At 35.0% G+C, this 72,089-nt stretch overlaps 1 long non-coding RNA gene across 1 annotated transcript; it reads left to right on the forward strand.

The window, feature by feature from the left end:
- The first annotated feature begins 16,023 nt into the window (after positions 1-16,023).
- Positions 16,024-30,239, forward strand: LOC135417745 (uncharacterized). Its single transcript, XR_010432188.1, has 4 exons — positions 16,024-16,268; positions 16,563-16,640; positions 27,461-27,638; positions 28,891-30,239. It is a non-coding gene; the product is annotated as an uncharacterized LOC135417745 (long non-coding RNA).
- The last annotated feature ends 41,850 nt before the right edge of the window (positions 30,240-72,089 follow it).

Here is a 72,089-nt window from a genome sequence, read left to right on the forward strand (position 1 = left end):
CTGCATTTCTATTAGCAGTTCTTCAGTCTTTGCTGTTATTTTTCCTTTTAATTTATCATATAAAGTTAGAGTGGAAGAGCCATTTAGCAGGAGGTTTGACACTTGATGTTTAATTTGTTTTGGAATGCACCTGGAAAACTTCAGAATTTTCCAGAACATAAAACTGAACTGAAAAGTAGCTTGGGTGGCTATTTTTTCTTTTTAAGATAGCATTTATATATTACAATAATTACCAATTAAAAGTGAAAATGTAGAGTCATTCTAAGACCTAATATCAACTCATTTCATTAAAAAAAATCCCAAAAATATTTTTCTGTGAAATATTTGAGTGAAATCAGTACAGCTTTAGTACTTATTATTTTATCAGTGTATTTACCATTTTTCTTTCTAATAGGTGCACAGAAGTAAGTATACTGGGGCTTAGACTATACCATGCATATATGGGCCAGGAAAGTCAGGCAAAAACACCAGGAGACCTTTTGGACGACCAAAGATCTCCTGGACAAACTCAAACACAAAAAGGAAGCCTACAGAGTGTGGAAGTAAGGACAGGTAGCCCGGGAGGAATACAGACAGATTGTCCAAGCAGCCAGGGATCAAATTAGGAAAGGTAAAACCTGGATAGAATTAAACCTGAACAGATACATCAAGGATAAGAAGAAAAGCTTCTGTGAGTATGTTGGTGATAAAAGGAAGATTAGGAAAAATGTGGGCCCTCTCTGTAAGGAAACAGCAGACTTGTTACCTGGGACAAGGAGAATGCTAAGGTACTCAAGTTTTTTTGCCTCAGTCTTCAGTGGCAAGTGCTCCAGCCACACTGGCCAAATCACAGAAGGTAACAGCAGAAACTAGGAGAATGAAGAATCAATCAACTTCTATAGGAGAAGATTGTGTTGGAGACCATCTCAGGAGCATGAAGGTTCACAAGTCCATGAAATCTGATGAGATATATCCAAGGGTACTGAGGTAGTTGGCAGAGGAAGTTCATAAGCCGCTATTCATCATATTTGAGAAGACATGGCAGTCTGGGGAGGTTTCCACTGACTGGAAAAGGGGAAATATAACCCCCATTTTTAAAAAGCCAAATGAGGAAGACACAGGGAACTACAGGCCAGTCAGTCTCACCTCAGTGCCCAGCAAGATCATGGAACAGATCCTTGTGGAAATCATACTTGGGTACATGGAAAACAAGGAGGCAATTGGTGACAGCCAACATGGTTTCACTGAGGGCAAATTCTGCATAAGAAAACTTGTGACTGCCTAGGATGTGGTGGAATTACATCAGTGTTGTAATTCCCAGGCTGAGGGAAGAACAACTGACATCATCTATCTGGACTTGTGGAAAGCGTTTCATGCTGCCCCGCATAACATCCTTGTTTCTAACCTCAAAGAGACATGGATTTGATGAATGCACCATTCACTGGATAAGGAATTGGCTGGACGATTGCACTCAACCAATTGCAGTCAATGTCTCGTTGTCCAAGTGGTGACCAGTATTGAGGGTGTCAGTATTGGTTGGTGCTGTTTGGTATATTTATCAGCAGCATGGTCAGTGGGTGAGATGACAGGGGAGCACTGCAAACATGATGAAGATCAGCAGAAAGGTAATAAATTAAGGCACTTTTGCATTTTACAGCTGCTAAATAAGGTCCAGGGATAGACTTAAACAATAACAAAAGTATTTGAAAAGATTCACAGATCATTATTTTTAAGATGTGGAAAAAGACCATTTTTCTTTCTGTTTTATTTTATCAGTGATTTCTCTGGTGTAAAAAGAAATATATTTTTTAATAAAATTTTTATCACTAAAAACACCAGAAGAAGTTACTTCTCTCTCCTCCTTCAGATGAATTCTTGGAGTTTACGTAATTTGGTGTGTCCTAAGGGAGTGATTGGAATGACCTCTCTGAATGACATGTAAATAAATGTAACCAACATTTGCTTGCTCTTCCTCCTATGCATTTAACCTTTATTTAATTAGGCAATTCCTGGATATCTTTTTAATATGATTTTGTATATGTTGGAGGAAAAAGAAATCTTTCAATACTTTTCCTGAGTTGATGGATTTCAGAACGCACTTCCGAATAGCAAATTTTTTATTTATGGTACTTGATGATTCTTCAATGTCCTTGACATACCTATGTAGTGTCAGAATAGCAGAAACATATTTATTCAGTTCAAAGAATATAACACATTCCTGTAAGAGCTCTCTAAATGATACATAGGCTTTTACTGCTTGCTAGCGTGTTTAAGGTTCATCAATGCCATATTATCCCTTTGGGAATGAATAATATTGCCTCTAGCTTGTTTTTGAACCAGATTGTGTTTTCTCTTTCTCGTATCTCGTTATAGTTTCAAGGATTAGGGCTATGTTAAATTATTTAGATGCAGTACTCATCAAAGAGATAGTTGAAATTTTTTACATAGTTATTCAGACAACTACCTGACAAAGACAATTTGTTGACAGCATTCAGTTTTAATTCAGTGTCAGCTCAATGTTACCTTTTAAAGTCAAATGTTAGCATAAGAAGTCAGGGGGAAAAAAAAAGAAAAAATATGGTTCTAAATGAATGAAATATTGAAAAAAAAACAAGAAAAAATAGACATATTGACATAGATTTCTGTTTTTCACTACATGTTTAACTTTATTATTCATTCAACTTATTAATGATAATCACAAATTATATTAAAATTACCACATCCTTACCTCTTCTCTTAATTGTTACTAATAATTCTAACTCATTGAGTATGGAAACACATATGCTAGTAGAATTTGTTGCAACTATTAGTTATAATATTGGGAAGCTTTGAAAATATATTGAGATCTATAGGCCTTCATTTATGTGCAAAACTCTTCTTGTTTACAGAATACACATTTTTTGAAAACATGGTTATATTGCCAGTTCAAATGAAGGTACTGAGCTTTGCGTGCTTTTAAATTCTGTGTGTGAAAGTATTTGAAGTGTTGCAACTGGATTGTACTCACTTGAAAGTCACTTTCTCCTGCAGAAAATGTCTCTAGAGTTACTATAACATATTGTGTCAACAAAGTTAATAAGCATATTGTAATTAAATTTATAGGGAGATGTTTAGATCAGTTAAATACAGTGCATCATAAATACACACTAAGCTTATGAGTAGGTTTTTTTTTTCACAAAAGCCTTCTTACAGGTTTACAAATGTCCACTTTCTCTTTTCTTGAGATCCTAGTTATGAACAGATTTCTTAGGAAGCTTAAGATTTAGAATCACCAAAATTCTAACACTTTTCAGAGACTGAAGTTATAGACTAAAGAAAAACTGTTCCTTCAGAAAGGCTTACATTGGAAAATACAGTATTATCATCTGGAGAGACCTGAAGGCAGGGTGTGAAAGCACTTTATTTCCAGTAGGAATCTTGATGAACAGACTGCTCTTTCCTACCTCTCTGCAAAGTTGAATGTAAAGAGCAAATTTTCTATCCCTTCCTTTTATTTTTAGTTCACTACTTCCTCACAGAATTCTACAGTAATGCTAAGTTGTGGCAGGACAGAACCACCCTGATAAGACATAAAATCCAATCAAGCTATCATGCAAGATAACTGTTGGAGCCAGGGTGTTGTCTTGATGTTAATTATGTAAAAACCACCCTGGTTCACCAGACTTCCAACACTCCCTCTGCTTTTTGAAGTCTTATTTGACAGATAAGCTGATAGCTGGCTTGTAAATGTGTGACTAGCAATCACTTTATACTATAAAAGTCCAGTCAACTCTCATGCAGTCAGGTTCTTCTAATATAACCCTTCTTGGAGTGTATGTGTGGAGATTCCTCCCTTGGCTGGGAACGCCCACCAAGGTTACTCCTTGAAGTTGAGACAGAGATCTCCCGATAAGCATTGATATGGGTGAGTTACATCAAATCTCTACTTAATAATTATTTATTTTTGCTAGCTTTAATATAACTGCTTCAATAATTACTTTGTTACAGTGTACTATACTACTTTATACTATAGTAATACTCTACTAGTAGGTTTTTAGCATTTATATTGTGTAGTAAAAAATTCGGATTCAAATCTTTTGTCTGGTCATTTGTATAAAAGAAATTATTCATTTTATATAAATATTCTCATTTTGCCAATCATTAAAAACCTGCAGGACAAAAGTTGTTCAGTCTCACCTCTATAATTCCTTTAAATTTAAATCTTTAACACAGGCCGAGGCTAAAATTGGATTCAGCCGCACCTAGACTTCTCTCAGAGAAGGGTGTTAGAAAGCAAGGGAGTCCTTTCTGTATCTCAAGACTCACCAGCAAGGCTTTGCTTTTTAATAACTTTGTATCACTCCCACCCATGGCACAAGGGAATAGAAATCAGATAAGGTGCCTTAGTCCTGCAGTGAGTTTAGAACCCTTTAAAGTTCACAAAGGAGTATACTTTCTGCTTTATTTTTATTTTGATGTCATTAAATTCTTGCCTATACACTGACCTATTCCAGCCAAGGATATCCAAGGTATCCCTAGGCAGTGTAGTTTTAGGATTCCTTCCATCACAATTCAAATGGAAGCTACAACTCCCCTGTCCTTGAGAAATGCTCCACTTGCTAGATCCTTATTGAAAAGGTGGAGTCATGGACTCCCAAAGCATTTTTCAAATAAAATCACAATTTTCAAATAAAATCCCTTCTCATCAGCAAATATTACAAAATTGTTAGTGTAGGTAGAGAAGGCAAATCCTTAGTCCCAGATTGTGTGAGGAACTAAAGGGCGAGTTGGTACATGGAAAAAGCAGGCAGCCCACAGAGATCAGTGTACATTATCCCCATGGGCAGTTCAGGGATCTTGTGCACAATGTCCTCCAACTTGTGACTACCAAATGGTCTTACATGGGGGCACTGTTAAAAGTGAAGGAAGATGGTCTTCAGGCTATATCAAGCAGAAAGAAGATGAAGTTTTGGGGATTTGGTTTGGTGGTTTGTTTTTTTGTTTGTTTGTTTATGTGTTTTTTTTTTTTTTTTTTTGTACACAATTCCTGGTATTCCTTTCATTCCCTTTCTTCAAGAAAGATGATCAATTTTTCTAATACTACTGAAAAAATATAAGAAATGCTGCTGGTCTTTTAAAGAAGAAAAATAAATAAAATTAATTCTAGTGGAGGGAGAAATAAAGACATTATAATAGACTGTATTAAATGCATTCCACAGGTAAATATAATGAAAAAATATGTACATTCCTTTATTTTTCATTTATACTGTCATGTAAAGAAATTTTGCTTTAATCATGTTTCAGAAGCAAGAAAGAACTACACTTTACTATAAAAAAACCCTGCCATCTGGACCTAATATAGACCGATAATTTAATTGTCAAGAAATTGCAGTTTAAAAATACAACAGAAAAAAAAGTCGGATTTCAGAGACTGTTCTAGATTCTACAAAAAGTGAATAGATATATAAAATAAATTCATATTAGAACAGTTTTCTGTTTAGTTCATCTTGCTTCTGGACTATTACTGAAGTACGTTAAAAATCATCTGAGAATATAAGCTTTTGCAATGCACTTCATTATCTATGTTGATGTTAAGGGGTTTTCTGTAAGGCCTTTAAAGCCTTCAGTGTTTTGTTTAGGGAGAACAAACAGCTTTCAGCTGTAAGGAAAATAGTTCTACTTAGTTATGGTCTGCTGGCTAGAGTTCTTTAATTTTGCTGTCCTCTAGAGACTTTACAGTGAAAAAAAAATTGTATTTCACCATAATAAAAACTAGTATCAATTTTTAGGTGAATAAGTAATTACATTGATGTAATATTAATAATATTTATCCATGTTTCCTATTTTGTCTCCGTGATACATTGTTAGGTTAAAAAAAAGGAGGGAAAAAATTATAAAAAGATATATATGGAACTGACCTATATGAGTTTTGCAGTTGCAATGGTTTATAAACAGGCTTGTTTTATTCCAGAAACCCACAATAAATTTCCTTTCATGAATAGCTTATGAATTTTGGTTGTTCTTTGGACTGAAAAGTGGGCCTAATAATACCCTTTCACCTGGACTTAATCTGAAGGGAGAAAGACTTTGTAGTATCTGTACTCATTCACCTAAAGGAAGCAAGTTACAGACAGAGCAGAATTTAACATTTGGCCTTGACCTTTATTCTGGAGAAAGAAGTTGTACTTCTGTACAGATTTAGACCAGTAGTTCTCTATCTTTATATCACTGTACCCTGACCCACATTTTATTTAAAGTAAGACAATATAATTAATCTATTTCTGTCAATTATTGGAAATAGCACTTTAATTCTTCATAACCACTTGCTTCTGTGATGAGGGAATCCATGTAATTTTGATTGTATGATGAAATATGTAACCATTTTCAAATCCAAGCATGCTTGTCCTAGGCCAGGTTTTATCTTGATTATGCTTCTACAATGACAGAAGTAGTTTCATAGGAGCTTGTAATTTATAATGCCATAACTGAGACAGTGTCCTTTGTCACATGTGTTTATCAACATACTTGTTAATGGCAATTGCATTTTCATTGTTCCCTGTCTCATTCTCCTTTCTCTGATCATCTAGTATTGACTCCTGATCCCTTGGCTCAGATCCCATCTCTATTAAGCCTTGTCCACTTGAGTTCAACATACTTATACCACTTTCTGGCAGACATACAAATGCCTCATTAGTTTTCTGGAGATGTATTCTGCTCCTACTAAAAGAGTTTTATATCTTATAGTCATGGCATTTTGTTATTTGAGTATAGCTTCCTTCTCATCTGTACTTTTTAGTTTAGTTCCTAGATGACTGCTTACATCTAGAAATGTTATTTTATCTTGTTACCAAGTTATTCTATGAAACTGCATTTTTATAATATGAGGATCCTTTGATGGTCTGCTTTTTATTGGGATAATGATTTTGCATTTGAATAACAGCTTTGTAAAAGAGAATAGACCTTAGAGCACCTGTATATGAAAAACCATTAAAAACAAATACAGAAAGAGGCAGTGATACTGCTGATTTGTGGAAGACAATTTTTTTGCTTCTGCTTTTAAAGATTATAAAATTTAAAATATTTTACTACACTTAATACTTTGCAGTGTCCTTCTATTTCTCAGTTGTCTGACTATGTAATGTGGTTATTCTCTTGAGTTCCTTTCCTTGCCATTGCTTCTAGAAGTACTTGTTGCATCTTCAACTTCCTTCTTTGCATTCCTGCTGGTGTCTTGATACAAAATTAGATAACCAGCTGTTGTATTTTTTGAATTTGCCATGGCCACATGTAACATCAGTAATAGAAAGAATTAAAAAGACATTCTTAACATTAGCCAGGGTCAAATCTACAAACTGAACCCTGATAAGCTTGCATCCAGGAAAATGTGAAAGAATCTCTTTATCAATAACACACCAGTTATAATTTTGGCTATTGCTGAACAGTGTTTGCACACCATCATGGCCTTCTCCCTGTTCCACCCTCCACAAGAGACTGGTGTGAGCAATTGTTTGTGAGGGGACAAGGCACAACAGCTGACTCAAACTGACCAAAGAGATATTCCGTATCATACAACTTAGTGCTGAGCAATAAAAGCTCAAGGAAAGGAGGAGAAAGCGGGGACATTCGTGGTTATGGTATTTGTCTTCCCAACAAATGGTTGATTACACATGTTGAGGTCCTGCTTCCCAGTAAATGTCTGGACATCTTTAGTGAGTGCTTTTTCTTTGCTTGCATGCCCAGCTTTTGCTTTCGCTGCTAAACTGTCTTTATCTCAATCCACAAGCCTTCTCTTCATCCTCCTGTTTTCTCTCCATTTGACAGAAGAGGGAAGTGAGAATGACTCAGGGTGATTTTTAGCTACTGGCCAGGGTTAACCTACCACAATTATTTATCCTAACCTACTTGCTCTTAAAATCAGCATAGAAATATGAAAAGATACTTCCAAGACTTTTTATAGAAAAGTTAAAAATATTTTTCATCCCTATTTTTTATCTCTGGTGCTAGAAATGAACTAGTCCTAATAAAGATGCAATTCAGCTTATGTCTTGCTGGCTAAATTGTTGTTTTGCATTAGGTTGGAATGGGGGGTGAGGTAAGAGAGGGATGATGTGGCATTCTTTCTGTATCTCAGTAAGAAAGACCTGACAACAAATGGCTTAATGGTGTAAGGGGATTAAAACACTCGGGAGGTGTTTTCTCACAGGTATGAGGGTTAGTGGATTGTAGGATGTGGCAGGGGTACACATGAAGTCAAAGCATGTAGATCTCATACAAAAATATGCAGTCAGAACCTGCACTCACGGATGAGGGGGTGAACTGGTAACTCATCTGGCCATTTGAGGAGCCATGCCCATAACTCTCTCTGTGAATGAGGAGAGGGATTAGACTATTGGTTGTTTCTTGAACTTTGTAAATGGCTAGTATCATGGTTGTATTACTGTTGTATTACTGATACTGATCCTGATGTATAATTCACTCACTGCTGGTTAATACATCAATAAGAAATCAATGAACCACCTTGTAATTTGGTTTAAAGTACATGGGCAGTTTTTTACCATGGTTGTTCACTACAGAAAGCTCTCAGATGTGGGTACAAAATCTTCATGAGTACCATTTCTTTGTTTTGTTCTACTTTTTGCATATTGGATTTGGGTTAGTTCTTTTCCTTAGCATTTTTTACTGTTCTGTATTGCATACTTTAATATCCTGGACCAAAGAATCTAAACAAATATTATTCAAGTATAAAACTTATATATTAGTGAGTAAATATAAAATGCTCAAACCCTCATATATCTGTCATCTTTTTCCAAGAAGTCAAGTGTGTGAGATTTCCTGTCAGCTACCTCCTGCTAAACCTGTAGGATTTGTATTACTGATGCTGGTGCTTAATAACAATGACAACTACTTCTCTTTCTTCCACTGTGCACAAGATGATAATACTATGAATACTTTTCACCTCCAACATTCCAGATAAGACACAGTTTTCTTGTTGGGCAGTCTGTTTAATTCTGTCGTAATCAAGATGCTAAAATTGCTATCTATGTTATAAAAAAAAAAAAAGCATCAGATGTGGTGAGCTGACTAAGTATAAGGAGAAGCGTGGGTGGGTTAAGCAGTTAGTATAACGATTGCTGAAAAAAATCTCAATTTAGTGGACATATGCATGGAAGAATTTTGTGCACACTTTGGTAACTACTTATCAAACTAAAGAATTTCTTAAAAAAAAGAAGATATAATAAAGGAGATGCAATAAAGAGAGAATGAAAAAGAAACCTGAAAAAAAGACAGCAAAACACAAGTACCACATCCATGTAGAATCCACTACTGCAGGTAACAAACAACAGCTGTGTTCCCGTCTATGGCTTCATCTGTTCAGTGTAGTCATGAACCAGATCAGTGTTGTCAGATAAAATCTTGATGTTGCAGGAAATGGTGAGAGTAGTAATCAGAGTGGTACAGTTTTCCTTGCCACTTCAGTTATCCCCAATGTTTTACTTTTCCTTTGAAGGAACCAAAAGAGATTAAGGATTTGCCTCTTGTCATTATTTTATCCCTCATTTAGGCTTCCTTCTCTATGGATTTGTTTTGGTCCATTGATTTCCAATTCTTTTCTCCTTCACTAGTAAAAGATGATCATAATGCAATCAAAATGCCAGTCCATTTTTTTGTGTAAAAGAATGCAGACTTTTGTCCTTCATTTCAGAAATGAGTTTATACAAAAGGATGAAATTTGCCAAAAATCTTAAAAGTACAGGCCATGATTCAAATGGTTCCTAAGCAACTTAGTCATATTTCAAAATGTTACCCACAGTAATTAAATTAGAAGGGATCTGGCATATACAAGCATATTTCACAGAATTACAGAATATTCTGAGTAGGAAGGAACCTTTGTCTGACACTATTTTAATTGCTTAAGATTAATGTACACAATCCTGTAGTAAAAAGGGGAAGAATATTGCTACCTAGTGCTGAATGTTCCAATGACTTTTTTTGTGTGTTTGCAAAAATTTTGGTTATGTGGTTTTCTTTTCCTCTTTTGTGATTGAATCATATTGGAAAAAGAACCAGTCATTGATATGTTTCACAACCTATCTCCTCTGGCTGACTTTTAGGTGATGTACGAGTACATTTATTGAAGTAAAGAAAATTATTACAGTGAGGCTTTTCTTTAATGTTCCAAACATCTTGTGATTTGGATAATGCCAATTGACAGTAAGGCCAAGATCTGTAAAGTTAAATCTTCTGTCTGCTAGCTTGGCATTTTGCAAAATGTGATATAATTTTTGCTACTTTTCTCACTTAGTCATCTAGTATGATATTTGCAAATTGTTAAATGATTTAAAAGTAATTAAAATGTAAATTAAGAGAAGTACTATCTTATGGGGAAAACCAGAGGACTACTGGGTGGGTGTTTTTTTTTTTTTTTTGTCTTTAGGACTGCAATTTTTAAGAATTTTTATCAGTCAGCTCTTCTGGACAGAATAAGTTTTGCAATCAGCATGGATGGCACCAAACACACCAAGGTGATAGAGGTCTCCTGGGTAAATAAATTCAATAAGTTCACTTAGTTATAATCCAGATCTGTCAACTTCTGCATTAAAATTATAATTTACATAATTTACAGTTTGGTAATTTCATGTTTAAGTGATTCAAATTTCAATTAATCCCAAGTCAGTCTACAAAATGGTAAAAAAATCTGTGCCAAGTTGAAAATTGATTACAGAATAACTATAGTTCATTGTTTATCTCTTTAAAAATTAACAGGACACATACAAATTAATATTAAAATAACCATCAAGATGCTTGCTTGCAACTCTAAATGCCCTAAAATGCTTAGAAGATTTTAGGCCATGTCTGTACGAGAAAGTATAGTTGCACAAAGGAGTGGATGTGTAGGGCTGGAATTTAAGGAACTGATGCTCGCGAGGACTTGTGAGGATTTCCTATGGACAAGATACAGTATGGTCCAATGAGACTCCTCTAGCCAGCAAGTTTAGTGCAGGAATGATGATCCTAGGTTGCATCGTCTGAGCAAGAAATGATCAGGAGATTGCTTCACTGTAAAACCACAAGGAGAGCTGAGCTAGAGCTCTCCTGCAGCAACACCCTTGGGGTCTCAATAACCCCATGAACACTTTATCAGCCAGTTACACAGGTTTCTATGGCCTAGGGAGCCATTGCTCAGGTTTTCCCTAGCAGATATTTCTTGAGCTGTACCAGGAAACTCACAAGTACTACCAGAGAACAGAGAAAGATGATGGATGTCCCTGAAAGCCTCACAGACCCTGTCAGATACTACTCGAAAATATGAAAGATCTTATCCAGCATACAAGACTGGTGTCCTTGTATGTTTTTGTAAAATCTGCTTGATTTTATAGCTATCATTGGGAGTTTGGGGAGTGATGGCATTGAAAATACTGCCAAGTTTTTAATTGTGTTCATTCCAATGTTCTGTCTCAAACTATGTAAAACTCCCAGGAGTCAGCCATATTTTAGAAAATGTTGGCTGGCATATGCTTGCTATTAAGTACAAGTGGATGATAGTAAAATTACCTATATATCTGTTAGACATGTGTTTAAGGACCTTTCTAATTTTGAAATTCGGGGTGTTTAGAATATTTTTTATGGAAATAGAATATAGTGACACTTGCCTGGTTTTATCAGTATTTGCAAGAGCTTTTCTGAAATAGTGCTTTCAAATATGCCTTAACTGTGCTAATATTGAACATTCCATATGATTAATATGACATTTTTAACAAACAAATAATCAGTTTGTTTGCAATCAGACTATAGTTTAGGTATTTACATGTGTCTTTTCTTGTCTGAGAATAACAGAATTTATGCTTGGATAGCTCATCTGTACAGTTCAACTTATTGACTATTAAAAAATTAGTGAGAATGACTGCAACATTGCGTGGGGTTTTTTTCTCATCAAAGCAATACGTGAATGAATTATTTTTGTATTACTTGAGATGTGAAAGTCACTTTGTATCTGATTGTTCTTACGATAGTTTAAGACAAATCAATGGACATTAGCAATGAATATCAGTCTAATAAAATATTTGTGTATGTGCCTGTGTGTGTAAGTAAACTTTTCCACCCTGGAAATAAAAATAAATGTTCAAAATACAGCTATTGCCAACAGTTATTATCCAGTAGCCTAAAGTATGAAATTCTCAAAAAATTATGCATGTATTCAGCTCTTCATTGTTTTTCTTAAACCAGTTCATGACAGAATTTTAAATAACTAAAGGCAATTTTCTGAAATCACTGACTGGGAGGTGAGGTGAGAGTAAGGGCAGTGCACATATAACAAGTTAGCAGATATTTTCAGGTTTTCTTTCACAACATAATAATAGTAATTTATACCAGGCAGAATGAGTTTTAATTGAACATCTTTCAAGCTGCAGTACAGCGAGTAGCTTGGATTAATGTTAGCAAATGTGGAGAGCTTAATGTTCAGTTTCAAAGCGTGCAGTAACTTTCTGTTTTATCAACATGCCAGACTGGAGCTTAAAGCATATTTGGCATATTTACATATTCATAATGCACTGTTACTTTGCAGATTCTACAATGTCACATTGGCACTACATGGTGAGAAAATGCAAAAGCAAGTTAACATTATGGCTGTTTATAATCTCCAATATTTTTCCAATTGTCTTTATTTACAGATGGCTTCTTAGGCCAACAGTTTGCACAATAACTAATCAAACTAATTTGTTGCTGGCTCAGAATGTAATGCTTTGATTAGAAAATTTAGTTTCAGATCTATACTTCCCATATATAAACTAATTGTGGTACAATTTGTAATTACTTGTTTCTCCATGCAGTTCAAGTTGGCAGAATTATGGATGAATACTCTAGAGAGAAAAGGAAAAAGGCTTAGGTTCAGTGCTTAGAGTTTTGGAGTTATTCACTCCAGCAGACATACTGAAACCACAGATATCTGAGTGGAAAAATGTTTATTCCATAGATATAGCCTATATCTAAGCCAAACATATTCATTCTAGTTCACTTATAAAAGCAGTAGCCTCTCTGTATTGTCATTGGATCCCCATTTTTTGTTCAAGGAAATTGGCTGTTTCAAGATCAATGTTGTACTTGGATATTTTGCTCACTGATTAAGGAAGGCTGTGATTTATTTAAATAATGTGTCAATGCAATCCTTTGATTTGTTTTCAGTGAGCACATAGTGAAATGTACTGCTGTACTTACACTTATTTAAAATCACAGAGAAAAAACACACACGTGTGTGGTTTTTTTACAGTTGTGTATATATATATGTGTATATATATATGTGTGTACATGTGCGCATGTTTCAAGAAAAAAAAAGGCATAGGATCAGTATCGTACTTACCTTCAAACAAATATGTTAATTTGAATTGAAATAGGCAAGATTCCTTGTTCTTGAGAAGTGCAGTGCATGTGAAAGCAATATACTCTCTTGTCCTATTAGTTAAAGTCCAACATATTCTGTTCAGAGGAAGCAATGGCTCTGGACTGTGATTTGTCTCCCTTTCACTCTGTTAGATAGCTTCCTGCTTCCTTCTTTGTCTAAAGCATGAAAGAAGGATATGTCCCACAGATACCTTCTTTGTGCTGAATGAAGTTTAAAGGTAGGTAAAAACGTGATCAGTATTGATAAATCTGCATTTAAATGGACAAACATAACTCTCAGGTTCTCTCAGTAATCACATCATTTTTATAGCATTAAATCTACCATTATATATCCTTGCTTCACTATGTGATTCAATGTGAACACTTCTTGGAACAATTAATATGTCATTATCTTTTTAAAGTATTAATTGCAGAAGAACCAAATGCATTTCTTTCAAGTATAGAATATTAAGAGCAGAAAATATTACTGTTAATCCTCTTCTGATTTCAAAATTTATGTGACAGTGAATGCAATTAGTCCATTTTCTCATTAATTTTCCTGAGAAAATATGCACAGGCATGAACAAGAAACAGACTTGACTTAATAAAAAATTATTTTAAACTAAGTTTATAAAAGTTTAAAGTAATGTTTCAGAATTTTAAAAAATCTGTCAAGTGGCTTAAATTTTTGTGTTTCTGTAGCTTTGCTCTTAATATAGCATAAAAGTAGCTCTGTCAGATTAAAAAAGGCAAATATAAATGTCTGATTAATTCATGTTTATTTTGATCACATCATGTTACATCAGACCAGAACAAAATAACAGAAACTGACAGAAATGCAACTTAAACTACGCTATTCACTTACAGTCAGAAGTATGAACTTTTGGAATGAAAATCAAATTGACTGAAAGTTCATCATCCCCTTCCCTTCATCTTCCTTCTCTTCTGTTTTCAAACGTAAATACAAGTATGGTGGTGTTATTTGGGAAAAATTTTCTGGGAGAACCAAGTCACCCTGGAGAAAAGAGGCTGAACAGAAGAAGAACAAACGAAAATGTAGGACACTACATTGCCATTTGTCAAAAAACACTTTATATTCTGCAAAAGGCGTTCTAAAGATGATTATGAGTAGCTAAGCTTTGCTTTTGGCTTTATACTTCCAGTAATTTTTAAAATGTAGAGTTTGACAGGAAAGACCATCTGTGGCATTCAAAGCCCATTAATTTTATTGCAGATATAAGTATGTACCAGTGACTTACGGAAGATGACTGTAGTCCAACTTAGGAAGACTGGCTTTTCAATTACTCTCAGATGTCTAAAAATATACCCTGACTAGTTCCACCTTGCCAAGGCAAGTAAGTTTCCAATAGTCAGATAACTGGATCTTTCAAAATGGAAATAAATAGCAGCACCTAGTTACTGAGCTGTCCCAAGTAATGACCTGGATGTGGTTCTTTTCATGACAGGAAGTGGTGGACCCCAGTGCAGCAAGACTCATCTCCTGGAGAGCTCAGATAAGCGTCTGGAGTTAAGTAAATATACCTAGAACTGTCTCATCCTTTAGCAATAAAACACCACTGAACCTCTCTCAGGACTGGTTTCAGTTGTCCAGCCAGCAAAAGGCTGACCTGTACATGCCAACACCAGGATCCTCCCATTCTTCCAGAATGGTTTGTAGCCACTTTGCTAATTTTTCCTTCTTGTCTGTTCCTACCTTCAAGTATAAGTCTGAGGTACAAAAAGAAGTTAATGTAGGTATGTGTATTCTTTCCTATCCTCAACTTGCAGCAGTCAATAATGTTGACACTAAAACAGGCTACAGAGAATTGCTTTGTTTGGTGCTGAGAAAGATCAGAAACCTGAAAACAACGGATACCTTCTCACAAGACACAGAGTAAAGCTATATGCCGTGACTATTCTGTGGTATATGAAGTAGTGTATAAACTATATTGCTATTCTGGAGGTCATTTCTCAATGGCAGCAGTCATTACTGTCCAAGGCAAACATTTCATCCTGTGAGCCACAGCCTGGACCTATAACTGAAGCAGGTATAATGTTTGCTCTCTCAACTGTATTTTGTAATAGGTGAAAATACACAATATGTGTCACACAGATAAAGTTATTGGTTTAATAACAATCTGTTCTTAATTCTGATATATAGCACTGACAAAAGACACACAATAGCTTCTAGGTCATTTTTTGTGAAATACTGGGTTCCAGGTCAGCAGCAGTTTCTTTGGACTGTAATGGGAGTTAGAAAGCTATATTTCTGTGTATTACCTTGAAAATTTAGGGGCAGATGTCATGCAGCAGGCAGCAAACAAAGCTGTCACTGGCCTAAGCAGATTTTGTCAATGCTGTGGTGTTGGTGACAAATTTAAATATCTGAAGAAATAGCACAGTCCTTTATTTCTGACACCAATTTAGCAAATTTGACTGTTTCACCTTTGCTCATCTACACCCTTCCCTAATAAGAATTTCATCCACAGATATTTCTGATAAGTGTTCTTTTCCCTCCCTCATAATATTTATATCAGGAGATAGCACAGAAATAAATATTTTCTCATAGGCTTTTAGTGACATTGCCTGTTAGGAATCATGCAGGCAGACTCCTTCACTCTTTTTTATTCATAAATATGAATTACTGTAGACTGTCAAGTGTTATTCTCTATTTATTCCAGGAGCCATGATCTCTGGGGGTAACCTAGATATTTATTAGATTTCATTAACATTCTTTGTGACTTTTTAAGTAATAATGACCAAAGTTCAGACCACTGCTCAAGGATTAATGATTAGCTGGATGTTACGAAAGCATGAGGCATAACTGAAAACCATTAGCTCCGGGTTCTTTTACAAAATAAAAAAAATTTCCTTTCCTCTAAAAAAATACTCAAAAGCCCCAAAGCATAGCAGAAGCTTGAGAGACAGAGATAGTAAGTTTGAAACATTGTTTGAAATAAAGCTGTTAAAACTGAAAAATTATGAAGAACTTGTGCACTGTATACAAGTTTGATTAACATTCCATCCATCTTCATACATCTCTCTAATATTAGCTGTTAATTCCTCTGCAATAGGTGTACATTAAATATACACTTCCTTCATAAACAGCATCTGGAAATGACTGGGTAGAAATAAAGTAAAAAGAAGATGCTATAAAAGAAACATAATAGAAGAAACATAAACATTGTTGTCTATGATTTGCATTTCCTTTTTTTTTTTTTTTACAGCACATACTAGGAAGTATCAGAACATTGAAAACCAGCTGTGATAACATCCTAATGGGAAAAATCCAAATCACTCGAAAGGTAAGTTTTCTCCTACTCTTCCATGATAAATTCAAGTCACTTTACTTCCATAAAACATCTTTCATGTAAAGTAACTGAAAGTTATCCATACTGAAGCATAAAATAATGAGATGGCATTCATAGGAAGGGCTTCAATGGGTTTTATAAAGATAACAGGCCAAAATAAATGAAATTGGACCAACTTGCTCACAACATGTACATGAATTTTCCAATACCCTGAAGATAAGTTCAGATTTACACTTTGAATCCTGTTCCTTCAGCCCTCACTGGATAAATTTAAGTTTCAATCTATTTAAATTTACTTGATATTGTTTTTTCCTGTTTTGTTTTGTTTCCTTTACATGTATATGTTGTTATTATCATTTATCTTTTTGTTTTACTTACAATAACACTAGCAAAAAATCAAGATGAAACAAAGAAAAATGTAAAGAAAAAAGACTAACTACAATACCAATTAAATCAGTCCTGAGCTTCATATTTATAGCAGGCCATTCAACTATTCTACTTCACCATATTACGAAAAAGTAATTTGACTATACATAAGTGATTAAAGGGGAAAAAATCATACAATGCAACTATTATTTATGTTCTACCATATCTAATAATTGGAATTATTAGCAATGGCATATTTCTCAACTACTTACTGTTTCCGTAAAGAGTTTCAGAAAAAAAAAAAAAAAGAAAAAAATTTTTTTTTTCTTCAGATCTTTATTTTATGAAAAGAAGGGATTGATTACAACATGTAAGCAGACAGATATCTTTTGCTATCTGTAAATCTGATCCCAGCAGAACATAGAAAGAATTCATGTGACTTGGTGACCAGATGCACTTTGACTGACCTTCCCTGTGCAAATGTCGTGTCTGATATTTCTTTATCATTTGTGCTCCTCTTTAACAGTTGAACAGGACAGATAAGCAATACTGACATCCTGCATGTTTAGGAGGCATGAGTGAGACCCAAAAAATGTTGTGTATCCTCATTACATATTTCTAGCTTAAACTTAATTTCTAATAGGTTTTGAGTTATATAGACAAAAATTCAATTGTAAAATATGTAAGAATTTTCCCTGAAGTGCTGAGAACTAAACATTTCTGTGAAAGCAAAAAGAAAGAAGATCCACTCCTCTTCATTTGGTCATAAGAGGAACATCCTCTAAAATATTCTTCAGACTGATTAGATGCATTTCCCAGGATTCACCAAAATGCTCTTTTTAGACATGATTTTCAATCCCAAATGATTAGATATTTCCATAATTGGCCAGTTTGTGAATGATCTATAGCATACTCTGCAATCATCTAGGTCACTGGTCATGTATTTTTTATAAAAAAGAATTATAATTTCTTGTCAAATTACACAAGCTACTCCTATCACAGCTTTTCTAATGGTAATGCTTGTTTCTATCTTACATGTTAGGTTATTTAATGTTAATGTACTTATAAAAGCAACAAACTTGACTTTAATGCTAAGATTTATTTAGTGGGGGCTTTTTGGTTTATTTTTTGGGGGGAGTTTTTAATGAAAAAAGTCATCAGAATTGTAGTGGTGATGCTTGCAGATGACTAAAAGATATGTTAGACATTTATATAAAGACTGAGAACTGGTGAAATTAGATATCAATATTTACCATATTACTATCTAGTTACTGAGCAGAAGATGTAGTAGTGTATATATTTGCCAATGCAATGCACCAGGCCATTTTATGTTGGGGATAGACCCAATAGTCTGATGGAGTATGAGGTAAAGAGTAAAGTTGTAAACAGTGAGTTATCAAATCGAGGTAACTACATACTCAGATTACTCAGTCATGGAAGATCTGTGAGACTGATCAAGCTGAACATCTATAACTACTTTAACTATCACTTATTTCTTCCTTTTGCAGTATAGGCAACATAAGGTTTAATTTTTAAAATAATAAATTCTTAAAAAAAAAATCCATTGCAATATATATTTGCATATAGTGCCAAAATATGATTAATAGTGTCTGTTGTTGATTAGCCTGTGCTATTTGCTGCCAGTAGTCTGGGACTGGGTGAGATGACTGCCTTGACCCTGTGCCTTGATTCTTATCAGGAACATGTTATTCCATCTTAGAGAGCATAGTAAGCTGAACAAGGTTCCTGCTGGATAAGCGCCATGGGGAGACTAAAAAAGTAAGTAACCCAAACAAGCAGCAAAAATTCCTATGAGCTCTCTGGGGAGAAGCAAGAAGCAGAAATGTAGGCAAGACTCAAGGGTGTCAGTGAGAAAGATGCTTGTCATAGACACCAAGTTCTAAACCAAGAACTAGGCTGGAGGAGAGACAGTCCTTTAAGGACAGAGAGGACTGGGAGGTTGCTTTTTTACTTATGTTTTTATCGTCTACCTTAGCAGGTATGTTCTACTTATCTTTAGTTTTGATTCTGTCTTTTATTAACTTTATAGTACGTAAGCTTTTCATGTGGCTTCTGTTATATTTGCTTTAAGCAATGTTAGACTTACTAAGACATTCTGACTGGCTCAAGGTCTCATCACAGGTTCATTTAACATGTTTTTTTAATTCAGAAATAGACTAAAAAAAACCACTAGGCCATGCTTTCCTCACTTACATGATATGATTTTATAGACATAGACCTGCCTCACCAAGTTGAAATGAACTACCTTAGTTTAAATAAAGAATCAAGTGCAGTTGGAAGTATTTTGAATAGTTATTTATGAAAAAAAAAAAACCTGCTACTTTGACATTGTGTCAAACTTCCCTGAAAAGAAGAAAATTTGAAAATCAAAATATTTAACTCCAAATAAAATACTTTTTTATTCACTTCAAAGAAAGAGTCAAGAAATGGAGCAAAACTGATCTTTTGTCTCAAACTGATATGCTGCTTGGTGACACATGCTGTGAGTTTTTGGGTTTGGAATGCTGATCTTGCAAGTCAGTTTCTCAGCTGTAAGAAGCAGAAATTCATGGTTTTATATCAGGATAGAGCTACTTGGAAATAGCCCTTATTTAATTTTACCAGAAGTTAGGTTTCTCTTAAACATAGATCAGAAACAACAGCCTCTGGACTGGCTGGTTAAACACCAGGTTTTTGAAGTTTTCCAGATTGTCAGAATCAAAAGAATTTCTGAAACAATCATTTTTGTTCTCACTTTTTGTGCCTTAGTCACAAGGAAAAGAGGTAAAGAAGATTGTGCTGGAATCCTGATTCTGTGCACACTGCTAACAATATTTTCTTCTTACAGATTTCAGAAGCAGTTTATTTACTTTATTTCAGATAGTTTTTTGCATGAGAATATTTTTTTGAATGCATGTAAATCCAATTTTTGAAAGCAGGTCACTTGCTCCAAAGTTTTCTTCAGTGGTAATCATTAGTTTAATATTCTACCACAATGAAGTCCTTTAGAAAATTTACCCTTAGGATTATAACTTCCGTTGTCTTCCTTTAAAAAACAAAACCTTTTTAAAGTTTTCTCTGTTCCCATCTGGCAATGTGTCCCTCATATTTTCTTCTCTTTAAGTAAGTCAACGTCCTCTCTAAGACTACTATGAGAGACTCAAAATTACATAGCATAATTCAGTAAAGCTTATGCTATATATTGTGAGCTATTTTGTTCTCAATATGGTAGAGAGGATTTGACCAACAGTTTATCATCCATCTGCCCATAAAACACAGAACTCATTGTACCTCCATGAACAATTATATACTAGCTAACCAAGAATCTTGCTCATAAAATATCTGAATGACTTCGGAGTTTTTACAAGTAAGTTATCAATTGACAATTGTAATGATAGTGCTCAGCCCTGCAACAATTTAGAAAATTAATGTGCTCTATCAATGAAACATAATTAATTATGTGTTCTGGTTTGCTAGAGAAGGTGTAAATAACTGTATTGATGCCAAACCTATTGCTCTGTATCTACACAGTGTGCCTGAAGACTGCTTTCCACAGTAGAAACATGCAAAATTAAAGGGGTTGGGGATGGCTTCAGTGACAGTAGAATAGTTCTAGCTACCAGATAATAATTTTAATGTGTGACTTGATATGAAAAGCAACACTCAGATTTCCAACTCACTGCAAATCAAGTGACATACTGCATGAAATAAATATGCAACAGAGATAAAAAGTATATTTAACTTTATGTGGGCATGTATGGCTCATTGAATACTTTCACACTTTTCATGAGATTTCTTTGAAAAAGCTATGAAATAGAGTGCACCAGGGAAAACCTTTTTATAATGAAGTGTAAAAGAATAACTGATGGATAGTAACTGACAACCAGATACTAAAATGAAACTTTAAAATTCATTTCATCATAAAAATAACAAAAAGAAAAGATTTATATCTTTACTTTAGAAAAAAGGTTAGATTCCCTAGTGTTACTATAAATCATAAATAAAATAACTTTATTAATCTTAAATAACAAAGACATGAATGAGTACACTTATTATTTTACAAAAGGTTTTCTCCCTAATGTTTCAGCACTATAAAGGCAACTTTATCCAGGAAACTTTAGCAGTATATTTTATCTACATCTAAAAAATGGAACAGAGTCTTGAACACTTCATATACCAAAACTAATTCTGCATATTATTTCTCTTACTTAAATGAACATAAATCATATCTTTACTCTTAAACCACTTTTTTATATAATACTCTTTAACACTTCCCCTGAAAATTGCTTTTAGGTTGCAGTCACAGCACAGCTGCACTTGTAGTTTGTTTTGAGCGTGATATTTTCTGCTGCTAGCATGGTCAGGTACCTTTTCAGTCTCATGAACACTAGGTGTAAAGACAATTTAGGATGTCGGAAATTTAGAAAATTTCAAACATTTCAAACATTTCAAACATTTTTGATTTGTTTACTCGTAACATCAAACCAATACCTTCTAAAATCTGAATCTGATTCACTACAGCATAACCAGTGCTTCTTACATTAGAAGATACTCCCCCTATTCTAGTACCTACCCTTTTTTTTGTTTCTTAGTATAAATCAGACTCATCAATGCTTCCACTGCTTGTTTTATCTTGAAAATTCTTGTATTTTTGTTTGCACAGGCCAAAAGAGAAGCCTTTTTGATATTTTTGAAGTATTTTTTCATGCTATTCCTGAAAAAATAACACATCATTTTCAGAAAGCATTCAGTATCTGGTGCATGCAACAGAACAAACTTTGACTTTGTGATTCCAAATATTTTACTGCACGATCTCATAAAACATATTTAAATTCTCATTTTCTTTTATAATAAATGGGTTAATCTTTGGTATTTCAAAGAAAACCTTGCATGAGTACCAGTGCAACAGTGACATATCCAAGGAGATGTCTTTCTTACTGAACAGGTTGTGTCTTCTGAATTACAACTTTGTTAGTATTTGACTGATTTATTACATAAATTCAAATTATTTGCCAATTGTGCCTGTGATTCAGGTTTAATTTCAAACTTTGAAAAATGTCTAGGGAAGAAGGTATGAAGCACATGTTGCTGAAGTTTCTTAGAAAAGATTTGATGTCTGCACATCCTGTAGCAAAGTGTTCATCTTTAAGATCCGAAAACCAAAGTCCTTAGTCTGGTAGTATGTTATTATGAACTGTATTTTCTTTTAAGACTTTTTTTCTGTGTATAATTACATTATTATAAAAATAATATGTTTAATATTTTATACAAATATTTAAACAAGTATGCATAAATTTATAGATTAATATATGCATTTTTATTTAATCTCTCTTATTTGTATTAGTAAGTCTTTAATTAGACTATTAATATTTCAATTACACTAATAAATTACTGGCTTTACACATCAGGTATTTCCTTTAAATCTATAAAGTCATTTTGGGTGTAATAGAAACTGCTCAAATATGTCAACATTAGGTGTCTAGATGTATTTAATTCGCTTCAGTGGTTTGTTAATGGTATTTAAGTCATCGAGTACTTTGAAGCAGAAATACTAGGGTTTTTTTAGCTCATTTAAGGAGGAAACTAGATACCAAAACGTGTCACATAAAAGGCAGAGTCATGGAATCATAGAATGTTTTGGGTTGGAAGGGACCTTAAAGATCATCTAGTTCCAACCCTGACAGGGACACCTTTGAGTAGAGCAGGTTGCTCGATGACCGATTCAACCTGGCCTTGAACACTTCCAGGGGTGGGCTACCCACAACTTCTATGGGGTACCTATTCCAGTGTCTCATCACCCTCCTGGTAAAAAATTTCTTACTAATATCTAATCTAAATCTACCTCTTTCAGTTTAAACCCATAATCCCTTATTCTATCACTATATACTCTTGTAAAAAGTCCGTCTTCAGCTTTCCTTGTAGGCCCCCTTTAGGTATTGGAAGTCTGCTATGCACCTCTTTGAATGGACTATAAAATTCAGTAACAGAAATACTTTTTTTTCTCTAACAGACACCACACTGAACACAGAGTTGAGCTAAATGTTAATGTCCACAGATTTAGATGACCTCGGTTTAGACTTCAGGTCAGTCTTTGTGATTTGTCTGTATAATATCTGCAAGCAGACCTTTCTTAAAACAACATAGTATTAAGAAGATTGAATTTCAGCTGAAATGGAAGAATGGAAGAATACCTAGAGGGAAACAATATATTTCTGATTCTTTTCTATGCATACTTTTTCATTTTCTTAGATTATTTTTGTTTCAGAGTTTCTCTGAATCAGAAAAAAATGTATAACAAAAAATTTATTCTGGAAATTGCCTGAAAACTGTCTGAAAATATCTCATAGCAACTAGCTAGTTTGGAAACCTTTATTATCTGAAATTTAAATACAGATACTTTTAAGTCCAGCGTAACACTCATTAATTAGCTGCATAGATACATATTATTGTGTGTTTAGATCAGATTAGAAAGAGTGATGTTTGTTACATAAAAATTTATGTGAGAATTTTTGACTTGTGTACTCATATGAATTTACAGTGAAGTTTAATATTTTTCTTGTATTGTATCGTAAAAAAATTCCCTTAGAGCATCAGAGTGGAGTTTCTTTTCTTCTAGAATCACAGTTTAAATATATACTGCTTGCAAAATATCTAAGAAAAAAGGGAAATTCCATTAAAAATAACTATAATAATGATTGTCACCGCATTTTTTTTTAAAACCCATATTCATTTCCTGACCTTGGTAGATTCTGAAAGTAAAAATGCCTAGATTTGTGACCTGGAGATTAGTAAATCCAGGCCGTTTTATATGAGCTTTGTGGCATCAGATATAAATGTAATCAAAACTTGCTTAGTGTTCTACTGTTTTACTAAGGCTATCTGAGGTACTTAATTTTCCTGAATCAAGACAAGCTCTGGGAATAGCTTCCTAGATATAAATAATAGCTGAGAACTTGGCTAAAACTGGGAAGAATTAAAAGAAATTCCACAATTAATTCTTCACCCAGAATTTGTTAGTCTATGTAGATAAGAGGTCACTGCATCTACTCACTGCCAGGAATAACTGAACAAGCCAAATTTCTGCAATAGTTGTAATTTTATGATCTGAACATGGTATCACTGAGACCAAGAGCTTAGAAATTAAAGAAATTAATTTGACATTCATGTGACAATGAAATCTTTTCACTGTACTAGAAAACGTTGGTTTTTAAAAAAATGATAGTAAAAGGCATCGCCTTTGTACCTCAGGGCACAGGCTCACCCTCAGCTGATCATTAGGAGGTGAGTCAGTTAAAATGCAATGTCAGCTATAGAGACAGTTCTTGCTGCTTCCACTGAAGTGAGTAGGTCTAATTTCTGGTGGGAATAAAATGCTGAACTACAGAGATCTGTGGTCTGATTTTTCATGGCAGCACATGTATTTCATAAAAACCCTTTTTCCATTTAGTTCTAAGATACAATTTTAAAGGGTCATTTGTTAACACTGTCTGCAAACATACAAGGGCACTTGAACCAGTTGAGCTCCAATTCCATCCAGAAGCAGCAAACCTTACTAGAGGCTTTTAAAATAATTAATAGTCTGAATAAGTCCATTATCATTTAAGATCTATTTTAGCTACACATATTAATATTCTGTTTTTGTAGCAAAGCTATTTAGATACTGCCATTCATTGATAATAAGTCATTTATTCCTCATTAACTGTTAGGATGGATGTAGATACTCATTATAGCAAGACAACAGACTCATTTAACTGCACACAGTACTTGATTATACACACGAACATTGACTGGAATACAAATTTCATTCTACATAAGTCTCAGCTTGGTTGTTATTCTCACCATGGGATAAAGTATCTTATCTGCTGTAATTTTTTTTTCTTTTTTAGTGTCTTTTTTTAAAAGGCGAGAAAGAACATAATAACGATTGGCAATAACCTCAATTTGGGTAAATACTGACACAAGAAATAAAGGTTTCCTCATGTAAACTGCTGTTGGGTTTTAAAAATGTGCCTTTGCTTGATAGTTCTCCTAAAATTAGTATGGTCTTAAAATAAATGAGATTCAGATTTTAGAAATGTGACCTTAACAAATACTCATTACACTGGTCACGAACACAAGCTTTTACTTTCTCATGAAATACAGATATTCTATGTCCCAGCTACAGAAATCAAATGCCAATCTCTCCCTGTCAAGTGGAAATAAAAGTATATTCTCTGTCATCTTTTGCTCTATAACTGTGACTTATTTTTTCTATGTTTGTAATTTCTTTCCTTTTGCTTTTCAATTTTAGCTGTTTACATTTATTGAAAATCATTGTGTGTATATGTAGAAGAATTGCAATCACCCTTCAGTTATTATTAAATACTATGCCACTTCCATGCCCAGAGCATTGTACAAGGCTTTTAGTAATGTAAGAAAATTACAGCTTAGAGATAAACTGAGGCTTTGTGTGATAGGTAGGTCAAGTCTACTGCTCTATCTCACGACAGAAATTATGACTCAGTAACACAACTGCATTTATTGTTGAAAATATAAGATAATTTTGTGGTGTTTTTCCATGGCCCTACTCAAGGCTTCCCCATTGCAAATATATATGCATGTATCCTGCAAGATATGGGTTCATTCCCAGGGGGTGTACATAGGAACTGCATAGTCAGTGATGTTTGCCCTTTCTGCAGGCAAATTACTCCTTCTTAAAGGCAAAACTAGCAGCCCCACCTACTCCTTATTGAAATACAGAGAATAGGTAACAGAACTGTCCAAAGCAGCTTAAAAACTGGGAGGAGAACAGAGCTCGGATTTAAAGAAGAATAGCTTCATCAAGTCAGTTGTCTCAGATCTGCTGTTCATCTGGTGGAAGGCTTCACAGAGAAATTCCCAGCTGCCTAGAGCAATAGTTCTTCTTTCCCACTCTGAGTGAAGAAGATTGGATTAGCGTTTGGCAACAATTAACACTTCACATGAAGAAATCCAGGTTTTTAGTGTGAGTAAAGTCCTTTTATATTTCTTTCTGGCATCCCGTTGCATGCACATCCAGACGATGCAATGTCTACATGTGGTGTGGCATACATATGTAATGTCACATACATATACAGTTACAGATGATGTAACTATACATGAAAACTGAAAAAAAAAAAAAAGAAACAAAAAAAACCCCCAGAGTTATTAAGCAATAATATTTTACCTTTTCCTTGGCATTTGAGATATATTAAGATTGGACTATCTAGCTTTTAAGAACAAAAAGTCCCAAAGAAATATTCTGAAAAGCAGACTTTTTCTTAGGAAGACATCTGTGTGGTCAAAACAAAATTTTGCACTGAAGAATAGCTCTGCTGGAAAATGTTCAACTAGCATTATTAGAAAACTTTTCACATGGAGGAGACAAGACATACAGTATCTTGCAGGACTGAACTGTTCAAAGATCTATGAAAAAAAGCCAGTACAGGATATGCTATATATAGGCAGTAATACTGAAGGCTCCAAGGGCTCCTAATTTCTTCCAGCTGAAAACAGTTTTCCTGATAACTACTCTCAGAAGTAAATCTTATTAAAGACTCTTTCCATCCACGTTTGAACTTTCTATTCTCTTCCACTTCCTCTCAAGTCCTTAAAAGTTTTTGTTTTCTAATGGCAATATATATTTTGGAAATTCTGTTAGTCAGGAAAAAATGTCAAATTATCACATCTGTGAATGTAATAAGACACAATACTTTAGAATCAAGAATTAGAGTGCAAGAAGTAGACAACATCATAATTTGTCATAGATTCCATGGCCTGAACATTTTTTTATACTATGTCATGCTTCCAGAATTATGCAAATGTATGTTTTATTAATTTAATTCACTTGATAATTTAGATATTAAAAAAACCTCTAAAAAGATCTAATTTTTTTTAAAAAAGCTACTACATAGAAGTAAACTACTACAAAAGTAATTTATTAATTGGACCACAAAACTGAAATTCTTGTTATTACATGAATCTCCAAAAAAATATAGGAAATTCTATGTTTCATTATCCTAGTGAGCCATACTGAACTTTGTAACAAAGCAAGTGCTATTTATAATTTTCTTTAAAGTGCACAGTTTAATTGGCAAAATGTCAAGGCTGATTCAATCAGATCGGTGGCATGATCGTTGACAACATTCTCCAAGAATTCTGATTCACATTAGAAATTGAAGACATATGTTGTGGGAGAAGATGCCTTAACAATGAAAATATTGTTGGTTCAGACAGATGGTAACTTTTTTAGTAAGGAAGATGATAGCAAGAATGTGACAGCTGAATAAAAGTTAAAACCTATTAAAACTGACAAGGTCAAAGATGGGATGGGGCAACAAGGAGGTGGATTTCAAAATAACTGTTAAAAATAATACTTTATAAAAGAAAAGTTTTCTCTTCATGATGATCTTCATCACCAAAAACATTTGCTTTTTTTTTTTTTTTTCTAGATGCATAACTGGTACAAAACTGCCACTGTTTGGGAAAAAAAAAAGAGTCCCTAAAGTTCATTCAAAGTTTAATTCTTTTTATCTTGCAAATCAATACTGCTTTATGGTACTGGATTCTTTATTCAGAAGTAGTCTGTCAAGGCCAGACTGTGTAGCCTGTATTCACACGAGTGAACATGTAAGTTCTTCTGCTATAGCCAATAAATTTAATTGTTTATTTATAGATTGGCAACACATTATGGGTTTCTCTGTTCCTTTCCATTTCCAGAGAGTGACTTTAAATCTTTGTTCATTACTTCATTTCACTTTCCTTTTTTATTTTTTCTTAACTGGTAAGTGTTCTTATTTTATCTCGTAGTTAAGTTTTTTTATATCTATACTTGATTAGGTAGAGTTAATCTTGCTGCTTGGCATCGATAGCACTTTTCAAATAATTCAATTTTGAAAGCTTAAAAGAAAAATAAGAGCTTGAAATATGAAACATTAAAATTACAACCATTTAAGAAAGCTCACCTCTAAATGCCAGATTCCAATCAGAATTTATAAATTAAACTGCTTTGTCAGTGTTATATAATCTCATGTAAAAGAAAAAAAAGTACAGAAATACAGTAATACTTTGACTTGTGATGAAACAATATTATTTGTACAAAGACTAGTTTAAACATATCAGTCATTTTATTTACTTTTCATTATGATAATTTTTCTGCTGAAAGAAAAATATTTTTCTATCAAACATTAAAAAACATTCTATTTGTGCTCTTGTAGGCTTGAAATTATTTATCTTAAAATCACATCGAACCATAAGAAAACCTACAAAAATTAAATTAAATTTAGGAGAAACTGATTCCCCAACATTCAGGAATCAAAATTCTACTATTCCTGAATAAGACAATGTTTTCTCACAACTGTAATGCTGACCCACCCTTCTAAATAGGTTCTTCTCATTAGGTCATTGAAGTTTATATGAGACTTTTCATTTCTACAGTGAATACATTCTGGGATTTTTATTCTACTGAATGGTTACCAATACTTGATGTTATCTTTATTAGGTGTCATTAAAAGGACAGAGAGAGAGAAAGTTGTAAGATATTTATTGTAAGGAATTGTATTTTCTGCCTAGCACTAAGCAAAATTTCATTAAAGTTTTCTGCTGGATGACGCTGCTACATTACTGTTTACTGACCAAAAGCCTCTTTTAATAACTCTTATAACAGAAATGAAACATGTACCCAGTTGTGGTATACTCATGAGATTTTAGGACAAAGCCATACAACAGTGCTGGCTACCATCTCAACTCTTATTTACAGTTTTGCATATACCATACTTTGGAGTGCTTAAATTTGAAACAGAGAATTATTCTTATGTGGTATTTTGTAAAACAATGTCATAACCTAATCCTTGTTAATAATGTTGCCTCTTACCTTTTACAGGAAGGGATGAATATGCAGGTGGATTATCCAGGTTTACATGGATACAAGTATCAGAGCAGCGTAGAACTGAGAAAATCTTGAAGTCTTCTTTGCTATTCGGCACTATTTCATGACAGACTCTCATTTCAAATGGTGTGTTAAGGAGAACTTATCTAGCACCTAGGGGTAACCTAAATACTAAGTCATCTAAAAATATTATTTCCACTTTTATTGGTGATTATAGAAGATCAGAATATGCACTATCTCTCAGTCAACCATACATTCATTAGAATTCTGCATGAAAAATAACATCTGTATTCTCTGAAAGAAAAATGAAAATTATGCAAGGAAATCACTAAGAAACAAAGAATCTTCTGAGAAATTTCTCATTGGTCTTTGGAAGTATTTATGTGAGAGAAAATGACATCCATTTATACCACTTTCATGATACTTTGGGTTTTATGGATTCTGTAGTATGTAACAGCCCCATTCCAGAATCCTTCTGTAACAGATTTTTATTACAAACGGAATGATGTTCTTTTTTCACTGAAGGTATCAAACAATTGCTGAGTGCAATACAGACAGGATTTCAGAATACATGATTGGACTTTCTCACAGGAAGGAAAAGGTTTTTTTCAGGAGTAAAAAAATTTTTATAATGTGGACAAATCTTTTCCTTTGTTTCTAGGATAACATCAAACCCCCATCCCTCAGGACTGATATTTTTCTTACTGAAAGCATAATTCCTTCTGATCCAATTGTGAGTTCCAACTGTATTAAGATTGAAGGCTGGAAGTCTGCCACATCCATCTAGAATTTTAATTAGATAAAAGTATGTGCTTAGACTTAAGCACAGACTTAAACTCTTGTTTGAGTGGTATCTATGTCAGTATCTTGGCAGGAGCTCAACAAATACAGCCCAAAGCAATTAAAAAAATAAGGGCTTTTTTAAGGTAATGACTTTACCTATGACTTCACTGAATGTAGAGTCAAGCCCAATAATTGATGAATAAGCTTAACTTAAACATAGAATCAAATTTATATGGTCTCTTAGGCAGCAATGTTAGATGAAGTTTTGTCATACCTGAATTCAAAGGACTCCTAGACACTTTGTCCTATTAAAACAACTAATTCCTCTTTAAAATTTTATAAATAACTGGGGTTTATATTACTCTAAATACATCAAAAGAGGAAGTCTATGACATTTGAACTGCAAATTTTAAAATTTTCTGCTATCTAGAAACAAGTAAAGAATTCCTTAGGAAAGTTAACTTATTTTTTCTTCCACCCTCCAAATATGCTTGACAAAATACTTTCCTAATATCCAAATTAGGTCAATTAATTTTTAGTATTTTAAAATTGTTATAGGTTTTCTATTTCTTAAATATTAGTTATGTGCTGTATTAAGTAAATAGATTTGCTTCCCTAGGAAAGCAAAATAAGGTCCACACAGAAATCAGTCACTTATTGGAATGAAACACCATGACGAGTGTTCAAACTGCATGAGAAAGAATTCACACCTAAAAGCAGGTGTCTAACAAGATGCACTAAAAAAATCCAGCAACACAGTTTTCTTCATCTGTTCTAGTTTTTTTTTCTATCTCTTCTTTTAATAATAAATATTTCTTGTGTTTCCATGATATTACTTTAAAGCCCCATCTTTTATCTACCTCTCTCTGTTGCCTGTCCCAAACTTCTCAGTGTATTCTCCAGTGCATTTCTAGCTCCTCTAAGACTTTTATTTGATAACTTTAAAACATTCTGGTTTTGAAAGTCTTTCTTTAAGTTAGGGTAGCCGCAGCATGTCACAACCAGTGTTCATATTTTAGCATGAACTTTCATTTCAGTTCTTCATACAATCTTTTACTTGCAAATTCAGGATTTATCTTTAAGAAAATAGTTAGATTTCTTTTTCAAATGAAGCTTAGCTCACCCTGCATTCTAAATAGTGATAGAATCTTCCAGATTAATTAGAAGTCCTATAATTTACAGAATAAATTAACAGTTGAGCCAAACAGAAAAAGCAGTGATTAGAACATAAATTGTTTTATTATTTTCAGACTGGAGAAAAAGAGTTTGATGCAAAGAGATTCTCGCCATATGATTGTTGCTTAAAGAAAAATCAAATTATCTGGGAAAATTAAGATCTATTAATTAGAATATTTAGTTTTGAAACCATGTTGTTAGCTGGGGATGCTGGGAGACTTGGAAATAAAGTTATCAATTTTATCTGTTAATTATAAATTATTAGAAAAAGAGGAGAGATAGCTGATTTCCCAAAAAATATCCTTTGATCTAAAATTGGGCTCTTAGTAGCCAAGGAAGTTAATGAAAAATCGTGTAGAAGCTATGCCCAGTAGGAATAATAATTTCCTTCTTCTTTAAAAGTTCTATCATACCTGCATAAATAGATCAGAAGTTATTTCACAATTTCATATAAAACCTGAAACGCAAATATGCCACATAAACACATAGGTGTGTTTTGGATTGTAATCCTACCCAATACATTTTTCAGTCACCTGAACTTATGGAGCCCTGATATCACATAAACAACTGAATTCATGGTGGATGAGACACCAGGAATGTTTGTGAAAAGCATGGTGCCTCTATTAACCTTCAGGGTTCTGCACAGGCACATTAACATCAAACAGGTAGACTATGCTTGTAGAATCTCTTCTGGGATGTTTCTGCTTTATTGTGACTTACAACAAGGTGCCAGCTCATGAGATCTGGGAAGAAATGAATACCCAAATAAAACTCTAAACTACTATTTTTTAATTTTTTTTTTCTTTTTGAGGAACGAAAACCCAACTAAATACTACCCACAAATTTACAGCCTCTGCCTTCTAAAAATATCACAAACTAAACATGTATTAGGTGGACTAACAGAGAAAATATTTACCTATAATGGGAAAATCAATTTTTAGGTATGTTTCCACTCTTACAGAAGCGGAAAGTTCAAAATAAGTAAGTATCATGCCTTTGTGCCTCCTGGTTCCTCTGAAATGGAGAAGAACAGAGTAGTCAAACCTCTCAAAACTTTTGTTTTAAGCATTACCCAGTTATATTTCTGTGTCAAAGGAGGGGTCTGCATCTAAGACCGTGGGTCTGCAGATCAGCATTATAAGCTGCCGGATCTGTAACTCCTCTTTCCATCAGTCCTCTGTATGTTCTTATAAAAAAGGCTTCTGTCCTTTATGTAGCATTCAGTAACAGGGTTTGGTAACAACTTAACTCAGAAATTTCGTTTAAAATGAAAGGCAGTTTTTTGTTAGATTTTGCAGTGTAATCACCTTCTTACTTTCCAGAACATAGGGGCAGTGAACAACTTAAAAATATTCTTGATTTATTTTTTTTTAATTATTTTTTTTAATCCTCATCCATTAGAAGAAAGGATAGGCAAAACTAAATAATGCAGTTAATCACCAATGAGATATTAAAATAAATATAACAGGAGTATTTAGGTGACACATTGAAGACTGACATATATTTATCAATAAAACTGACAGCACTTAATTATCTAAAGGAAAAAAATAAAACCTGTATGCATACTTGTCTATATCTCTAAAAATTTTGGGAATATGTAAGAAAAAGAAGAAATATGAGATTTCATTTAAGACAATTTCTATCCCATAATATATATTAATATGCTAGAGGAAATTATCTTAAAAAATATTGATTAAGAAAAGAAACAGAGGCCTTTTTTACATTGCTTATCTTACTCTAGTTGGACTGTTTCTATGCAAATAAACTGCATGTATACTTCAAGCTGAGTACCTAAAACTCAGTCCACATAAACTTGCTGAGCACTTCTAAGACATAAGCAGCATAATTTATTTGGCAGCATCCTAATTAATTTGTGTTTTACCACTTTAAAAGTGGGGTTGAAATGTATTTTCTTTTTAATAAGCCTTATGTTACTGAGCTACAGCTTTGCCCTCACAGTTTTATATGACAAGCAGGACTACAGAGTGAAGGAGACAAATTAACTGACCTAAACAATAAAGTGGATTCTCTGTCTCCCTTGACTCTGTTATGCAGTTACTTGATCGTGCTTTTCAAATGCACTATTTAAATAAAAAATTCTTAAATAAGAATGGCTTTAATGCTGTACATCACTTCTGTGATAATTACAGTAATATTGTTGGTACTCAGAAGTCTGTAAATATTTTTTACAGTCTACTAAAGTGTTTTGATGTGGCATTTATTAAATCAAGGAAAACTGAAAGAGAAAATAAGATGCAGTACGGTGAACTGAAAGATAATAAAGACAATACAGTGGCACTGACTCATAATATTTGTATACTTGTTCTACACTGAACTATGACTAGCATTTAATCATATTACCAAAAACTTTTATTCCTCTGGTCTTTGGCCTCCTTTCCTTTACCACAGAGAGTTAGAGGTGAGGTAGTTACAAACTCATTGATCTCTTTGAAATTAGGCACAAGTAAATTCTGTTTGCTGGTGTTCACAGTCTTCTTCATCCTTGCGCCAGGTTTCTGATAGAGCAGGAGGCAAGCATGTGAGTCAAATGTTCAGCCCATAAGAAGGAAAATATTTCATCAACAATATATTATTACAGGTTGTAGATTTAGCACAACTTTCAGAGGGGCTGGAAATTTTCAGAGATAATAGCCTAGTTTATTTTGGTTAATTAACCACCGTAACGATCAGTAGTTTTCCTTTTTTTTTTTTTTTTTAATTCTTTCCAACAATAATGGTCTATAGGATTGGTTTTTTACTTGGTTTTATATGTGAATATTTTTGGCAGGAGAGAAAACTAGAATGTACATAAGCATTTTTTGATTTTTATGGTAGCAGCAAAGAACATTGTAATGTCACCTGAATTCACCACCAGAATGAGCAACAGGTATGTACTTTTTTAGCAGCCAAAATATTGTTTGCATTTTTTCGGTATTTACTTCTGTTTCATCAATTATTATAGACCTTGACTGCTCTTACTTTCATATGCAGATCTGTGTAAAACTCTTCTAAAATAGTGATGTCATATGATCAAGGGAAACTTATCAAAGAAAGTTTTACATTTTCTAATAAGCTAGAATATATGAATATACATCATAAGATAATACATACTATTTACTTCCTTATAGTTTTTATTTAGCCTGACTGACTGTAAGGCCAAACCCAAGAATAAATCTGCAGCAATTTCCTTATGTACAGTGTTTTGACATGGAGAGGTTCTGAATGAAGGTCAAGATCAAAATCTGTAATCAAAACTGTACAGGTATTTTTAAGATTTTTGAAAGGCACATCTTATATTACAGGCAAAGAATAGGTAAATAGTTAATGAAAACACATTTTGAAAATAAATTTGATACATTTTAGACTGACAACTCAGCAATATGAATTGATCAATTTGAATGACAACATAAATGCCGTGCCAAGAATCCTATAATTAAGGTGATCTTTCATAGTGGTCTTGGAATTAAAGTGAAATCTGACAGCTTCTCTGCAGGGAAAATGGAAATGGACATACATCTGACTAGACTTTAATTGTGGAGGGATGCAGTACTCTATTTTCTTAGTTACTAATAAATTTTTTTGACAAAAATAAAAGAAACTATATAAACAGCCAGTGTAATTAGGTTGAGTAAGGTGGATATAAAACAAAATTCGATTCAGATTCTTTCCCATTGATTATCTCAGACTAATAGTGTAGCATATTCCCACAGACTACATTATTGATACTCACAAAGAGAATTTCCAGAAAAAATCAGCAGCTCTAAACTTGAAGAAGCAAATAAACCCATAAAATCTCAGAAAACTGAGGGATTTAACTTGCATTGCTCTACTGAGTGAATTACAATTTCAGCCTAGTCAGTTTACTAAATAATGTTTACTGCTTGTATACAGACACTTGAAAATTACTGTTACAGAAATATGTTGAATGTAAGGTGTTAAAAATTGCCACAGGAATGAAGTCTTTCAGATGTTGTAAAAGTTATCTTACCTTCTATTTGGTTGAACTATATTGCAATATACTTTCTTAACTGAGAAATAAGTTGATTCTTGCTATTATTTGTATTACCATAATTCTTAGAAGTCTATTAGAGGCCAGGATCTCTCTGCCAAACGTGAGCCAAGAAGACAATCCCTATCCAAAGAATTTTCAAACTAAGTAAAAGACGAGACAACAGATGGAGTGAGACAGATGGTTGGAGGCTAGGAGTAGTAAAATAAAGCCCAGAGATCATATTAGGCAGTGGTTTTAGAATCTATGAATTTACCAATTGTCAGATACTTTGAAGACAGCATGAAAAAACAGAATTTTAATTGACTTTCTGAGGAATTACAGTGAAGACCTGAAGATATCTGTAAAGTCTTCTTGTGTGGGGAAATTAACATTTTTAATATCTACCTATCTACCTATCTATACATACATTTATATGTTTATGCATGCACAGATACGTGTCTGAAAATCTTGTAAGCAATGATAATTTAACTTGTATTTGTGCATAAGATTCCCCTCACTAAGGTGAGTCAAAAGAAAAGGATAGGTGGAAGGTAATTTAGATGAGAACCTGAAAAATATGATTCAGGAAACAGCTAATTTACCAGTACAAAGATATCTTTATTTTATTGCGTTTGCCTGGCCACGTTTTGGTAGTGGAGGGGCTACAGAGGTGGCTTCTGTGAGAAGCTGCCAGAAGCTTTCCCCATGTCTGGCAGAGCCATTGCCAGCCGGCTCCAGGATGGACCCACCACTGATCAAGGCTGAACCAATCAGAGAAGGTAGTAATATCTTTGTGTTAACATATTTAAGAAGGAAAAAAAGTTATTGCATAGATGTAGCATGTTGACCCTGGCTGGCCACCAGGAACCCACTAAAGCTATTCTCTCACTTCCCTCTGCAACTGGACAGAGGAGAGAAAATATAACAAAAGGTTCATGTGTTGAGATAAGGACCAGGAGATTGCTCACTGATCACCGACATGCGGAAAACAGATTTGAAGTGGGGATATTAATTAAATTTATTACTAACCAAATCAGAGAAGGAGAATGAGAAGTAAAATAAATCTTAAAAACATCTTTCCGCATCCCTCCTTCCTTCCCAAGTTCTACTTTCTCCTCCACCAGCAGCTCAGAGAGACGGGGAATGGGAGTTACACTCAGTTCATCACAGGTTGTTGCTGCTGCTGCTCAGAGAAAAGGAGTCTTTCCCCTTCTCCCTGTGGATACAGTCCCCCACAAACTTCTCCAGTGTGAGTCCATCCCCTGGGCAACGGTTCTTCACAAACTGCTGCAACATGGGTCACTTTTCCATGAGGTGCAGTCTTTCAAGCACAGGCTGCTCCAGCGTGGGCTCCTCTCTCCACAGGTCATCAGGTCCCTGCCAGGCCCCTGCTCCAGCATGGGCCTCCTGCAGGGTCACAGCCGCCTTCAGGCATCCACCTGCTCTGGTGTGGGTGTCCTCCATGGGCTGCAGGTGGAACTCTGCATCCCTGTTGACCTCCATGGGCTGCAGAATCACAGCTGCTTCATCATGGTCTTCACCACAGGCTGCAGGGGAACCTCAGCTCTGACGCCTGGATTACCTCCTCCTCCTCCTTCTTCACTGACCTTGGTATCTGCAGAGTTGCTCACATGTTCTCACTCTGCTCTTCTCCGGCTGCAGTTTTCATCTGCCCAACAACTTTTTTCTCCTTAAATATGTTATTATGGAGGTGTTACTATCATTCCTGTCTGCCTTGGCCTTGGCCACTGGCAGGTCTGTCCTGGAGCCAGCTGGCATTGGCTCTACAGGACATGGTGAAAGCTTCTGGCAGCTTCTCACAGAAGCCACCCCTGTAGCCCTTCTGCTACCAAAACATGGCCACAAAAACAAGTACAACAGATAAGGGAATAGTCTGAAGCTGTGTCAGGGGAGGTTTAGGTTAGACATTAGAAAAAGGTTCTTCATCCAGAGGATGGCTGGGCTCTGGAACAGGCTCCCCCGGGGAGCACCAAGCCTGACAGAGTTCAAGAAGTGTTTTGGAAGATACTCTGAGGCACATTGTGTGACTCTTGGTGCTGGTCCTGTGCAGGGCTAAGAGTTAGACTTGATGATCCTTGTGGGTTGCTTCCAATTCAGTGTATTCTGTGTGATCTGTAATTGTGCTCAGAGAAGAGCGGAGTGAGAGAAAGCTGTGACCCCATGGGAAGCCCATGCTGGCTCCTGGTAGGGTCCCATGGACCCGTGGAGAGAAAAACCCACACTAGAGCAGGTTTCCTGGTAGGACTTGTGATCCTGTGGGGGACCAACATTGGAACAGGCTGTTTCTGAAGGACCGTGCCCTCTGGAAAGGTACCCATGTTGCAGCAGTTTGTGAAGAGCTATAGCACATGGGAAGGACTTGCAACTGTCTCCTGTGGGAGGGACCCCATGCTGGAACAGAGGAAGGACTCTGCTCCCTGACCAGCAGTAGTAACAACCTGTGATGAACTGACTGTAACACCCATTCCCCATCTCCATGTGCATCCAGAGAGAAAGAGGTAGAGTCTGAAAAAGAAGGAAGGGTGGGGGGAAAAGTGTTTTTAAGGTTTGTTTTACTTCTGATTATCCTGCTCTGATTTTGTTTGGTAATAAATTCAATTAAATTCCTCAAGTCAAGCCCGTTTTGTCCATTACAGTAATCAATGAGTGATCTCTCTTTGTCCTTACCTAAACTCATGACCTTTTGTTGCATTTTCTCTCCCCTGTTCACTTACAGAGGCAAATGATAGAATGGTTTTGGTGGGCACTTGGCATCTAGCCAGGTTCAACCCACCACTAATCTAAGTCTACCTTTTCATTCTGAAGATGCATTCTCTCAAGTCACATGGTATTTTTAATCCAAATAATATTTGTGTGAATAGCTTTACTATGTGTAAAGCTACCATACTTTTGAACAGTAGCCCACATGAATCAGCTCTGTGATGGATCTCATGCTCTTCTGAATGAACACAGATTATTGACAAAACTTAAACTTCACATACCTCTGAGAGAAGTTTCAGGCTTTTCAGATATGAGGAACAAACAAAATTCCTGCTGCCAGTAATGCACTTTAAGCTCTGGTGGAATACTCTTGGCTCACAGATGGAAATTCTACATTGTCTGATAGTGTGTCTTGACATGGCCTACTATCCAGAGTGACAAGTATTCATGGGGATAATGTTTCCCTGATTCCCACACCAACTGACAAGCATAATTAATCTTCTGATGCTGAAGAGGAGACAAGTATTGATTCAGATACTAAGCAAGGAGATCAAGTAATGTCAAAAAGCTTAATTTTGCCATGCTGTTATTGAGGAAAGGAGGAAATGCATGTTTTCTACATTTTCTCTTCTAAACTGCTACCATAGGCTTGAGTCGCTTCATTTGGAACCAGTATCAAGAACTGAAGCCCAACAAACTTCAGAAATTCTGTGGCAGTATAAGTGGCAAACGTTTCTGGGAATGGTCAGTTATCAGCAGGGAAAAACAAGTGGGATAGTGTGGTAGGTTGACCTTAGCTGGAAGTAAGGTGCCCACCAAGCTGTTCTTTCACTCCCCCCCTCAACACAACAGGGAGGGGAGAAAATAAGATGGAAAAGAACTCATGGTTCAAGACAAAGTCATTTTAACAAGGCAAAGGCACAAGCTTTGTACAAGGAAGCTGTGAATTTTCCTTTGCTGTGAAATCAAGAAAAACAAAAGATTAATCTCTGTGTTCCATCAGTAGGCAATGTCAAACCATTTCCTGGGAAGTAGGACTTCAGTATGCACTGTGGTGGCTTCAGAAGACAACTGTTATAACAAAAAATGTCCCCCCACTCCTTCTTTCTTTCAGCTTTTAGAGCTGAGCAAGCATGATATGGTATGGAATATGGTCAGTTTGGGGCAGCTGTCCTGGCTAGGTGCCCCTCTAAGATCTTGTCTATCTCCAGCCTTCTGGTAAGGGATGAATATTGGAGAGACAGCAGTGATGCTGTGCCAGCACTGCTCAGCAGTAGCCAAAATACTGATGCGTTTTCAGCACCTTTCTAGTTACTAATACAAGGTAGAGCACTATGAGGGCTGCTTTGGGGAAAATTAATCTCAGCCAGAACCAATATAGATAGAAAACAGTTTGTGAGAAAATTTTTCATCGTCAGGACAGGGAAGCAGGCTATGCAGAGTGCAGTTGTTCAACTTGAGCCTGTTTTGAACAGAAAATTAGGCTAGAGATGTCATGAGGTCCCTTCCAACCTGAATTACTGTGTGAAACAATGTAACCTAATTTAGAACTGGGAACCTACTGTTGAAGGAAGACACAACACACCATGAACTGTAAAGAATAGTAGATCTGCCAGAATGCTTTACTGCCTCATAATTTTGACCTCGTAATTCAGGAGAAATGCTTTTGGAAAGTTTTTCTGGTATGGACCTTCACTAAGACAATGGAAGTGTCCAACATGGGAGCACTATGGCTGCAATATTGCCATTGCAAACAGAACAAGAACAAGTACTAACTTTGAAAGAGATCACCATTAGGAAATGTGGTATCTGAATGATAGTAAACCATTGACACTGAAAGCGTCCATATTCACAATTGAAAAGACAGGTCAAACACACTAAAAGACGGATCTGGTGTGCCCAGAACTTTAAGGGAAAAGGAGAGATAATTATTTGGAAGACTAGAGAGTTTAATATGAAGTTTCTGAAATAATTTCTGCTGCATGGGAAAGACTACATCAAGGTACAGGGGGAATAGCACAAAGAGAATATCAGGTAAAACGCTAGAGAAAATAGAGTGGACTTGCACTCTGAGTTTGCATCGTGTTTTTGTCTGCAGAATTTCTGTTCCTTTCAATACACAGTAATTGCCTGTAATGATTAGAAAAATAAATTCTGACCAGTAATGAGAGATCTTCAGAACTAAAGGCTGGATAATTGAATAAAAAATGAGCTGGCCTCCACAAAAAAATCAAAACACAAGTTACAGGTTTCACATTTCATAATATTATCAAAAAAAACCCCAACAAACCCAAACTAAATCAAAACACCTACAAAGCAGAGTTAACATCACAAATGTAATTTTCAATTTGTTTTTTTTTTTGTATACTAAATTTTTTCTTGTGTCTTCATTTTTCTTTTTTTTTCTTTTTTTTTTTCTTCTAGCAATGCAAAAAATTGTTTTAACTAGTTTGCATTAGATTTTTTGCTTTCCTCCCCCCCTGCTTTCTATCCACTTTCATTCTGAGGAAAAGGGCAAAAGAAAAGAAAATCCCTGTAAAGGTGAGGACTCAGGTCGTCACCTTGTTCACTATATGTGTGTGAGTATCAAAGCACAAACACAAAATAATACACACGCTTTAGGTTAAAAAACATATCTATGTAAAATTGAAATAATTTACAAAATGTCAATTTTGTAAATTTTTTTTAAATTTTATTCAGATGGAAAGAAAATGTTTTCAGTCATATTCCTAAATTCCAAATGTTTAAATCAGTGGTACACAAAAATAATTGTTAATACTTTCTCTCTATATAATTCTTTCTATATGAATGCCTCTTATTTTTACCTAGATTAGACTATGTTTTTGAGGAAGCTAAAGATATCTATACTTGATAAAAAGAGTAAAAGTACTGTAAAAGGATATAAATTCCCTAGTCACATAATTAATATTAAAAAACAGTCTGCTTTATTTGTACACTTTTGTGTTTAGTGATTGGATGTTGCATTCTGGATCAAGTGAATAATATTTGCATAGCATCTTTATAAAAAGAAACAAAAGAATAATAGTTCATTTTTCCTTTGAAATTAATGGTATCATATCAGTACCTTAGGGAAGTCTTAGAGGATAATACATCTCTTTTCTTCTCAATGTTTATATGTAGATTTGGAATTACCAGTATGGTTCATGACATCTTTTTGAAGAAACCTTTTTGCAAATTTTGTAAAGAAACCTTCATAGGAAGCAGGCCACATATGAAGACCAGTGTTGTCTTGAGTGGGAGGAATGTGTGAATGTGTGTAGGTATTTTAGGATTTTTTCCTGGTTTTTTTTCACTATCTAGTACTTGAAAGGATTCAGAGTAACTGATCTTTTTAATATCTTGCCCAACTCTTAAAAAAAAAACAAAACAAAAAGTACTAACCTAAATGTTTCATTTTCCAAAGTCTGGATTTAGGCCTTTGAAATCAGGAAGATTTTTTTTCTATTTCTATTTATTCTGTTAAATTATATTCTCAGTGACAAGGATATAGCAAAAGTAATATTTTCCTCTGATGTAAAAGAACAGTATCTATACATGTCTTAATATGTTTTGAGACAAACTATAGGAGAACAAATTGATTTTCCAGTGCATTTGTTATTCTCAAGACTCCTGAAATGATATCAAGTGAGGAAAGCTAATAGTCCTGTTTATTAAGTCAGGCTTTGTTACATTAGATTTTCTCAGGTAATTAGTGCAGTTTTACAACTAAAATGAGGGAAATAGTTTCCACAAAGAATCCAAAGGGTATATTTCCTGCTAATGTAAAATAGCTCTAGTTGAACCAGTACTATGTGGACTCATTATTTTTTTTTTAAATCTAATTTGATGCCTGATTTTTTGTTCACTTCTCTTATCCTGATTCAGGTCATTTTCCTGAGAAAGTATGTTTCAGTCAATTTAACTATGAATTGATTTGTAAATACATGGTAAAATAGTTTACAATTAGATTTTTAATTTAAACTTTTTAAAAAAGTACTGCTACTTTTTGCTTTTTCTTCCTGTTGGAAAGTATGGTATCTTCAGATGTATTTACTACAGCCTAATTGTTCTAGGCTTTGGAACTATGATACTTTGTGTTCATAATTTTTTTTTTCCCACATGAGCACTCTTACAAACCTGCATTTTTTCTTTATGCAGTGCACTGTCATCATCTTAGAAACAAATGTGTATACATTTGCAGTATAAATAAGAAATTAATAGAAGCAGGATGTTCTCAATAATTCCGGTTTCTCAAATCCTGATGAAGATTGGAGGAATCCACTCTCTTCTTGTATATTAAAAAAATATATATATATACTTTTTAATAAGGCTGCAGTTATCTTTCAATATTTCTGTCCTGTAAACAGAACAAATGTAGCACAATGTCATACAATGAGCAAAGAGAAAGTGTCTGAAACCTATGCAGCTCCTTATAAAGATTATTACAGACCACTACAAATATTTTATTTTTTTCCTATAAGGAAAAAATTTGATAGAAAAGTCATGAACTATATTGAAAATTTTAGGTTGGGTGAAACAGTAGTAAGAAGAAATACAGTAGAAAAAAAGAAAAATATTTCAAACTGTCCGCTCAAAGCCTATATGAAGTTTGAACTTCCTACAAACGCAGGCAACAATTCTTTTCAAAATTTAAATAAAGATTAGACTCTTTTTTTTTAAATTTTTTTAAGCACAAGGTATTTTTTTAATTTTAATGAAGTTTTATTTGATCTACATTGCTCTGAGGTAGTCGGAGAGAATTTATTTTAATAATTTTTGAAGACGTGGGATAAGAAATGGCAGAAGAAGATTGGTATTCATTGAGCTGTAATTTATGAAGAAATAAAAAAAAAAGGGATGAGAACAGAGAATCTAGTTGATGATTGTTGGTTTTTCCCATGGGATTAAGCAGCCTTATCTCACAGTGCCTTCAGAGGGTGTTAAGAATATTCTGATTTTTTTTTATGTACCCCATTCATTCACTTGAAAGCATGAAAATATTCTTCTTCTATCTTTTTTCCTACTCAAATTTTAAAAATCAAACTCAATCAGTTCTGTATTGTTATTAAAATATATTTTCACTAGTGCATAAATTCCTGGCAGATAAGAAAGTATATAATACCAAATCCATTTCAAATATTCAAGCATTTTTAAAAAACTTATTAAAAAATATGGAACACAGCTTTTTTAACCACAATGATATTTTATCAGCCATGGAAACAAGTGGAAAAAAATTAATGTTGGTACACTTTCAAGCTTCACAGAACAAACTCTCCAGATAACACAGGATAATCAGTAACGAAGAAGTTTAAACTGCATTTCCATCTTCTTGTCTAAAAATGGAACTTTTCCTAGTTACAGTTTTCAACCTAATTGAAGTGTTATTGAAGATTTCTTTTTACAAAGACAACTGTTATCCCTATGAAATTAAAACATTTATGAGGAACAGATTGATGACTGAATAGTTTCTTCCTTTGTAATGTTAATTATTTACAAACAAAAAATGATCTGTATCCAGTGTCAGGCACAAAACGTAAAAGAGGACATTTTTCATCAAATATGCTAAGACTGTATATTTTCATTACAGATCATTACCTATCTGAGGTCAGACTCCCAAAGGTGCTAAAAAATGTTAAAAAGTAGCCATTTGGGAACATAACTTTGCCTATACAGATTTGTACAGTTCAACCACATGGATATCCAAATACATGCATGGTTTTGATACATTTTAACTGAATGTTTCATTGTTAATAAATATCTTGAAACAGAGGACTTTCAGAGGTTAGTTTTGATGGAAAAAACTGCCAAATGTACTGTACATGTGTGTATTTCTCTCTGTTTGAGTAGTTCTCACCATTGCACAGGGAACTTCTTTAAGCACACACTTAGTTATATGATGATTTAAGCACGATTTTAGCCAAAAGTCCTGAGGTCTAGCACATGCTTAAATGCTTTAAGTTCAAGATTATTTTTTATTTACAACACTACTGCTGACGTAAATCCAAAAATGAGGAATAAGATTGGAACTAATCTTGTCTTCTTGTACATTTCTATAAAATCTGTACAGTCTTCACAGTTTTTATAAAATTAGTATTTCTTTTTTCAGTAATGTAAGAAGCAAAACTCCTAGCATCTCGATCTACAAACTTTTCTTGTAGTCTCATACTATCTATCTGATTCTAGAGATTAATAATAATAAGAGTTATTAATTTCATAAAATCATAGAATGGGTCTGATTGGAAGGGACCTTACACATCATTTAGCTCCAGCCTCTCTGCCATAGACAGAGACACCTTTCACTAGATCAGGTTTCTAAGAGCCCCATCCAACATGGCCTTATGTCATCAACCACAAAGGGAGTGGGAAAAGTAAGAGAATAATCTGTCTAAGCTATCTGTATCAAAATATGAGCTAAAAAGAACCCAAACAAAAACCTAACAAAACCCAAATCAACTCAAAAAATAAAGCAGTTTGTAGATGATGGTCACATGATCTTATACAGGTGTTAAAAAAGTGTTCTGCTTTTCCATTGTCATGTTGTAAATCAACTGCCATCACTCAGAGAAGTCAGGGAAACTTCCATGTCCTAGATTAAAATAATGTTTAATATTTTTTTATTTCCTGTGTTTCTGAAGGTTTGGTAAACAAGAATTTCATAGATTTCTTGGAAATACCTGGAACAGATCTAACTTCCACTATTGGCCCATCACAGACCACCATGACACCCTCTTCATCAATAACTACTTCTTACATGACTCTTGCAGTCTTCCAGAGGACAGTTGCTCCTATGGGAATAAATGAATCAACATTGCATTTATAAAAGCAAAACCAGAGTATGATAAAATAGAACTGTTGTTCTATTTTAGGACACATTACAACATTACATGGATTAGTTTGCATGCTTAAAATATTAACCTGCTATAGAAAATATTAAGGAAGGGAGGGGAGGTAAATCTGGTAATTTTTCAAAATATTTTTCTCAATAATAATAATAATGAAAAATACTGTAAGCAACTTAAAAAGTTGCCCAATTTAGTACGTAAGTATAAAAAATGACACAAAATAGACATATTTTTCTATGTCCAAAGGAAATTGTTGACTGACTAACAATTTCTGTAGCTGTAGTTAGTTTTAAGTACAGCTAAAGCAAAAAAACAGCAACCTACATCTTGAGTGCTTAATACTACTTTTCAAAAAAATCAAGAAAAATTTTTATCCTGCCATTTTGTTAGATCAAGTACAACTGAGAAAATAGATTTTGTTATTAAAAAAGGTCCTTTAATTATATTTAATTGATACAGTTATTATCAAAGTTTTGATAGGATTTTGATATTTGCTCCTATACTTGATAGGAATTTATAAATCATGAATTTTATGTAAAATAAAATAATTACAAATTAGACTGAATTCCTGCCCATATATTTAACACATTTGCTTGTATTTAGAAATATTTAAATTCAAGGAACTAAAGTTTTTGTCAGATAAGTAATACTTAGAGGACTCTACAGCTCACAATTTAGCAGAAATATTAACACTAGAAAGTAATTCTACTTAAGCTCGTTTTAAAAACACAGGCCTGTGTTTCCATTTTGACCTCCTTTGCTCATGTAATCTTCAGTATATCACTACTGGAGACGTGATCTACTGAATTTCATATTTTTTAGAAGATTATAAAGCCTCTAAAGCATAATGTATAAAAGTACTAATTTTACAAATCAATGACTATAGTGCATTTGTTTATAATAGATAGCACATTAAAAGTACATAGTACTTGATCTTCATGTCAAGAAGTGTTCAATAACCATATATTCTATATTATTTCCAACTGAATCATCAGTAGGAGGCCCTGATTTGTCCACTGAACCGTAAAAAGACACATTTCAGATTGTTTAGCTTCTCATGTCTTCCTTCTCCTCTTTGAAAGAGAATTTCCAAAGACCAGACAAGATCAAGTTGTTATTAATTCATCTAACTTTCTTGAAGTTATTAGTCTATGATTTTATTTTTGTTCAATATTAAGCTGAATTGTTCTTCCTTTTGACTTCAAATGCATATATATATATTCAATATATATTTGTGAAATTGCCTTCCATCAGCTCACGTGTCTTCTGTTTCTTAGTGAAACAAGGGTCAGGCCTAAAAGAGTTAACTGAGATATCTGGGCCTGGTGAGAAAGCCCTCCCTAACATCTACTCTGGCTGTGCTGCTAAGACTCATTCTATTGTGTTCACTGGATCAAAAACGTAGAAGAATACTAGAAGCAGTATACAATAAGCCTAGGAGTAATAAATTAAGATAAGGTAGGATAAGGTAGACATTTCAATAGGAGAAACAGGCCTAGGCTGAAAACGAAGGCTTTCTCCAAGGTTCAGTAATTGGGGCAAGAACAATAGAAAGGTAGAGAGGTCAGAGCAAGAAAGATGAGGAAAAGATCCTCAACTTGAGGCCAAAGGCCGGATGTACCCTCCAAATTGAGTGTCAAAAGAAGCACCGCCCTAAGCCCTGCCTAGACTCCGCCTATTATCAATATGTATAGATGTTGCAATCATATGAATATGTATAAAAATCATGTATGAAAACTATATAAAAACCCCGATTTTGTGTGATACCTTCAAACAAGTTTGTCCAGCACGAGCTAGCTTGTTCCCAATGTTGAATAAACAAATACCTTACTGCTTAAAGATACAAAAGTTTCTGAACAGTTAATCATTCCGAGGTTTTTCGAGTTCTGAAGTAATCCCTAAATAGCAACCAAAGTCATCAGAAAGCTAAAAGATGGAATTCTCTGAATTACTGAAAACATACTCCTCTTGTAATTATTTACCTCTAGGGTACTGGAAGTACGATATCATCCTTCCACTTTTTTTGTTCTCTAATGTGTGACTTTGTGGAGTCTTTGGATGCTTTGAATGATTCACATCTGAAACAAACTTGTTGCTGTAATTCCAGAATAAAATTTGGTAAAACTAACTGGGTATTTGTATGATTCATCCAATTATTTTTAACACATGCATTTTCATTCTCCACTTCATGGTTAGATTATCGCTTTGCACTTCTTTATATTTTTTTTATGAAGTTTGGCAAGGTTGTATAGTAACTATGAGCATAAGTGAACGATTTTTTTCTTGACTTTTAAACTATATAAGCTTCTTCACACTACTGGAAAGTATTACACAACAATCTTTGCTTATCACTGTTTCTGCTACATGATTTTCTCTTATGCTTTTGTGGATCATTTTAAAAGGTCTACAGAATCTTTACCTTTTGGTCAACTGTAAATGAAAGTTTATCTACAATACAATACAACTGTATCTGCAAATGCACTGACAACAATAATATAAAAGTACTTCCTTTGCCAGCACTTCACTGTCTCTATTTCAATTAATTTTTGCCCTCTGTGCTAGGTATTAAACAATCAAATAAACAAAACTCCAGACCTGTCAGATAATCTTGAAAAATCATCTAGCACAAACTAAAGATAAAATTGAATACATTTCAATCATTCCTGAAAGAAAGATGTTTAATCTGCCTTTCCAAACCTCCAAGAGAGGGGATTCCATAAATTCCATTGCAAAATATTCCAAAGTTCCATTGCATATATCACAAGAAACGTATCTCTAACCACAATTTATCCAATTAGACAGAATTTTCCGAACTACGGTTCAGCATGAGGACTGGTTCCTATAACTTCTTCAAAGCTATTTTTCCTAAATGTGAATAGAATAATTTCATATTATAAAAGAAATATGAAAGAAGGAAAGAAGGGGAGAAGTAAGGTAGATTAGAATAATCTTAGACATAGTCAGGATTCTTGTTACTTGGTACCTCTGAAAAGGAACCTTTGCCTCATCTCCGTTTAAAAAATATCCCTTCACTTTTATTCCATAAGAATGCCTTCTTTCTCTTACAGGATTGAATACACTACATAAAAATTTCACAATCATCATAGCATCTATCATTATATTATCCTGGAACCATATACTTATTCTTCCCTTCATATTCCCGAGGCAAAGAACATTAGCAGACCAAGAGGGAGGATGTGGTACCTAGAAATTGACCATGGATCTTCTATTTCCCATCTGAAAGCTTTGCTCACAAGCTTGCTCTCAGTCCCCCTCAGCTTCTTTCATCTTGAGAATCCTCATTAGTAGTAATAACATGCACATAATTAAAGCCCAATGAAGTATCAACTACATCCTTAAGCTTTCCTTTATACTTAGAATGACTCGAAAGCTTCTTCCTAGCAAGCATTGCACTTGGAAATTGTGTTCTTCAAGCATGACAATATTGTCATTGCAAAGATAGTTACTGATTTTCTTTCATGTTACGGCTAAGAAGCCGCAGACCAGCCTTCTGTTTTCATAGTATCATTCCCTCTTCCCTTTCAAAAATGTAGTTTCAGTTGTCTGTTTAAAAACACCTTTGTTTATTCTACTTCTTTTGGAGTTCTTCCTTCAATATGGATTTTTTGTGTTGATTTATTGTTGGTTTTTTTTTCCCTTCTTGATTATGTTTTTGTTTTGTTTTGTTTTTTTTAAATTTCAGTTTTCAGTCTTTCCTCTTCTCTACTCAACCAAATGTCTTCAATATTTCTGAATAGTCTAAGCCATGCCTCACCGAATTCACTGAAATACTGAAATCTTTTATGCATATTTATATTCTGTCTCTCTTTCTCTGTGTTTTACATTGTAAAGTTGTTTCCTTTAGGATGACTGTTTCCTGGATGCAAAACTCCCATCTGCTTTGTCTGGTAGCTCTTGACTTGAAGAATGTATTTGCAAACAAAAGATATGCTGTATTGACAAATGCAAAGAGATTTGTGTCTTGGTCACAGGTTTTTCTCTGCAAGCAAAAGGATTTTCTTATTTCCTCTGTATCTCATCCAGAGACCAGAATAAAATAGGTATCAAGGCAGTAAGTCTACTATATGCTTCATTCAAAATAGGTCTCATCCTCTATACTATTAATTCTTCTTTCCAAGAGTTTACTAGTTATTTTGCAGTAACTTTTACAGAAGCTTTTGTCAGACTTCTCTAACACTTATTATCCATTTTGTTATCCATCGACACAGGGATAGGAGAGACAGTTTTTTAAAATCATATGTGTTCTATTTCTTTTTAGATTTTTCCCAAGCACAGCAAGAGTAGCTTTTACTGGAAAAGGTTTCCAGTAAAGAAATAAAGTAGGAAAGTTGCTAATTTTTCTAGTTTAACAGGATTTTTTCTGTTGGCTTTTTTTTCTCTTCCCAGTGTATTCTTTCCTTTTGTTTTCTGTTGTCTAAAAACCTGATAAATAAGAAGTGTTTTGGAACATTCCTGGTCCATACAGAAAGCAAATAAGTAAGCATTTATGTGAAATGGATGGTAAATTTCTTTGGATATAAAAAATTGGGTAAATAATGCATATTGCTGTATCATCATCCCCAGTTGTTTTAATTAATAATTATAAAAGCTATTGCTACATGAATTTAATATAATTAAATACTTACAGATATAGTAATTTAATATAACCAACATGTTTAATGAAATATGATTAATATATTATAATAATATATTGCTCACAAAAAAGTAAATCAGTTTGCATAGACCTTTAAACAGCAATCAACAGTGAAAAGTTAAGATTGTTGATTCAAGACAAATCAGAATAATTTTTGTTGCATACTTTAATAATTTTTGAGAACATTTTATTTCTTTCATGAATTTCCCTTAGATTTTATTATACACAGATAACACACAGATTACATACAGATAATAGCTGTTTTTTGCAGACATATGGTAAGGCCAGGATGAAGATGAAGGAGAAAATTACTTCATCATCAAAAAAATTTTTAAAGCTAAAAATTGCTAATAACAATGATACATTAACTATGAACAAAAATTGGCCTCTTTGAGATCCACTTTGATCTGAGAGGGCTGTGTAATGTTGTCACAGTATGAAATTTATTTATGATTTTAAGAATGTGGAAAGAAGCTCTCATTAAAGACCTTATTTCACTAATTTTTAGTTTAGATATAATTTTTTACAAGAAAAAATTACATGAATAAATGCAACTGCTAAAATAATCAATATATCCTATGTTGTGATTGTTCTGTTATTTTATTATTTTAAATTACCTTTTTATATGTAAAGTAAAAACAAAGGGATTTTATAATATGCAAAATGTCTTCAATTTTCCAAATAAATTTCTGGATAGCTAATGAATATTACACAGTTCTGTTAAACAGAAATGAAAAAAACATTTCTAATCTTCCAAGTTGCTCTCAAGATCTTGTTAAATCTTTTAAGTCCTTTGACATTTTATTTCACAGTGACAACTCCTCCTAAATCCCACGCACTTATGGTTAAAATTGGTCACCCACTGTTTAACATACCATAATCCAGAATCCAACTTTAAATCCTTAGTCTCTTTAGCCTACAGATTCAATAAGGTATTAAAATGTTTCCTTACCTTAAAACAAATAAGCTGATTATGGACTTTCCTTTAAGACTCTCTCCTATAAGAAAGTGCTATTTCATGTAAACATTTTTTTTAACTTAGTACTAATTAATATAAGAAGATTGAGAATAATATAAGTTTCCAGACTTTCTAACTCTTGAGAGTGTTCCTACTGATATCTAGGATTTAGTGGCTCCAGGCTTCCAGGTTGTTTGCAAAGAATGGAAAAGTTGTAAGTATTCTGTACTAAGAAAGAGTTTTCAGGACACCAAGGCTCCCTTGTTCTAAAAGAGGACATATTCTTGCCTAAGAAAGAACATATGCACCTGCCTTTAACTACTGATGGGCTTCTGAAGAATGTAACAATCAGTTGTTACATTTGACTTACCAAAATTTAAAAAACCAAACCAAACCAAACCAAACCAAAAAAACCTGGAAAGTTTGCACAGATATGTTCTCAATTGTTCTGTGATATATAGCAGTCTATAGCTTCCTCCTGAGAGGAAGAGGAGGGGCAGGCACTGATCTCTTCTCTGTGGTGACCAGTGACAGAACCCAAGGGAATGGCCTGAAGTTGTGTCAGGGGAGGTTTAGGTTGGATATTAGTAAAAGGTTCTTCACTCAGAGGATGGTTTGGCACTGGAACAGGCTCCCCAGGGAAGTGGTCACAGCACCAAGCCTGACAGAGTTCAAGAAGTGTTTGGACAATGCTCTCAGGCACATGATGTGATTCTTGGTGCTCTCCTGTGCAGGACCAGGAGTTGGACTTCAGTGATCCTTGTGGGACCCTTTCAACTCAGGACATTCTATGATTCTATGCTTGATAAGTAACTTTCCTTTAAATTTTTTAGCTTTTGATAGGAATCAAAGTGAAAAGTTTCCTGAAACCTCACACAAAGGAAATATCAGGCTGCTCAGAATAATTTTGTTGAAGTTCACCATTATGAATTTACATGTTTAAATATGTTTGGCTGATAGAAAGTCTTTTTTTCAGTTTTTATAAGAACCATAGATGTATCTTTGCATGACACAAAAATACAAACTTTTTTTTGCTGATACTTTTACAGTGCTATACACTTTGACTGTACAAAGAAATAGATGAGTAGATTATCTTTCTCATTGCCAGGGAAATCTAATTTTTGGTGACTACTGTAAACCACATTAGCGATATTGATTGATAACTATTTACGAAAACAAACTCCAGAATAACATGTACTGTAGGCATCTGAAATGGCTAAGTAAACTGATTAACTAAACATGAGTGATTTTATTGCTTGATCCTTACACTGCAGGAACTATTTAATCAGTAACTTATTCGTCAATGACTTTAAAATATAAGTGTTATTAGAATATGCCTCTGAGATAAATAGCAGAAGGTTTATTTTTATATTTGTTAAGCAACTAACTCTATAATGGCATGTTTGCAAGTTCTTGGTAATTAAAATTCATTTTTATTTCTAAAAGGAAAGAGTTGTATGGCATTGATCCAAATTGTTTCAGAGTAAATGGAAAAATGCTTTTAACTGCAGTAGGTTGAATCAGATCCTCGTAGAACAAAGACAAAAAGAAAGGAAACAGGATAATATATTTGAGACTATTATTTGAGTACTAGTAAAAGCATGTACAGCAGGAACACATTTTCATATACATATGAGTGCATTAGCAGTATAATATCTGAAACTATGCACCGACCAGCAACACCACTGTGCAAGGCTTTGCAGTAGGAAATGTAGTTAAACATTTCTGAGACAATATGTTTGAATATTTGCTTTCAAAAAATGATCCTAAAAATAATTAGTCTGTTTTTTGAACTACCTGTACAATCTGTACAAATTTTTATTCCATTACTTATTATGTAGATCGAGTATCACCAAATTGCTGGTCTATGTTTTCTTCCTTTTACTTTCCTTTGAAAAATCTTGTTTAATTTCTTTTTCATTTGAGTAGGTTTCATGTCACATAACTTTGCACTTGGCAGAGTTGTTAGCTTCCTCTGAGGTCAATAAAGAGATGGGTTTCCACAGGAGAGTATAAACCCATGATAGAATGCAATGAGTCATTATCCTTTCTCCACTGATTTGAGTGAAAATATGAAAAACTGGATTAGAGAAGAGTATTTAGATGCTTGAAGTCAGAGAACATAAGATGACTGTAGATATCTTGGTGAATAGATATTGTCTTATGTAGCTTAATAATATAACCATCCCTGTTAATTACGGTCACAACTCCATTACAGGTGCATATATCAAACAACTGCTGCTTAGTAATGTCTTTAAAATTTTATGTAATTTTGCACTCCATCATTCCTCCGCATTCTTATTTCCCCTATACACAAAAGCCTATCAGTTGTGAACTCATCTTTCTGATTTATCATTTTTCTTTATTGCTAAACATAGGAAAAATTTATTAACTTGTGTAATATTCTGATGATTTCATCCATTTTGAACTACGTATAAGAAGACATATATCCTTGAAGTTAAGTATATTGTATCAGTAAATTTCATTCTATATGACTCTGGAATTTAAAAGTGCGTAATCTTAAAGATATTCTTAATGCTTTAAGCTCTTTTAATGTTCATTCTTTAGCAATGATCACTTTTAATTTGTAGGGTTTTGAGACTCAGTAAAGATAATACCTATAATTCCACTTTGAAAAATGATTTAAGGCATTAGAACCGTAAAGATTTTGTGATGAATTTTAGAACTGAATTGTTATGACTGTTATAATGAGACACTGGCTGACATAAATCATGAGAGCAGAATAACAAAAAATCTGTCCGTATCACATTCTAGAATATGATTTCTTACAACAGTATATTTATTTTATTGCATGACGCTATGATCAGAAAACTATTTAAACGGAAACTAACAGCAAACTTACATGCTAAGAAACCTACTTCCCACTTTTAAAAGGGAACAAATTAAAGTTATGCTTCCAGACAGATTATGGTTTCACAATAAACAGAGTAAAATAGCTGAGAACCATACTGTCTAGAGAGGCACAATCTCTTTGTGTGCTAAGAAGCTAAGGCAAAATGAAAATCCAGTTAGTCTGTTATACCTCCTGCATCACAATGAGGCATAGTCAATGCTGGCATTCACACAGATAGTCATGAGTTAGCCAGTGTTTTCCTGATGCCAGTAGCTAACCATCAGTATGTTGGAGGGGGTGGGTAGAACATGACACTACATGACACTCTGCAAATATTTCAGAAGGTTTTGTTTACTTCAACATGATTCACTTTGATTTTGCTACTAGTGATGGTTATGAGCCTAAGTGCCACTTTCTGTCTCCATTCCATCACAGATTCTTGCTTGCTTTAGTTTGATATCTCTGAATGAATCAGACAAGGCAGAGAGATTGCCTCAAAATAACTTTGTTGATATGATGAAAAAGCACAATGTAATCAATCATGATAAAGAAATATGTACAGGCTAGGTAACAAAGCATTAAGACTTAATGAATGGCAGCAGTCTTGCTTTGCTGTGTTTTGCCAAAGTGAACAATTTGATGAATTCTATTTCTATTAGCTAGCACTTTTTTAATTGTAAATAGTTTGGCTCAGTACAGTACAATTACCAGCTTTCCTTTCTTTTTGATGTAACCATGAATTTTCAATTCTTGTATGCTAGTTAGTTGTTCAGAGCCAAGGGAAAGCATTTTCTCTTGATTAAACTGGTTTAAAAAGAATTTTGACTTGCTTAATTAGCTTCTCTAGAACTGGTAATAACCACACATCCTCCACTGTGAACCATGTAATTATTGTGACATTCATTCTCTCCCTGGGATACTTTGTTCCTGATGTGATCATTTCTCTTTTTTCAATTGCTGGCTGGTGGTTTAACTTCTGCTTATTAATGAGCACCATAAGACATGTTTGACTATTACTCAGGATCTTCAGTGTCCTTCTGTATGATGCAAAGACTGTATCCATAAATAGAAACAACATGCTGGTTACTAGTGATAAAGCATTCAAATAAAACAGAAAAAAAATTCAGCAAAGCTTTTGAAATTATTGTAATATTTTGTAACTGCTTTCAAACACCCCCGTATGAGCTTGTCACTCTACCAAATCCTTACCTCAAGTTTGCAAAGGGAGGACAGAGTGATGGAAAAAATATTATTTCCTTTACTTTAAAAACCAGAAATCATATAGATTTCTTAAAGAACACACTGCCCTTATAATTCTTTTAACTGTGCTATGCCTCTAAGGAGAACAGTGTAGTTTAGTTCTTCTGGTGCAAGTTAGAATGGCTACAAGCCTCCATAAACTTTTTCTTCATAGCTGGGTACTATATAGACCACTCTCCTTTCTTTTAGTCAGAAACACTACTGTTACACTGGGACCGTGGTTGTTGAAAGAAACACTACAATGCTTCTACGTTGCTAACTATCCTATAAAGATATTTGCAATGATGAGAGAAAACTTATTTTTAGACCTACAATATTGAATGTCATGGTTTAACACCAGCCAGCAGCCAAGCCCCACGCACCCACTCACTCACTCCCCCCCCAGCAGGGTCAGGGAGAGAATCTGAAGGGTAAAAGGTAGAAAACTCCTGGGTTGAGATAAAGACAGTTTAATATTGAAAGCTGTGCACACCAGCAAAGGAAAACAAAACATTAATCACTGCTTCCCATGGACAGGCACGTGTTCAGCCATCCCCAGGAGAGCAGGGTCCCATCACACATAACGCTGACTTGGGAAGACAAACATCATCACTCCAAATCCCCCTTCCTCCTTCTTCCCCACAGCTTTATATACTGAGAATGATGTCATATGGTATGGAATATCCCTCTGGCCACTTTGGGTCACCTGTCCCATTTGTGTCTCCTCCTAACCTCCCATGTACCCTCAACTTCCTTGCCAGTGTGGCAGTACAAAAAGCAGAAAAGGCTTTGTTTTTTTGTAAGTCTGCTCAGCAATAGTAAAAACATCTCTATATTATCAACCCTGTGTTCAGCACAGATCCAAAACATAGCTCCATATCAGACACTGTGAAGAAGATTAACTCTACGCCAGCTGCAATCAGCACACTGAAAAATGGACGCTAATAAATTGAAAAGACTGAATCAGTTTGTATATACAGAAGGGTTTTGGAGAACATCAATTTGAAAATTCCCTAAATGTAACTGTAAAATGTAGCAAACAGTAAAATCATCAGGAACACTGGCATTTCTGCCCTTGGCCATTTTGTGCTTTCTAGATTTGAGGAATAGCTTCTTTCTGGCTGTTGGAAAGAAAGCCCGTTTCCTAATTCTCTTACATTTCCTAAACAGTCAATCTACTAATGTGCCATACTGACTTATCTATCTGCATGACACTTCATGATCCTGGGCATGACTTTTTTGTTTTCTTCTGAGTTGTTCTGGGTATTGTGGCTTGCTTGATATACTTCTTAGTCCCTTTTATATTTTAGCAGACAGCCTAAGAGACAAGTTTCAAGAAACCTAGAATGAGTAAGATAGTTCTGGGGAGTTTAACCACCGCTGGTCATCTCCTTTAATTAATTTATTTATTTACCAATTATTTCAGTTCATAAGTGATGATTCTTTAAATATTATTGTCATTAGCTGTTTTACATATGAAAACTGTTACATATTGTCAGGGCTCGAGGGCACTACCAGATCTTGCTGGTCCTTCCCAGCCTCCCCTGGGAACTACTTTCACTCCCACATATGGATCCAGGAGCCAAACTTCAGCTGATACAGAGACTCGCAGTTCCTTGCCCCATAGAAATGCTGGTCTCCAGCCCTATCCCCAAAATGGACCTCAAGCTCTTTCTCCAGCCCGATCCCTGTTACCTTCTCCTGTTACCAGATGGATTCTGGCACCAGCTTGTCACTTGCCTTCTCAGGACTGTTGATACAGCCAGCTACAATGCCTGGTTCTGCTCACCATAGTCAGATCCTAAGGGATGGTGCCTGTCAGTGAGAGCTCTGCCAGGCCTAGGGTCACCCTTGGCTCACAGCTCCCAGTCCCTTAGGGAGCAGCTGGCCCTTGCTGCACACTGACAGATATCTGAACGTGTACTCTGAGTGACATCCAGTCTGAGTGGCTCCAGGGCACATATTTTATTCGTAAATGGTTTTTGAATATGTATCATACTCTTCTCAGTGTGACAGACAGCTCTTTTCTTTACTGAAGACTTCATTTAAGACTTTGTGGTTCTTAATCTCCAGAGAGTATAATTTCAATAATCATTATTACTCATTTATTATTTAATAATCTCAAATTTGTAGATACAGTACAAGTCATCAACAGTGTTTTTCCATGAATGACCACAACAAACCTGAATTTACTTCAGTATTAACTGTCACTACTTCCCTACTACAAATTATCAGATTTTTTCTTCTTTTTTTTTTTTTTCTTAATATTGCTAAGGCTTGTTATACAAATTTATATTGCCTGAATCTGGCTTGTTAAAATCTAATTTACAGTTTCTGCCTCAAGAGGATAAGAAGTGGTGTCCGTGTGCTCCATTGTATATCCCTGAGAAACAATTCACTTTTGAACTCTGCATTTTTTCATGGTAAATTGGTTCTGTGATAGAAAAATAAACACATTTTTTTTCATGAAATACTGTAGGGAAAAAAACCCTCACCATTTCTTTCTAGACAAATAAGCAATAATGGAACTAGCATCTGTATTAGAAGTTGCCGTTTTGTATTTACACAATAATACATAGTTGGTTTCTTTTACCTTTAACCTCTCATTTGTTATCAAATCTATGTCATTAACATCTATTTCTTTGAAGATCATTTGACAATTAGAATCATACAAAATAATAGTTATTTTGATATAACCACACAAGGGGGATGGGGTGGGGAGGTGGAGAGAGGATACCCAGCAATTTATAAAATTTATGCTTCAAATGGAAGTTTTAGATACTTTGCTTTAATCTTTACACTCTCTGTTCTAAGCACATTTTCTTTACCCAAATTGCTGTAAAAGCATATTTTCTGTGGTTTTGGGGTTTTTTTTGTATTTAATGACTTTTCCAACTACAGTCACTACTCCTGAATACACTTCTGTCAAGATTCAGTTTAGAAAAACACAAAACACATTGTATCAACTTCCAACTTGCCTTATGCCATTTGGGAAAAGTTGTCTTGACCCTTCTCTGCCACTAGTTTATCACTAGCTTTTTTAATTTAAAGGGAACACTTTCATATTTATATTTACATAGATGTAAAATATTCACATCCTTGTCCATTTATAAGGTTGTCAGTCCAAAATATCCAAATAGATTAAAATCCAGGTAGCACAGTGCTACTGACCATAATGGAATGGATTGCCGAGGGCTCTGAGGAAGAAACATAGAAGTTGGGCTTTTCAAGAGCCCTGAAATAGAAACCTGAAAGACGAGTGAGATAGTTATTTTGTTGCTTGAATTATTATTTTATGTTTAAAATTATTTTCTTAAATTATAACATAAATAATTTTCTAAAGCAGTATCTTCCTTGGAGAAGCTTTGGTGGCTATAACTGCCCTCACTTTAGATAGGTACAGTTGAGAATCTAAGACAAGAACAAAAGAATGACATCATCCCAGAGCAAGAAACAAGTCAAGGCTAGACACCCGAGTCCCAGAGTAAAAAACATGTGAAAGACACGGGAATTCAGAGATGCAAGCTGTCCTTAAATACAGAATAGAGTTACAGTCAGCTTAAGTCTGTCATTATACCATTAAGCCAATTACTTCTTGTCACTGACATGGATAATTGCTACTGTGTTGTAGCACAGGACGGTGGTATACCTAGGCTTCACAATTACTGGACACCTGCTTTTGTTTTATTCCTTTATATTGTTCTTAAATGTAAAACAGATTTTACTCCTTCAGAATAAACTAAGAAAAGGACCTACTTAGCAAAAAAAGAGCAGTAAAAAGTCTAGTTGGAGACCAGTGACTAGTGGTGTATCTGGGACCGATATCATGTCCAATCCTGTTTAACATCTTAATTAATGATCTCAATGACAGGGTAGAGTATACCCTGTAAAGGAATAAAGGAAATTAGTTGCTTAGTGTAGACATGCTGAATTCTCAGGCCACACACTGTGAACTTTTTGCTGGATACACTGGGCTTTATAGCTGCTTAAGTAAAAGGGATCCCCAGAGCCAGTTCACACTGGGAGATAAGGGAATATGGAAGGCCACTATCCCAACAGCTATCTGCAAATCTAGAGGTAAAAAGAGAAATGGTCTGCCTAGAGACAGTGAAGAAAATCAGTGAAGAACAAGAAGACCCCCATCCCTAATATTATTATTGGACTAAATTGCCACATGAGGGGTGAAAAATTTAGATTGTAAGGGTATTATTGCCCAGGGATGTCTTTGGTCAGGGTCCTTTTCTGAAAACAATCAGCTCAAGCTGTCCTTATTGCAGTACCTTTCAATTTTTAAATTCTTTTTTTCCTGGAAGTGGACATCTGAGATGCTGATGTGGGAAACCTAGGGCGAAGAAATTTCTTTAACATACCCTTAGCAAGTTTACAGCTGACACCACATTGGAAGGAGTGGTATACTGCAGGTAGTGAGGCCATCCAGAGGGAACTCAAGAGGCTGAAGAAATGGACTGACAGGAACCTCAAAAGGAGAAGTGTAAAGTCCTGCACGTGGTGAGGAATAGCACCACACAGTGACTTGGGGGTTACTCAACTCAGCAGAAAAAGTCTCGGAGGTCCTGGGGAACACCAGGTTGAACATGAGCCAGAATGTTCTTTGCTGCAAAGAAGGTGACTGGTATCCTGAGCTATGTGAGGCAAAGTATTGCCAACAGCTTGAGGGAGGTGATTCTTCACCTTTATCCAGCTCTGGTGAGACATCTGCATTACTGCATTCAGTTTTGGGGCCCTGAGGCACGCCAATTAGAGTTCAGCAAAGTGCCACAAGGATAACAAAAGGACTTGAGCAGGTCACAGATGAGGAAAAGATGAGAGACCTGGGACTGTTTAGCCTGGAGAAGGTTCAGGGAGAATCTTATCAATGTATATAAATACCTGAAAGGAGGATGCAAAGAGGACAGAGCCAGGCTCTTTCTAGTGGTGACCAGTGACAGGACAAGGGCACAAAGGTGAAAACACCTTTCTCTTATTTTTTTCAATAATGTAGCTTGTTCTATTAAGTCTTGGGAAGATAAAAATCTCTCAATCTCTACAACTGTAGCTAGGGCACCACTGTTTGGCTGCAGCATGAGTGTTGCTTTTTTCATGCCAAGTTTTATATAGGTTTGTAGTCAGGAGGTGAGGTCAACCTCACTATCTCTACAAACACATTTATAGATTTGGAGTGGAATGCATAAGTCAAATCAAATTAAATGGCCACATAGAAAGCTTTGGCAACACTTGGAAAAGTGATTTATAAGGTAGGCTTGGTAAGGTATGCCAGCTCTACATAATTAGGGAAGGTTGGTAAAAGAGTTAAACAGTATTCTTACTATTAACTATGTAAATTTCATTCTGAAAAACCGATCTTCTCATATACTTGTTAATATTCAGTATCACTTGTTATTCAGTTTATCAGCTGATAATATAGGATAATGAATTTAATCTATTTTCTGATGGACCTAAATCCAAGCGAAAAAATTGGCTTTCATGAAACATGCAAAATCATTTAATTGAATTTAAATACTATTTCCTTAGCTAAAAGCTATTAATAAATCTTGAACTAGTGTAGAATCAACTACAGTTGGTGGCAATTCTAAGACTTTTTGTTTGTGGTTTATTATAATTATTATTATCATAATTATTATTTAATGATTATTATTCCAAGTCTTTCGACCAAAATGCTATATACATATACAAAAACTGATTTTTTACAGCATATTGTTCCTTTCACAGTACTGATTTACTGCTTCCTTTTACATCTCTTAAATAAATGTAATTTATAACTGCAATTACGTAATTTAAATTGCAATGATTTAATCAGAAAAAAAATTCAAATTATTAGTTAGAAACTACCACAAAACTCACCCAACACAATTAAACACGACACTTTAGTTTCAGATAATACTATAAAGAAGATTTCCTTAAGAAAATTGGACCAGATAAATCTGTTTAACTCTTCAGAGGAGTTTTAACTGAAAATGCTACAAGTATAGGAATTTAGATGTCGCATATCTACTTCTTTCTTAAGGCTTTTAAATGGATGCTTCATATGTCCCTCAGTTTAGGAAGGACACTGAGGTGCTGAGGAGTGTCCAAAGAAGGTCAATGAGGCTGGTGAAGGGGCTTGAGCACAGGCCCTGTGAGGAGTGGCTGAGGGAGCTGGGGTTGTTTAGGCTGGAGAAAAGCAGACTCAGGGGAGACCTCATCACTCTCTACAACTGCCTGAAAGGGGGTTGAAGAGAGGTGGGGGGTGGTCTCTTCTCCCAGGCAACCAGCAGTAGGACAAGAGGGTACAGTCTTAAGCTCTGCCAGGGCAGGTTTAGGTTAGACATTAGAAAAAAATTCTTTACAGAGAGAGTGATCAAGACATTGGAATGGGTTGCCCAGGGAGGTAGTGGATTCTCTGTCCCTGGGGGTATTTAAGAAGAGACTGGATGTGCACTTAGTGCCATGGTCTAATTGACAGGGTAATGTGAGGTCATGGGTTGGTCTCGATGATCTTAGAGGTCTTTTCCAACCTGGTGGGTTCTGTGATTCTGTCACCTGTTTTTTGAGGCTTTTAAATGGATGGTCTTTATTTAGTCACACAATTTTTAAGATTAAATTTATTTAAGAAAGACGACATTGCACATTAAATTAGAAACAGAGCAGAACCTTTGTAATAATTAAAAAAGTATACATCAGAGAGGGATTTGTCCCTCCTGTTTCTTAATAATGAAGAAAATGCACAAAAGCTAAATAAAATTTGCTTTTTGGACTGTCTTTTTATTGGGTGGGATTATGGGGTTTTGTTTGGTGATTCCTCCTATCAGCCTATTATTTATTTTATGCTTCAATGTCCAACAGTATTACTGTCTGGACAGTACTTCCATGGCTCACAGCAGATCAGGAGGTGAAAGGCATCTCTGAATAAAAAAACCTCAGTCTCCCGGCAGGCAGACGGGAAGCAGGTGAAAAAGCAGTGCCAGAAGTGCTCATTTTTAGCGCTCTGGCTAAATGCGTGTAAAGGATTCATGTAACGCTGCCACCTCCCCGGTAGGCGAGGAACAGGTTTCCTAATGGAGCCTGGCAATCTCCCACATGGCTGTCCTTGGCACCTCGCCGCCATCCCCGGCAGAGCTGAATCGCCCCCGTCCTTCCTGCCCGGCGGCCTCCGTTGCTTCTCCGCAGCCGCCCTCAGCCTTCCTTCGGGATCTGACTCCCAGGGCCGCAGCTTCCCATGGCCATTCCCAGCGCCAGAGGCCGCCAGGGACCTGTTGCCAGACAACGCCTCGCCAAACCCCCGGAATGCGGGGCCAGCCCTGCAGAGGGATCACAGCGCACCTCGGTTAAAGCTGTGTCGGTTTTCTAAATTTTTTGTTTTCTTTTATTTTATTTTTATTTTTACATCATGTGTATAATGTATGAGTTAGAGAGCTATTACTACCTAAAATCAGAATAAATCATAAACAAGCAGCTGATACAGAGTTATTATCACAGTGGTGTGTGCATAGGAGTTTTTTTAGGTATGGTATCATTTTCTTGCTTAGCAAAATTAGGAAAAATGTTTCAGCTAAATTTCTTTCTTAAATTTTTAGATTTTTTTTTTCCATTGGTTGTATTCATTTCTATAATGGGTTAATTCAAGAGTAAAACCAGTGCTTGAAGTGAAAAGTCAGTGTTTTACCTTTGACACTGACAGCAGAAAACACTTCTTTCTTTATAGTCTTTCTTTTTGCAGATGAATTTGCTGTATTTAACCTAAATGAACAATTTTTTTTGGATGTCAGAAACTAATGTTTTGTCAAATATACTTTTTGTTAGGGAAAAAATCCAAACCCTCAGATTAGCATGGGTAGACATTTGTCACTGTGCCAGATTAGGCTGAAAGACTATCGAAGTCCAAGTGCTTTGATCACTGAAAAACCATAACCCAAACCAATTTGATACCATAACACACTGCTCCCAAGAATGGACCCAAATACAAAAATATCACTCCCCCTCAGCAAGGTGGAAGAAGCATAAAAAGTCCATAACCATGAAAATATGGCTTTACTGAACTGTATATTAATAAATTTATGTATAATCAGTTTATAAGCAATATCCTAGTTTCTTATAATCAGGCATCAGACTGTAAAACAGATATCTAAAGCTCTGTTTGCAAGGTGCTTTGGGGTGACCATTTTTTTTTCTTACAGATATTACCAGGAGAAAAGGGGGAAAGAACTACCCAAATTTGAGTTTGAAAATTGAACAGATAATGGGGGTTTAATAAAAGCACATTATCTATATACATGTGTATTATCTCTTTTTTTTTTTTTTCTTAAATCTCCTTTGGGATAGAAGGAAAAAAGCTAATAAAAATAATGACTTCTTTTGCGTGTTTCTGTTTGAAATGCTTACTCATAGTCAGGACTGCCTGAAATGGCAGTAAAATATCCACAGTGAGTAGTAGTTAAGGTTTGAGATTCATATTGAATCAGAATTCATATTCTCATTTTACAATGTCAGACTTTTATTAGCAGTTCTCATAATGGTTAGTGATGACAAAGTTGCACCCAGAAATTCAGAGGGATATTGGGAACCCGTTTTATTAGGATATGTACAAACATATAATAAAAGAGAGTCCCTGCCCCCAACTATTTGTAGTATAAATACACAAGACAAAAAATGTAGAAAACGAAGTGTGAAAAAACAAAAGGTAGAAAATTTAAATAATTCCCAAAGGCTACACAGTACAAGTATTACAAAGCAGAAAAGAGTCCCGGAATTCTGATCCACTGTATACCTAGACCACTTGTGGCACAGATTTCACGAGATTATTATCCTATATAATATTCCTTTTCAGGTCCTGAATGCATTTGACTGAGACTCAAAACACAGAAGCTATATTCACTTGGTCTATGCCTACAGAGTGTGCAAAGACTTACGCAGGACAAAAGCTGTTTATTGCAGCTCAGGCAATTTTTTTCAATTGTCGAGTACATTTTTTCCAATGTACTCGAGTGAACTCCACTTGCTAAATACAGGTATTAAAGTCAGATGAGTCTCAACTTCTCATCCTGAAATGACCACCTATTGATTTTTCATCAGTCTAGTGTAGATATTTCTTACAGGACATGTTATGCTTCAGAGATGTCTTTTTGCACTGTCTTTGATTTTCTGTACTATCCACTCCAGTCTGAAACAAATTGATCAATGACATTGGCCCTAAAAGTATTGATAATTATCTATTTGTTTTTAAAGCTAAGTGTCTGTCCTCCATGGGCACTCTTGATCTTTCTTCATCTTTTGCAATCACTTTGCCTGGAGAGCTTCTCTGCTTTGAATTCTTCTATGTCATTTATGTCCTCTTTTGATGACTATTCCTTTCATTGCATCTTCTGGGGATTCTCTTCCCATTCACTTCATGGTGTTGACAAGTTTTTTGTTAATGCTAGAGTTTTCTGGGTTTTATATTTCCTTAACTCTCACTGTCTAGTCTGCCCAGTATCCTGTTTCTCTCTGCCTATGATATATCCCCAGGAAATTCTGCTGCTAGTCTGTTCTTTTATCTTAAAACTTTTTTCCAAAATCATCTTCTTTGACACTTTTCCATCATCTTACACAACTAATCAATCATCTTGTCATTCACCTCACGATTTTGTGGTTATTTTTTACTTTCTGCTTTTCTTTCCCTAACCCTTGCTGGATCTCATTATTTCATTCTTAGTAATGTTTTGAAATCCCATTTTTTTACATCACTTTCACACTGTAAAATCCTAGAAAATGCACTGGTCTTTCTCACATGCTGTGACCATTTTCTGTGTTCTGACTCTGTATCACTCCTTCAGGCCATACTGCAACAGGTCATGTGCAACAGAGATGAATTTGTTTCTAACGAGTTTCTTAATCATTCTAGCCTTTAATCTGATTCTGGAGGCTTTTCATTCACTTCTACATTTTTAGCATAAAATTCAAACTTACTGAGCTCTATATACTTTATTTTTCTAATTTGCATAATTAAGTATGTATAACAAGTACAATAGAAATCTGTAGATTTCTACATTTAGATTCTACATTTCAGTAGAATTAGTGTTTTACTGGGAAGTTCTAGTGGGGAGTGCAGGAGATATATGCCAGAGTATTCCTGAAGATTTTGTTGCTCGTGTCAGGATGGACCTGTGACCACAATCGTGTTTGTAGACACAACAATCTGAGCATTGTCAGAACTCTGCACAGACTTCCAATCAAATTTTAACAGATTATTTTTCTTTCTGTTTCTTAAAAACATATCTTTATCTGATACTGTATTTAATGCTGGCTCCTTATACTTAGATTAGAGGTCTCAATTTGATTCAACTACTCTATGTTGAAAATTATGGTCCTGACATAATTTTAGCTAATTTTAATGTTCTGTAGAATATTATTCTGGAGTATGAGACTGTCTATCTGATATGTTGATGCTTTCTTACAGAAGATTACAGCCTCCTTCATTTCCTATAGGTTTGAGGAACACAAATATGTAGGTAGATACATACACATACTTTAAATCACTACGTGTAGGTAATCTTATTACACTGTATACGGATCAGGGGAAAAAAGAGGCACTTGTCAGGTGAAAGAATACATATGTTGGATTCAGTAGCTAAAGTACATTCACACACAAAAAAAAAAAGGAGTCAGAGAACATATAGACAGATCTAAAAGGAGCACCCAATGAGGGGAAAAATATCGTAGAAAAATAACCCCACATATTCTACCAGGATTGAGAAATGTTTTTATTAAAGAATAGATTTGGTATTCTAACTGTAGCAGAATTTATGATAACTTACATCGAGAAAGACAGCTATAGAACCATTGTTCTATATGCATATGCTGTGATGCTGAGTTTTCTGAGAGTGGGTTTGGGGTTTTTCTTGTTTGTTTGGCTGGGTTTTGATTTTTGGGTGTTTATCTCTTTGTTTTTTCTTTAAAAAATAACATTATAGCACCGAAATTTAGTTAGTAATAAATAAATCATAATAATTGAAAATAATAAAATGGTATCACACAGAATCCAAATATGGACAGTATAGTTAAGAAACAGGTGCTTGATTTTTTGTTTTGTTTTAGCGTTACACTTTCTTTTTCCAATAGAACATCCAGATTATGGTCTAGCTTTGAGTTTTTTTTAATAATAGTAAAGCTATTAAAACTGGGATAAACAAAAGCTATATTGTAACATTTCTTATTTTGAAGGATTCTGAAATATGTCGCAAGCATAATCCAATAAAATGGAAAGTGAAGACCTCAATCATCATGAAGACAGATATAGTTTAAAACTGAAAAAAGATGCAGTATCCAAATGAAATTTCAGATGGAGTTAATAAGGAGAAAAAAATAACAAAACTAATTTGAATTTGTCCAAAACACTCATGTTGACAGTACTACTCCTTTCGAGATGGTCAATGTTTTTTAGTCATGAACAGTGTAACTGATTGGTCCAAGGGGACTAAAAAGATGATTTGTTTCTGGTTGTCAGCATAGTATTATTGTGACAAGATTTTTCTTACTAGCTATAATCAACTCAAGCAGCAACAGTGTCTCTGCTTCACAGCTCCAATGCCATGGTGTTGCTGTCTCCTTTCCTATTATGTTGCCATGGCTGTCAATGATTCAGTAGAACTCCAGAATCAGAACTGTCATAGAAACAGAAATATAAAATCATATTGTCAAACTGCCAAAGATTTCACTGCAATGATATTTTCTCGTTAGAATCAGTCTGGGTTTAAATGTCCTAATCAATGGAACACTTTCTACAAGGAAGCTACAGAAAAATGTTAGAGATATTCCCTATATATAATTTTTTTTTTAGTACAGTCCTCCTGTACTGCCTCAGAGGGAGCTATACTGATTTCTGAATCTGCAATTGGTCTTATAACTAGCTAATTCTGTAGAGCTGCTGTGAGTTAACCCTCAGATAAGCACCACATACTTGGTCACTCACTCTCCACCACAATCCAGTGGGTTGCAGGAGAGATAAGAAGACCAAAGCAAGAAAACTCATGGGTTGAGATACAGATGATTTGACAAACAAAGGAAAGACAAAACAAACAAACAAACAAACAAAAGCAACACCAAAAACCGAAACCAACCAACCAAACAAAAAACAAGAGGAGAAAAAAGCCCCCCCAAAAACATCCAAAAACCCCCAATTAGCTCAACACCTCCCAGCCACTCTCTGGGCAATGGCTACTTTCCTGCCCACCCCCCTAGAAAAAAAACAGCAAAAACTCTTCTTCTTCTTATTGCCTAGCATAATCTTATATGGTATGGGATATCCCTTGGTGATCTTGAATAAGCTTTGATGGTTGTGTCCCAGCTTCTTTCATGTCCCCAGCATACTCACTTGTGAGGCAGAGTTGGAAAAAGAGAAAGACCTCCATGCTATTCAAACACTGTTCAGCAATATCTAAAATGTGTTATCAACACCGGTTTAATCACAAGTGCAAGGCACAGTACCACACTGGCTGCTGGGAAAAAAATTATCGCCATCCCTGCCAGACCCAGTACAAGAGGTCATCCAAACACATAGCCCTTCATCCTACCTTGAGCTAAAGAATAACGTTAGAAATCTTGTTGCATGGGATGACAGAATAATCACCAAGTGCAGTCTCATTCAGTAAGATTTCAGGTGCACTGGTGATGCAAATGTTGGGAAACATGGAACTTGCTGGATATATGTTTATTCTAGGTGTTTATTGCTCTGTGGGACTCCCAGGAAATGCTGGGACCATCAGAGTGCAGGGGAAAATGGAATCCTTATACAACTGGGTGACAAAAAAAAATTATTCATCCCTATCTCACTGGAGAGTTCTCTAACAGCTTTAGAGCTGCTTTAAAACACAATAGTAGCACTAAGGAGGTTTAATGCAGCTACTAATAATGACTGAAATCTCCAAAGAATTTCAAGTTTCCTACATTTTGAAAAAGAAAACTTTAGGTTCGAAGAAGATATTTTAACGGTACTTGCAGATGACTGTAGTCATACTGTGAGGACACTAAGAAGCCTTAGCTGTGACATCACAAATAAATGTAATGAGTATTACAATCAATAGTTCAATGTGTAAGGCAAAACCATTTTAATTTTATAAGTGTACACTATAAGTATTTTTAAATCAGTTCAACAGTTGACAGGAAACAGTACTCCAGTTTTAGTAGCAATTCAATGTTTATACAAGTTTCATTTACAGGGTACCCTAGCCATTGAATTCTGTACAAACTGAAGTTTATGTACTGAAGCAAACATCTGGGAGAACTCCAGGGTGTAAGTCTTAAGAATGTATATCTACATTCTACAAATAGATAAAGAAATAGCTGTGTCTGGCTGAGGTTAGGATATCTCAAGAAGAATACTGTGACATAGTTTGCTTATCATTAAAGAATTGGGAGTCAAAATTAATATCAAGATGTTTGGCATCAAACAACAGATCCATCCAGAATTACGGTAGTTGTGATATTCATCACTGCAGTGCTTAACTTTTGTACTCCTGAAAAAAACACAGAGTCTAAACTGCATGCATAATTTTCCTATTGAATAGAAAATGCTAAGGCAGTAATCACATCATTAAGTCTCTAAGTTAGGCTTCTTATACGTTGTCAACTGCAAGAGACAGGCTTCTCTGAAACACATTAAAGAAAACAAGAAAAAAACTTCAGAGCTCCTAATCGTTCTGTGACTGAGCTAACTCTCTGCATTGAGTGTGTCTGATTTACACTGACTAACTTAAATTCCACAGTTAGTTGATATAAACACTCCCCCTTGATCAGTTCAGATCAGGATTCACAACTAACTAGACTACCTAATAGGATGTCTATAAAAGGTTGTAGCTTAAATACTGCTGCTCTTGAGATATGATACACAGAATTTTGAGCACATCTCTCAGAGAAGGACTCTGTGTTGACACCCTCAGCTGAAGTCAAGTGCCTAATGTTTCTTCTTGCTAAAATGGGCAATAGTTTTTTCAAGGCAACAGCCTAGCTATTAAAGCACTCCCTCAAACCACAAGAGAGTTCAGTTTAGAGCAATTGTCAATATGAGAGAAAATTACATGTCTCGCCTGTCAGAGAAGTGCCAACTATCTGTTGGCTGCTCTGGGGTACTTTTCTTGGTGAAGCTATATTGCTTTGCAAAAAGTATTAAAGTGATTTATGGGCACGTTTCTCCTATTTAAAGATAACTAATAAGAAAGAAATAGCATCTATGTGTATCACTTAGTTCTGCCCATTAGCATCATACTGGGTCCAGCTTTATAAAAATACCATGAATAGTGTCTTAAAGAGTGTGTGGATTCTCTTTTTGCATGTGTTTCACTGTGGACAGCCTTTCACGTGAGTGTTTTAGAAATGATTCTACATGCAAGCTTCGGCATTCCTTTTCCTATGATTGCATCAGCAGAACCAAGTCCAACTCCCAGGCTTTGTGATATGTGGAATAACTCATTTCACCATTGCCCTTTTCTACGGTGCCAATGAATAGTTTTGCCTACTCACACCAGTCAAGGCTGAGACAGTCCACTTGGCTGGCAGTGACAACCCTCAGACAACAGTTCTGCACCTGCTCTGATTCTTAACTTAAAAGATGGCTCTGTCTCAGTACATTTTTTTTTCATAGTGTTGCCTTAGAGAGCTGTAGCTTGAATGAAGTCATTGTTTCCATCATTAACTGCTTGAATAATTCATTACTTAGAAGAAAACATCCCTCTTTGCTCTCTGTTTATTCCATTGTTTGTACATTTCAAAATAATTCAATGAGTAATAAAGTGACTATTTTGAAAAAAGAATTTGCTTACCCAAGAAAAAAATTACTTGGCACAATGAGCAAGGAACAAAGAAAAAAGAAATTTTATCTTTTTGGTGTTTTACACACACTCTGAAGTATGCACTTCAAAGTAACTGCTATGCCAACAAATAAATGTAGTGACCAATAAAAGTGAGCAGGTTATTTAATGCATAATTATACCTGTAATTAGCATGTAATTAATTTATTAATAATGGAGTTTCAATTTCCTTATAAAAATAGATACAGAAATCTTCTAAGCTTGGGAAGCTGAAGACATAGATTAGTATCAAGACTAGAATTGTCACAAAGATAAACTATTCCAGCTTGCACCAGTAAACAGTCAAGAGGTAATAGAGGACATAATTCAGTGCAGCATCTGCTTCATCTGCTTCCTGTGAGTTATGAATTATACATTATGGGAATCATTCTGTATCTAACCAGATATGTATGGGGTATTTCTTACGTCTGTCCTTAAAGCATGCCAAGGTTTCCACATACTAGTCTGAAGTGACCTTTACTGCTTCACGTACCTTGATTCCTTTTTGTTTTAAACATTTTTTGGTAATAGATTTAAATGGTGGGAACTCAAACAGCTTAGTAATGCACTTGAAATTATGGGTGATAGGATAATTGGCAAGATCGAGCTGCTGATAAGGCATAAGATAGAATATGTTACTTTATATGGTAGTAAAATATACTGACAGTCTTTAATTCCTTGGAATATGGAGCAGTTCTAAGACATAATCAGTTAGTGTTACTTCCTAAATCATTTTACAATCTTGTTAGTAATGTTTGTGTAGGTTAAAAGACACATAAGCTTCTTTTACAACCATCTCCAGAGTAGGAAAAATCTGAAGAAGTGATAAAAGTTAAATATTATTTCTGTGAATAAACCCAATACATAACAGTCTCCTAACGTATTATAGCAGGAGCACCCTGCTCCCCTAGATGATACCTGGCCAAAGCCAGTTTTTCACACCCTTGTGTTTGTGCCTTACAACACCTCATCATGGCTGTAGCAGGTACAACCATGACCACCCTTGGTGGTGGAATTGAGAAGGGTAGGACCCCTTGGACAACAGAAATGGCCTCCAGCCAATGAGAGTCAGACAAATTTCTGGGCCATGACCATGTATGACCGTGAGCCCTGACCCACCGTGTGTGGTGTTTCTCGTGGCAGTTTGTGAGTGATGGGAAGCCTTCTCTGGGGACTGGGATGGCATCCAAGGGGACTTCCCAGGACTGAGTGTCCTCCCACTCCTTCCAGGTAAGTGACTACTTTCCTACTGGATATCCTTGAGCAATTCAAGGACCATTTGTGTGAAGCTAACTGGTTTTCTGGCTAACTCTGAGAGGCCACCCCACTATGTGTGTGTGAGTGTGTGCACAACTTGGGTCATTGTTCCTGTCCACGTAGTAACAATATCCCTGACTGGTAACGCAGCCTGGAACCTGTTAAATATCATTGGAGTGACATTTAACATTACCCCTGTCATTCATTAATTTTGGCCATTGGTTTTGGTTGAGAATTAAAGTTTATCTGTTTGTTATCGTCATGAAGTTGTTTTCATGTACTTCTGTGACACATATGCAACATCACGAATGAAGATGAGTGAAAAAAAATCAGTTGAACCAGTATGGCCAAACTCGAGCATCGTTGTATGAAAGAAGATGTAAAGCCTATAAAGGGTATCTATTCACTTGTAAGAGGCTGATCTGCTGTTCTGATGATAAAATACAGGAATAAAGGAATAAGTTTCTGATTCCTGCTGAAGTGATTAGGATTTTTAAAAATTATTTTTCAGGGTCTGGGATTTAATTAAATGAGTTTTCAAGTACATATGTGTATAAATAAATGTAAATATATTAACATAAGAGAACATATAAGTATCTCTATGCAAGGTAATAAAGAGGATATTGTTAATACTAATATATTAGCAGTCCTTGGGCAATGAAAACTAAGGAACTATGGGAATGAGTTGAGAGAATTGGGGTCCAACACACTTTTGGAAAATTCATTTTAATGGAGTTCTCATATTACTAATGCAAGTAAAAGTGTCAAACAGAGTTTTTAATGGACTTGCTGCATAAATTATGCTTGTTTGATATGCATAAAAATATCTTTCTCTTCATATATAAGCAGGAGTATCTCCTTTTTAGATTCCTGGAGCATAAACCTGATGATCAAAAATAGCGTGGCCAGCAGGAGCAGGGAAGTGATCCTTCCCCTGTACTCTGCGTTGGTGAGGCCACACCTTGAGTATTGTGTTCAGTTCTGGGCCCCTCAGTTCAGAAAGGATATTGAGGTGCTGGAGCGGGTCCAGAGAAGAGCGACAAGGCTGGTGAAGGGACTGGAGCATAAGTCCTATGGGGAGAGGCTGAGGGAGCTGGGGTTGTTTAGCCTGGAGAAGAGGAGGCTCAGAGGTGACCTCATCACCGTCTATAACTACCTGAAGGGAAGTTCTAGCCAGGTGGGGGTTGGTCTCTTCTCTCAGGCACTCAGCAATAGGACAAGGGGGCACGGGCTTAAGCTCCGCCAGGGGAAATTTAAGTTGGATATCAGGAGAAAATTCTTTACAGAGAGAGTGATCAGGCATTGGAATGGGCTGCCCAGAGAGGTGGTGGATTCACCATCCCTGGAGATTTTTAAACGCAGATTGGATGTGGCACTGAGTGCCATGATCTAATAAATGGACTGGATTTGGACCAAGGGTTGGACTCGATGATCTCGGAGGTCTTTTCCAACCCAATCGATTCTATGATTCTATGATTCTATGATTCTATGAAAGTGGGAGCCAAAAATTGGTGAAAAATACTTTCAAAAAGAGGTATGGTTTTAAGGCTCTGGAAAATGCCATAACATGGATTTTTTTTTTCATTTTACAGTGTACAAATATTTTATATTTTACATTTTTTAGTTTATACCAAACTATACAGCCTTTCCTGTGTTTTTAAGTCATGTTTCCAAAGTGACCAAACAAATTCAGACTCAAGGGGAGGGATTAACTAATTTGCTATACGCACTTGGGACTATCTGACACATTGTAGAAGACTGTAATTTCACTTAAAATTTGGAAAATCTGTATTATTCATGCATGACAGAGGAAATAATAGGTGCAGTAAGATTTTGAAAAATCTCTTATAACACTATTGACAAGAGAAAGCAAGGAGAAAAATTACTTCAATAAGTATTTGT

The sequence above is a fragment of the Pseudopipra pipra genome, chromosome 1 (assembly GCF_036250125.1).
Source record: "Pseudopipra pipra isolate bDixPip1 chromosome 1, bDixPip1.hap1, whole genome shotgun sequence".
NCBI classification, from domain to species: Eukaryota; Metazoa; Chordata; class Aves; order Passeriformes; family Pipridae; genus Pseudopipra; species Pseudopipra pipra.